The 72,089-nt window shown below is 45.1% G+C and overlaps 1 protein-coding gene and 2 non-coding genes across 3 annotated transcripts; 2 read left to right on the top strand and 1 right to left on the bottom strand.

The window, feature by feature from the left end:
- The first annotated feature begins 2,002 nt into the window (after positions 1–2,002).
- On the top strand, positions 2,003–5,461 carry LOC137356439 (probable G-protein coupled receptor 139). The gene is made up of 2 exons (XM_068022331.1): positions 2,003–2,030; positions 4,551–5,461. The coding sequence occupies exons 1-2, from the start codon at positions 2,003–2,005 to the stop codon at positions 5,459–5,461; spliced, it is 939 nt and encodes a 312-aa protein (XP_067878432.1).
- Positions 5,462–11,357: 5,896 nt separating this feature from the next.
- Positions 11,358–11,511, bottom strand: LOC137356517 (5.8S ribosomal RNA). Its single transcript, XR_010971094.1, has one exon. It is a non-coding gene; the product is annotated as a 5.8S ribosomal RNA (ribosomal RNA).
- A 25,879-nt stretch (positions 11,512–37,390) lies between these two features.
- trnaa-cgc (transfer RNA alanine (anticodon CGC)) lies at positions 37,391–37,462 on the top strand. Its single transcript has one exon. It is a non-coding gene; the product is annotated as a tRNA-Ala (tRNA).
- Positions 37,463–72,089: the final 34,627 nt, after the last annotated feature.

Below are 72,089 nucleotides of genomic sequence, written 5' to 3' on the forward strand. Positions count from 1 at the left end.
GTTAGATATGTGTTGGATGGAGAGGCTGTGTTTGATGTGTATTGGATGGAGAGAGGCTGTGTTGGATGCGTGTTGGATGGAGAGGATGTGTTCGATGTATGTTGGATGGAGAGGCTTTATTAGAATTGTGTTGGATAGAGAGGCTGTCTTCGATGTGTGATGGATGGAGAGGCTGTGTTAGATGGAGTGGCTGTGTTACGTGGAGATTCGGTGTGAGATGCAGAGTTTATGTGAGATAAAGTACAGGGTCGTAACAGTGGCACAGTGGTTAGCACCGCAGCCTCACAGCTCCAGCGACCTGGGTTTAATTCTGTGTGCTGCCTGTGTGGAGTTCACAAGTTCTCCCTGTGTCTGCGTGGGTTTCCTCCGGGTGCTCCGGATTCCTCCCACATGCCAAAAACTTGCAGGTTGATAGGTAAATTGGCCATTATAAATTGCCCCTAGTATAGGTAGGTGGTAGGGAAATATAGGGACAGGTGGGGATGTGGTAGGAATATGGAATTAGTGTAAGATTAGTATAAATGGGTGGTTGATGGTCGGCACAAACTCGGTGGGCTGAAGGGCCTGTTTCAGTGCCGTATCTCTAAATCAAAATCAAAACCCTTTTATTTAGGCACTCTGCAAATTTAAGGTATTGGATTCCTTGAGATGCTGTCTTGGATAGAGTTACAGAATTCAAAGTGCAGATGTAGACTTTCCCCATTTTCTGATACATTCATTTTTCTACTGGAGACGCTTCTGAATTAATTGGTTTCTAAATATTTCTTTCAAATCAACTGATAATTTACTGAAGGTCCACAGCCTTGTTGATTACCCTCTCATGTCGTCATTACTTCAGCTATCTTTGTTTAACCTCAATGACAGTTGCAGAATGCGTGATCTCGGTTAAAATGGAGACATGTTGAATCTTGATATGAATTTCTTATAGGGCGGTCTGTGGTTACTGTGTCACCATAAACAGTCAGGTATATTGACAGGTAACAATCTGGGGAATATGGTTACAGTATTCACATCGACTGTGTCACTGTAAACAACAAGTACATTGGCAGGTCATTAACAGATCGCCACTGGCAAAGTAATGCCATATTAAATAATGTTACTCTATCAATGGATAAAATAAATAGTTAAAGTTTTGTTATGTCTTCTCCCCTTCTCCCAGTTTGATTCCAAGCATTCATATCTCATGATAGAAAAGCTTGCTTTATTCCATGCAGCACCTAAAGCCGGCTATATTTCTTGTTATGTCCACGGAATGAACTGATCCCTGTTTTTCGAAAAAATGTTATCCAAAGATTCAGCGTATTGATATTTGGCATTCAACAATTGGATTGTTAGCTGTTGTCTTCTTCAAACTTACTTCTTTGAATAAACGTTTTTCTTCAATGAAGTGATCACTATGCTTATAATAATTAAAAACAGAAAGTGCTGGAAGTGTTCAGCTGTTCTTGCAGCATCTTTGAAGAGAGAAACAGAATGAAAATTTCCTGTCTTATGACTGTTCTTCCGAATAAGAGTCGCATCCGACTCTAAACGCCACCTCTGTTCCTCTCAAAATGCACACTGGCAGACCTGCTGAGGTTTTATGGCAATTTATTATTTTTTAAAATTTATTTCGGATTATCAGCTTCTTCAGGATTTCGCTTTATTTTTGATGACTGTACCTAACTAATAGCAATTTTGTTTAAAACATTTATCCAATTATTGATCGACTGTTTAGTTATTCTCTTCTCAGAACTCTATCACTCTCCTTGATCTGCATTTTCATTCACTCGTCCATTCTACACGAAACCTTCAGAAGTACTTAGCCTTGGCGGAAGAGGGCACTGCTTAGTTCGTGAATTCCATCTATATGTCTGCCCTAAGGAAACATACTGCTGGAGATCGAAAAAAAAAATTGAATATGGTGGAATTTCTCAGCAGGATGAGAAGTATTTAAATGAGACAGAAACCGAGTTTATGATTCGGGTTGGTGAAGTTCCATCAGACCTCGAAGCTGTGACAAATGTCCCAGGTTTTGCACCAGTATGGAGGTAAATAAATGGGGAAGGGGAGAAAAACAATAGAAGCAGAGGTCTGCGAAAGGATGGAACTTGTGAATGATTACATTGAAAAGTGGTGATGGTTCGAGGTACAAGTCGCAGCTAATCAGATTTGAAAATAAACATAAGGTAGAGGTAGTGGAATTGTAAATGACACAGCAGAATTATGACTAGCATTTGGTCTTTAAATTAATTGGGAACAGTTGTTAGAATAGGAAATTATTGACTGAGCGGTGAGTTTCGAAGGTTGGATAGTGCGTAATAGAAAGATGGGTTGCTGCTCCTCTATCATCCATTATTCTTCATCAAATGAGTTCTGGAGGCCTAGGGCAGAGAGGTCAGAGTGGAGGTGTGGTGCAGAATTATCATAGCAAGTGACTAGAAATTCTGCAATAAGTTTGCAGACTGAGCAAAGTTTGAAGCAAAGCGATGCCCCAACAGGCATTCGCTCTTCCCAGCGTAGGGGAGGTCATTTTTCTTCAGTTCTGATGAAAGGTCATTTTTCTGAAATAATTACTCGATATCCCTCTCCAAAGATTTTGAAATGCAGCCTGACTTGATTTATATTGCCAGCATTTTGTGTCCATATGTGCTATTTCTCCCCATATCAGCTGGATAAACAAGGAACAAAATCAGAAGTCACAAGGACAAATGAGAGTTAATTAAGGAAAACCAGCAGAGATTGCTAAAGGGAAAATCGTGGTTAATTAACTACCTGGAGTTTTTTGAGGAGCTAACTGAAGGTTTATCAGGGCAATGATGATCATGTAGTGTCCATGGACTTCCAAAAGACATTTGATACAGTGCCACACAACAGACCTGTGTCCAAATGTGTAGCTCATGGCATAAAAGGGACGGTAGCAACATGGGTACGAAATTGGCTGAGTGACAGGAAACAAAGTGTAGTCGTTAATGGATGTTTTTCGGACTGGAGTAAGGTTTGTAGTGGAGTTCCCAGGGATCAGTGTTGGGACACTTGCTTTTCCTGATATATTAATGATCTAGACCTTGGTGTACAGGGCACAATTTCAACGTTTGAAGAGGATACGAAACTTGGAAACATTGTGAACTGTGAGGAGGATTGTGCAGAACTTCAAAAGGGCATAGACAAGTTGGGGGAATGGGCAGACAGATGGCATATGAACGTCAATGCACAGACATTTAAAATAATTAATTTTGGTAGGAAGAACATGGAAATAGAATATAGAATAAAGGGGGTGCAGGAGCAGAGGGACAGAGGTGTATATGTCACGTGCATAAGTAATTGAAGGTGGCAGAACAGGTTGCGAGAGCAGTTAATAAAGCATACAGTATCCTGGGCTTTATTAAAAATGGCATAGAGAGCAATAACAGGGAAGTTATGTTGAACTTGTATAAGACACTACTTCGACCTCAGCTGGAGTATTGCGTTCAATTCTAGGCTCCACACTTTAGGAAAGACGTGAAGGCATTGGAGAGAGTACAGACAAGATTGACGACAATTGTTACAAGGATGAGGAATTTCAGTTATGAAGATAGATTGGAGAAGTTAGGTCTATTTTTCTTGTTGAAGAGAAAGCTGAAAGGTGATTTGATAGAGGTATTCAAAATCATTAGGGTCTGCACAGCGTAGATAGAGAGAAACTGTTTTCACTTGTGAATTTACTGAGAACGAGAGGGCACAGATTTAATGTATTAGGTAAGAGAAGCAAAAGTGACATGGGGAAGAATGGTTTCACACAGCGCATTGTTAAGGTCCAGAATGCGCTGCCTGAGAACATGGTGGAGGCAGGTTCAATTGAAGCATTCAAAAGAGAATTAGACAGTTATATGGAAAGGAAGAAGGCACAGTGTTATGGGGAGAAGGCAGGGGAATGGAACTGAGGGGGCTTCTCTTTCAGAGAGCTGGTGCAGACGCGATTGGCCGAATGTCTTTGCTCAGCGCTGTAACGATTCTGTGCTTGTGTGATTCTGTGATCATTTGTCTGCCCAATCCAAATCAGGCTCTCAACATCTCTGACTTGCCATGCTGTAACTCTTATTAGCTTGTAAACATTTCAATAATAGTGATTGGCCAAAGCAAGGGAAACATGGCGGTCTCGTTGCTCGGCTACCTTGTCTTGGCTCTGCTCACATTGGGACTGATGAAGCGCTTCAAAGATTTTACATTTTAGTTCTTAAAAGCAAGCCACCTGTTTTCGCACTCTACTAGATTTCGATCTTGTTAAGATTTGATCCTTTTCAAAACATCAGGGGTCAAACAAATTGATCAATGATGGCCTAAACCACAATTTTCCATCAGGTCACCTCTCAGTATCTTTCACCCAGGTTGCAATACAAACAGGATTAAATAAAGTGTTATGTCAATATAATATTCAAGTAGAACAATGACATTTAAAAGATGTATAATCAGAAATAATAATTAATTAAGCTTTTGTCAATTAGGAATTTCCCAGGATCATTAAAGTGTATAGAATTCTCTGTCGAAATTGCTCCGTAATTTCTGACACATTTTTCTTGTCTCTCTTGCAGTGAATTTGATTGCCATTGTGATCCTGTCCCGAGGAAAATGCGGTCTATCCAAATGTATCAGTCTCTACCTGTTGGCCATGGTGGTGACTGACCAATTAGTCATTATCACTGAGGTCATATTATTTAGGATCAGTTATGAATTTTACCCAGGTTCATTACTGTCCATCACCCCTGTGTGCAGTGTTCTTGCTGTCCTGACTCGTGCATCCAGAGACAGTTCAGTCTGGCTAACCATCACTTTCTCTTTCGATCGCTTTGTTGCTATTTGTTGCCAAAATCAGCAAGCAAAATATTGCACGAAGAACACGGCATCTGTGGTTATAGCAACAACGTGCATTCTGCTGAGTTTGAAAAGCATTGTTTGGTACTTTATATATGAACCTCAGGAAATCATCGACAATGTACCATGGTTTTGTAATGTAAAACCAAGCTATTTTACTGAGCCTGGATGGGTGGCCTTTGACTGGTTTGATACTATTTTAACCCCAATGTTCCCATTTGTATTAATCTTGCTACTCAACGCTCTGACGGTCAGACACATTTTAGTGGCGAGTCGGGTCCGAGAAGGTTTAAAAGGACAGATCAAGGGAGAGAAACACAACGACCCAGAAGTGGAGAGCAGAAGGAAGTCAGTTATTTTACTCTTTGCAATTTCTGGCAGTTTCATACTTCTGTGGTTGACGTATGTTGCAGAATTCTTATATTATAACATTGCAGAAACAACTCTCTTGAACTACAATCAATCATTAAATATTTTCCTTCGCGTTGGATCTATGCTGCAGAATTTAAGTTCCTGCACAAATACTTTCATTTACGGGGTGACTCAGAACAAATTTAGAGAGCAGTTCAAGAGCATCATGAAACATCCAATTATCCTGATAATGAAATTAGTTTACAATAAAAAGAGCTGAGCTCAGTACAGAAACAGTAATGGTCGTTGCCGATTCGAACTATAGAAGATAGTATAAAGAGAAATTATGCTTCGAGTCAGGTCGCTACTTTTTGAACAACCCGCCATTTTGTTTCCACGCAGGAAAGTGATTTTGATGAGATTCAGCTAAGCGCATTTGTTGGTTAGTTCATCCCTTTCGTGCAACCAGCTATGTAGCTCATCCATAGTCATGCCTCGCCAATAATTGAACAGACAGATCTGCGTTGCGTTTTAAGGTCGATTTTGTTTATTTAACTGTTCAAAAAACTCTGAATGAAATCTTGAGATGTTACTGCATAAACATGACGAATTATTGAACAGTCTTTTGTTATTTGTCAATGTGCCGTTTCTAATGCTGAATTTCTATGAAGTGCGGTGGCTTTCGTTTTATATTGTTACGGTTTAATGTCTTCAACTCCACCCACTATTTGTACTTTTATCTCTATACAGATTGTGATAAAGGTTGAGAAGTGATTTATCGCACATATAAGCATACAGCAAATTCTATGTACCCAAATTAGTGGCTAGGACAGGGGAAGAAGAGAAGCCAGGGATAACAGCATTTTTCTGAGAGACCAAGTGTGCACATCACCTCAGAAAGGCTTTATTTCACCAACAGAGAAGTGGCACGGGAAAGGGCACGCACATGGTATAGTTTTAACATAATTCACAGTATGTTAAGTGAGAGAGTTCGCTGCTGCCATAGTCAGCATAGTGAATTATGGCATATTATCTTGTAGATCGGAGATTCTGCAGCTGCGGTGTATCATGTTCACTATATTACTTCCATCTAAGAGTAAATCGTTTCATGACATCATAAAATGCGTCAGAACATAAGTAGACCATTCGATCCATCACACCTGTGCTGGTTCTTTGACTGAGTCATTACTTTAAACCCCAAACGCTGTTCTTACGCTATTGCCCTGTAATTATCCATTTATCTTTTCAATATTGCTGTTCAATCTGATTCAACCACTGTTTCAGACAGTGTGCTCACGCTTACAACAACTCACTCTGTTTAAAACACAGATTCTGCACGTAGCCTTTGATTCTTTTGCCAGTCGCGCTAAATCTGATGCAATGCTTACAGTCCATTAGAATCTCTCCCCTCGCAGCAACAGTTGACAAATGTTGACATATAAAGTAATAACATTCGGAAGTGCCAGTAACTTTTTTCAGACGAAAAATGGTTGAGTTGGAAGTGGACAATATCACAAAGGATGGCTGGGATCTTACTGACCAATAGCGGTGCCAGAATTGAGTGTTGGGACTGAGGCTGGGGAGAAAGTGGGAACTTGACGATAAGCCATGAACTTTTCTGAATGGCGGAGCAGGCCCGAAGGGCCGAATGGCCTAATCCGGCTGCTATTTTCTATATTTTTATGAGCTTCAAATGCTGACGTGGTCACATACGCAAAACCATGCTGGCATGTTAAGCTTCCATCTATCAGAATTGCGCTGCTCAGAAGCCTCCATTGATGGTCCAGGCAGCCGTCTCATAAAGCGATAGGGACAGCAAAATAAAACTTGGGCTAAATTTCCACAAATTACCCAGTCCTATACATGGCTTTGGTTAGAGTTGGTAAATACAGGCGTAGAATATTTTTTAGCGAGTGCTATAAAGTAGAAGCTGATTCTAGAAAGGCAACGGCAGCAGGAGGAGAGAACTTCAGAGGTGAGTTCAAATAATTTATGTATATTGGAATTTGCTTTAAAATTGTGTATAACGTTCTAACATGTCTGACCAGACTTTATTTTATTTTTTAAATTTTATTTAGAGATACAGCACTGAAACAGGCCCTTCGGCCCACCGAGTCTGTGCCGACCAACAACCACCCATTTATACTAATCCTACATTACGGATACAGCAACATGTTTTAAGGATTGAATCTATGAGATGTAAAGATGCATGTTCTAACAGTCTGTCTTTATGATTTCTGTCATGAGAGGGCACGAAACATGGATCAAAAAATAAAGGTCAGGCACATTTCTGTCGGCTGGTCTGAAATATCTAAGATCCACCCGAAAAGGTGTATAACCAGCGCTCGATATGGCCCACCTCCGACCGACAATTCCTATCCCTTGCTCAACTTCTCTGTCTCAATTTCTGGGGGACAGGCTGCCCATTAATATTCATTATAAACCCACCGACGTCCAGAGCTACCTCGAATTCACATCCTTACACCCTGCCTCTAGTAGGATTCCATTCCATTCTCCCAATTTCTCTGTCTCCAACGCATCTGTTCTGATGATGCAACCTTCCACAGCAGCGCATCTGATATGTCTTCCGTTATCCACCACCTAGGATCCCGTCATCACCCCCACCCACTGTGGTTGACAGGGTTCTCAACGGTGCCCAACCTATTTCCCGCTGTTCTGTCCTCACTCCTTCCCTTCCCTCCCAGAACCATGACAGGGTTCCCCTTGTCCTCACTTTCCACAACACCAGCATTCACATCAGAAGAATTATCCTCCTCCATTTATGCCACATCCAGCATGAGGTCACTACCAAATGTATCATCCCCTCCCCTCCCCTGTCAGCATTCCAAAGGGATCATTCCCTCTACAGCACACCAGTCCACTCCTCCATTACCCATGACAACTCATTCCCTTCTCACGGCACCTTACCATGCAATTTGCAGGAGGTGCAATACCTGCCCATTTACGTCCGCTTTCGGCTCATCATCCAAGGCCCCCCAACATTCCTTTCACTCAAAGCAATGATTTACTTTTACCTTCTCTCAATTTAGTATACTGTATTCGCTTCTCACAATTTGGTCTCCTCGACATTGGGAAGAGCAAACCCAGATTGAGTGACTGCTTTGCAGAACATCTCCACCCAGTCTGAAAACATGACCCCAGCTTTTCGGTTGCTAGCCATTTCAAAACAGACCCCTTCTCTCATGCCCATAGGTCTGTTTTGGGCCTGCTGCAGTGTTCCAGTGAACATCAACGCAAGCTCGAGGAACAGCACCTTACTTTCAGATTTGGCACTCTGCAGCCTACTGGACTGAACATTGAGCTCAATAATTTCAGAGCATGACCAGACCTTCTTTTATTTTACCTGGTACCTCCCTACTGGCATTTTTCAAGCTTGTGTTTCAGGAAAGGGCTGTTCATTATTCTGTCATTAACACCCTCTCTATATCAATGCTTTGTCTTTCACCACACCATTAGGACATTCTCTTTAAAGCCTGGCAACCCGACCCAAACCCGATTAGACCCGAAGACGTGTGTTGGATTCGGGGCGGGTCGGATCTCTCTTCCGAGTCCAGCATTTGGGCTCGGGTTGGGTCGGGCTGGACAGTGCTGCCTCTGGGAAGCAATCATCAATTCAACATTCAGGTCAAGGCGGCAAACGTGCAGTCCGGACTCCTCACTCTGCAGTGAGCGATTGAGTGTTTCTATGACGTCATCGCGGCGCATGCTGTGACTTGCATTCATCAGAAGGTGATTCTACACTAAAGTACACTATGGACGAAAAACGAATGCTGTCGAATGGAGAATGTTCAGCAGTGGAAACTCCTGTAGCCGGGAAAGTAAATCTTCAATTTGGAAACATTTCAATGCTGTTGTTTTCAGCTATAGCAAACGTTCAAGTGGATTTGTACGATTCAAATCTTGCAAAATATGACAGCAAAAAGGCAGGAAATTTATCTTTGCAGCGGCATATTGAAAAAAGTTCAACTCGACCCGCAGCAGGGCCAAGTCAGTCATGCCTAACTTCGTTTGCACAAATGAGTGAAAAAAGAAACATACCCGCTCACAAGAAATCAGAAATTACCGACAAATCCTTGAGTATCTATTGCAAGGATAATGGATCTTTCCAAAGTATCTCTGGTGAAGTGTTTGCTGAGCTAGCCGAAGAGCTTATTAATGTGCGTGTCACATACGGTCGAGTATCAGCATCAAGTGTGTTCCCAAATTCAAGTACAGTTTCAAGAAGATGTCATAATGTAGCTGAAGGAAAGAGAAAGGAACTAATTTCTCCGATTACTGACATAGCCAAGGATGTGAATGTGGGAATGACAACTGACATGTGGACGGACGACTACTGTAAAATAATTATCTGTGGATACATTTTCATTACATCACAGTCGCCAGCGGAGGAATGCGCCCAGCGACGGTCATGCCAGCGCGGGGAGCTGTCCCAGCAGAGGAGATCCACCGACACCCCAACACGACCGACCCGTGCCACTGTGTTGAATCCACTGGACAGACTGCGCAGAGCCCACCCATTTACCTCTTAACAATTGCACGCCCTCTTGAACTCTCTCTTCAAAGTTTTTTTCAACTTTCCCTTACGGTACTTGTTGACTATCGGTCTCATGCCAATATTTAGCCTCAGATGGAGTTTACCACCCACTTTGGGCTGCATTCACAAGCAACCCGACTCTGAGAAGCCTCGATCCCAATGAGCCGGGGGCTGCTACCGGCCTAACTCCGTCCTCAGGCTAAGCCTCGATCAGAAGGACCTGGCCACTGGAGCCTCGTCAGAGAAAGAGGTCTTCTGTACACCACATTTCCCACACCCTCCAGGCGAGCAGGGATTCGGTGCTGGGCTGTTCCCTCTTCACTCGCAGTTACAAGGGGAATCCTTGTTAGTTTCTTTTCCTCCGCTTAGTAATATGTTTAAATTCAGCGGGTTGTCACGTCAGATCTGAGGTCGTAGGCAGAATGGTGAGCAATCTCATATGTGCGTGCGTTTCTTATCATCGGATGCCCCCAGACAAAAGCGGACCACCAAAAAAAATGCTCGAGCTGGCCAGGATCTCGCAACTTATTGAAAATGGCACTTCGTACTCAACCCGCCAGGGGCTCACCTGGAGCACACCATTCGGGTTCCGTCAGTCATGCGGGGTTTAATAACGACGAATGTGCAAGTGTGTTGACGCTGGACTTGCGCCCGGGCTTGTCTCACGCTGTGATAGAGTGCTGATAAGTGAGGTGCAGAAGACAGAGTGATTGTGTGGGGGTGTGCTTTTCTGCTGCTGGTTTGAACTGCACGAGGCGAGGAGAGAAAGACGAGCAGCCCACGGGATGCAAGCGTGGAAAGGAATCAGACGGGAGCAGCAAGAAGGCCTGGGAAGAGTTTGGAGCAGGTGCAACGGGGAGTATACGTCGAAAGCAGGTAGCAGAGACCAGGGGACAGGTCAGGGCAGCACTGACTAGGTGCAGCCTCAGATATAGGCAAGCTGACTAGAGGCACAACGGTGGGCATGCGTGTGGAAGAAGACAGGGCTCCAGCACAACACACAGCACCGCAGGGACTCCATGGCAAAACTGCACAAACACTGAAAAATGGCACGCAAAGCCAGCGAGGCAGCACAGCAAGCCACAGGCAACTACGTCAAGCTCTCCTCCTTGTCCATAACCAAAACGACAAAACCACGACGACCACTGACAACAGCCAGTGAGACGGAACCACACGGTTCGCGTCCAGAGACATGTCACACCGAGTGTCTTTTTTTTCCCTCTCTCTCTACGCTGATTCACCAGGCAACTTTTTCAAGCTTTTCCACCTCCGCTCTGCACACTTCACAGAGGGACAACTCTGCCCCATGATCCATTCGGAGACGAACGTCCAGGCAGCAAGCAGTCCCAGCACTGACACAGTTATTCGTTTTGTTTGCAACCCAATGACAGCTGTCCTGGGAAAAGCAGAGGCTGGCCCAGACAAGTGCCGACGCGCTCGGAGGTCCACGCCACAGACGGATTGCCCCATGTGATTAAATGGAGGGACAGAGGTCGAACTCTCCTGAAGGCAGAGAAACTCCGGGTCTGCACTTAGGGGGACAAAGAGGAGAAAAGGAACCTCTGCAACAAAACCCCAGGCGCGCTCCCGCCAGCAAAGGCGAGTGCGATTGACAGTCAAGAGTCCCTCAGACAGGCATATCCCCGGGAAGAACCCAGGACCGCAAAGTGCATTCAAAGTGTCGATGATCAATGTGACCTGCAATTCACATTAATTCTCGCAGCTAGCTGCATTCTTCATCAACGCACGAGCCGAGTGATCCACCGCTAAGAGTTGTCTCAGGTTTTCGGTCCGTCCCTCGCGCGTGGGGTCAAACCTGGAACGTGCGAACGCTCCCCTCCCCGGTGGGATGAGGGGAGCCCCAGCCTGGCACGACCCTTAGGATTTCAGTCGAACAATCACAATGACAAAAAGGGTTTCACACGGCCAACGTGGTCAGGGCACTCACGAGGCGAAGCGCGTCAGCTCGTCTGACACTGGAGCCCAACCGTGCCGACACACTCCATGGACAATAGAGGCAGGGTCTCTGTTGCAACCAAGGCCGGGAGGACGAGAAGAGCAACAGCGGACGGACTGATTGGGGTACAAGGCCGACAGGATGAGCCCGCTGGGAGGACACAAATCCTGCCTCTGCGGCCAGGTACATTCTCTCGAACGTCACGGCTGGAAACTCAAGCTCGACACCGGCAATGGACACGCGAGTCTTTAAACCGGCGCTCTGCTAAAAGCACCAGCTCGCGGGGCCAGAGGCAGATCGTGTATGTATCCTGTACCGGTAAAGGGAGGGTTACTAGAGCGACCAAAGTGTCCCCACGGTGGGAAACAAAGCCGGGCCTGCATCACCGAATCAGTCCCTGCAGACCTCACAGTGGCTGGTCGAAGAGGTCCCGACGGCGGGCCGCCAGGCAACACCCAAGCCCGCAGAAGCTCTCTTCAATTCGACTGCGGTTGTAATGCTGCAAGACGGTGGCAAGTCCATAGGAGGGGGTCTATGGCATCAGCCCTGGATGAGAGCTGGGTGGCTGTCAGTGACAGCGTAAAGACGAGGAGAGCCCGGCCAATGAGAAGAGAGGAGGAGGAGGAGGTAGGCGGGCAGTACAGGGAACGAAAGCCTCACGCTCACCCTGCTGGAGGGCTGCACAACACAGATGACACCAGAAGTCGAGAGACCAGGCAGCAGGCCAAGGGGTCAGGCTCTGTTGTCGGAGGCTAACGAGCAGCGCGGCCAGTCGGTGGAGTAGCGGGCGGTGCAGGCAAGCTTATCGGACGAGGGCAGTAAGCAAGGGGCATGAAGTGTGGAAGGCTATGAAGCCAGCGCAACATGATACAGCATTCCAGAAACTCCTCCTCACCTGCAACATTACCATCTCTTGAATTTCTCAAAAGACTCTCTGCAGTCCCACTGAACGAAAGCAACCAAGCCGTGCCAGGTCCGTCCTGTGTCTCAAGCCGATGGGAGACATCTTTCTCGTGCTGTGCACAACCGGTAGCGAGGTTGACTACGAACTCTCATGTCTCTCTCTCTCTCTGCCTCGTTTCCCCATTCTCAGATCGCTCTCTCATGCAGTACGCATGTGTGAGGGAATCCATCTGTCTCGCTTTTGAACCACGGGGGGGCGGGGGTGTGGGGCGCGACGTGGACGGTGCAAAATACCTTTCCTCCGGGTTTGCCAACGTGTACGGAGTGAACCTCCTGCCGGCGCAAGAGGCGCCGGGTGCGTTTCGACCAAGGCTGTGGAGCCTGCCACTCCGTGAGCAACTCCTGCTGGCCGACCGCACCTCAGGCTCATGTTATGGAGGAGACGAGGCTGTCCACAGCGGGCCCACCGGCCGACAATGATCCTTCCGCAGGACCACCTACGGAAACCTTGTTGCGAAATTACTTCCTCTAGTCAAGTTTGGTCGTCTTCTCGGCGCTCCACCTTCGTTGCCGACTCCTGCGGGGCTGATCGGAGGACCTCACTAACCCATCCAATCCCTAGTAGCGATAGGCGGTGTGTACAAATGGCAGGGACTGAATCAACGCGAGCTTATGACCCGCATTTACTGGGAATTGCTCGTAGGAACATGAATTCTGCCTCACCGTTTCACACAAGACTTGGTTTTGTGGGTGCCACCTGACCCTGCACTAAACTTCATGGGAAACACGGAGCCGACAGCACTTGCAAAGAGGTCGCAACGAAGTCGTGAATGCACTCGGGGTAAACCCTCCTTTGCTTTTTATTCCACGCGACACCCGTTGACAGGGCGGGCTGTGTCTGAGAAGCTGGAGCACATATCCTCCCCATTACAGAGAGGTTGGCTCCAGGTTCAACTTTTCATTTGTGCAACAAAACGGTAACCGAAAAATACAAAGCATACACACACACACTGTGTGTGTGTCCTTGCTCTGGTGCTAGAGAAATCAAGTGCTCAAGCTGGCCGGAACGGGACGCCCCGCTCCAAAGCTTCACAATCGGAACACTGCGGTAGCAACCAGTCTCGTCTCGTCCTCACACTAACAGTGCAAGATTAGCACAAAGGAGACGGCGCTTCGAGTCTTACCATGTACACCGACAACAAGTGGCCAAACTCTTGAGCGGAATGGCCGTCTGACCCAGGGGACAGAAACGGGAGGTAACAACTGAGCCTGAAACATCAGCAAATGCGAGCCCGTCTGGGCCCTCCAACGTCGGATAATCCTCGCCGGAATGATCGAATGACCTGGGAACGCACATTTTCACAGTGTGGGCATGCACTTGGTTGACGCCGCCTGGTCAACTATAAACTCACACTATTTTCCGTTTCCCATCACTGTATTGGTAAGGAGCAAATACAACCAGCCGTCAAGCGTAGCCAAACAGGTCGCCAGTGCTTTCAGCTTTCACATGGAGCCAGCCGGCGTGCATCGCTTAACTTGGACAAAATTCTTGGCACACACCTTTCCTTTGAGAATAGGAAATATACATGTAGTGCAACCCAAGGATACCAAGCAACGTGGCCACATACTTATGTGCTTGACAGACAAAGATGCTTTTTCACAAGGAGTCTTGTTATTTCGCTTTATTTTTGTACCAAGTCTTTGTGGGCATATTTTGACTTTTTAAAAAATATAATACATATATGAAGGTTGCTCTCTCATCAACCTTTTTTTGTGCTCTTTGCTTTATTTAAAGCTCTCTCTCTGTGCCAACAGACATGTCATAGACTTTGGTTTCTGTGTGCCTGCTCACACTTCCAAGACCTTGTTTCACTCGCTCAACAAAGCACTTTGTCTGTTTTCACAGCCAGTCGACTGGCCTGGACCAAACTGTGCAATATTTCAGAACCGGCAACAGGGCATGGAAAGTCCGCCAGGTTTACCCTTAAATGCTCATAAATGACTTCCAGGCACTCTTCGGAAGGTATTTTTATTCAAAAGAAGGTCCTTCCTTGAGGTTGCACTTCTTTGGCCACTTTGCAACTGCCACCGCTGCCAGCAAATGTTCTGAAAATCGAGTTCGCGAAAATCTCCGGGTATCCCGCCAAGCCCCAGCCACCCGAATCGCAAGTGTCAATTCGGTAGGTTGCCTGCCGGTAGTCCTTCCGAAAATGAGGCCCCAAATCGCCGCAACGGCCATTTTTCATTTCAGCATCGGGACTTCCTACATTTTGGCACTGACAACTGATTAACTGGTCCGGGGACCACGGCGTCATCAAATGCAATGAGACCTTTTGCCGGGAGTAATTTGCCCCAGTGGGAAAACATCAATTCGGGGCCAGGGAAAGTCACGTGCTCCAACCCCATACACTTCATTGAGTTGGGGATTTTTGCCTTATTTCGGCCTGCACTTTCAGAAAAGGGTGCATTCATTTTGGTTAATGATTTCACAGGGTTTGGGACTTAGTGTCTGACCAACGACCAAGTCGTCTGGTTAATCATTTCACCGGCTCAGGTCTTAGCCTCTCCACCAACGATCAAGTCTTTTAGTTAATCATTTCACCAGCCCAGGTCTTAGCCTCTCTGCCAACGACCAAGTCTTTTGGTTGATCATTTCACCGGCCCAGGTCTTAGCCTCTCTGCCAACGACTAAGTCCTTTCGGTTAATGACTTCCTGTGGCTGCAAATGCCCTGCCTTGTAGGTAAGTTGATTGGCCGAACTCCGAGTACTCTTTGGGGCTCTGGCCGGGGCAAATCCGGCCCCTTGCGCAAGGGACAGCATGCCCCCGCCTCGGCCAGGCATCAGGCAGCCGCCTATTAAGCCCTACCCAAAACCCGGAAAAATGGGCAAAAATTGGGAAAATATTCCCACCCAATGGGGTTTAAAAGTCGGTTAGCCGGCAGCTTGGGTCGGTCTCTGCAGACCTGGAGATTCGGGACGACTCTTTGAAAATGGAGACAAAAGTCCCGAGTTGCCACCTCCGACTACTGTGCAGGTACCCCGTCAACCCCCAGCCACCCGAATAGCAAGTGGCAATTCGGCGGGGTACCCGTCGGTAGTCGTTCCGTGATCGAGGCCTCGGGGTGCCGCAAAGGCCATTTTCCATTTTGGCATTCGGACTTCTGACTTTTCAGGTTGTGGCAACTGGATAACTAGCCTGGCCAGTGCATCCACCGTAAATGCGACGCGGGACTTTGGCAGGGGTTGTCTGCCCGTCCCCGTGGACCAGCTTCCACCCATGGCCCAGTAAAGTGAGCTGCTCCGACCACATGCAATTCTGCAACTGGGGCCCTTTGCCTTCCTGGCCCAAGGCTGTCCTTAACCCAACCGGTGCTATGGCAAAACGGTGCATTTATTTTGGTTAAGGAATTCAACAACCCAGGTCTTAGCCTCTGCCAACGACTAAGTCTTTTGGTTAATGATTTCCTGTGGCTGTAAATTCTCTGCCTTATAGGCACCTGGGTTGGCCCACTATTGGGGCTTTGACAGGGGCAAATCCGACCCCATACGCAAGGGAGAGCTTGCCCCCGCCTCGGCCAGGGGTCAGGCTGCTGCCTATTATGCCCAACCAAAAACCCGAAAAATGGCAGAAAATTGGAAAAAGTTCCCACCCGAAAAAGGTTTAAAAGTCGGTTGGGTGGCAGCTAGGGTCGGTCTCTGCAGACCTGGAGGCTCGGGAGGACTTTGTGAATAAAAGTCCAAGTCCCGACTTGCCACCTCCTACTACTGTGCAGGTATCCCGCCAACCTCCAGCCACCCGAATGACAACATTCCAATTAGCGGAGCGGATTTGACTCCGGTGTCCGACCCTCAGCAGCTCCATCCCGGATGACTAGGTGAGGCTTTTCGGCTTAGTCGCCCTGCCACTGGTTACTGATTTCCCCTTTCGGACTGAGTCGCCACCGATTATTTGACGGTTTTTCTGGTTAACCATTTATCCTTTTGGACTTCGACTCTGGACATTATTTTCGAGTTTTTGATTAATGATTTCACACTTTTAACCTATATTTGATTCACTGATTATGCAGCTTACGAGAGCTGTCATGGGCGCTTTGGGCTCAATCTGGGAAGACGGCGTCCTCGCCCTTTCCGTCCCCGCGGCTAGGTTTGCCAAATTCCACGAACCAATTTCCCTGCATTTGTGCCCACGGCATGGAACGACTCAAATCCGGCTCCATTCCAGACCGTTTCGGTCGGCTGCTCGCCATGCCAGCGGCCTTGGATGAGCACCCTTCCACGCCGCTGGAACCCTGCTAGAATTCACCGGTACAGCGAGGTAATGGGCCTGGGCATTCTGAAGCTATTGGGCTTGAAGCGCTTTCCCATTTTCCGAGGACCACTCGCCCAAACAGAGCTGCAGGATGGAGCGACGGGTATCGCCTTCCGCGGCGCACTGGCCCTTTTCACCTGCCACTGACAGCCTGGAGCTGCTACATTGCCACCCCAAGATATGGCCGGGAGAAGGGGAGTGGGGGGCGGGTGCTGGGGAAGGGGGGTGCATTCAGAATGCTGAATCTTAACTTTCCCATCAGGCTACGGGCTCTGGGCACCAATATGTTACGCAGGAGGGTTCCCTCTTTCCAAAGAGGCATGGCCGGTGGAGATCGGCTGGGGGAGTCCGGACCAAACCGCGTCTGACCGCCGTGTCCCAGAAACCCATTGTTGACAATGGGAAACCGGAAAGCTGGACGAGGTATCGATTTTACACGCAGATTCGATCTCGAATTACCGTGGGATTTGGTGGTCCTCCCCGATGGATACAAAAGTCTCCCGAACGGCTCCCCAACGTCCGGCCGTCCTGGATCAGCCACCGGTAGATGCTCCTTTCCCCCAGCGACCAGCAGCCGCGGGACCCAAGGGATTGCTGCCGGCGTCGAGCAGATATCGGCCAGAAAGAGGTATGAAGATTTCCGACCTGAGCCTCCCCGGACAGAGGGGCACTTGCAGAGTTGGCCGCAGGCCGCGGAGCCCTACCGCCCGCCGTTGAGCGCTCGGGGTTCGGACCTTCCTCCCCGAAGTTATGGCCGTGGCACAGGACAGTGCCCAGGGCCGGGCCTTCAGCGGGCTGAATCTTAACTTTGCCTGCGGGCTCAGGCTGCGGACTCGGCGCGCTAATATGTTACACGTGGGAGCCCCCTCTTTCCAACGAGCCATGCCTGGTGCAGATCGGAAGTTGAAATCACGGAAGACCCAAAGGGATTTTGTCAGTATATTAAGAGTAAGAGCATTACAAAGGACAGGTTACGGCCTATCAGAGATGTGCAAGGTAACTTATGCTTGGATTCAGAAGATGTGGGCAAGGTTCTTTATGTGCACTTTTTCCTCTGCCTTCACAAAGGAGAGGGATGATGCAGACATTGTAGTTAAAGAGGAGGTTTGCGCTATATTAGATAAGATAAGCATAATGGGAGAGGAAGTGCGAGAGGGTCTGACATTCTTAAAAGTGGATAAATTATCAGGGCTGGATGAAAAGTATCCCAGGTTGTTAATGGAAGCCAGGGAGGAAATAGCGGATGCTCTGGTGATCATTTCCAAATCCTCACAAGATAGAGGCGAGGGACCAGAGGACTGGAGGTCTGCAAACATTGAACCATTTTTTAAAAAGGGTGCGAGGGATAGTTGAGATAACTATAGGCCTGTGAGTCTGACCTCACTGGTGGGAAAATGATTAGAATAAATTCTGAGAGATAGTATAATTGTCTTAAGAAGGCATAGATTAATCAGGGATAGTCAGCATGGATTTGTTAAGGGAAGGTCGTGTCTTGCTAACTTAATTGCTTTTTTGAGGAAGCAACAAGGAGACTTGATGAGGGTAGTGCAGTGGATGTTGCCCACAAAGATTTTAGTAAGGTGTTTGATAAGGTCCCACATGGCAGACTGGTCAGAAAAGAAAAAGCCCATGGGATACAGGGGAATGTGGCGAGATGGGTCCAAAATTGGCTCAGTGACAGGAAACAAAGGACAGTGCTTGACAAATCTTTTTTTTTTGCAATGGAAGGTGGCTTCCAGTGGCATTACACAGGTCTTCGTGTTGGGGCCCTTGCTATTTGTGGTATTATTAATGAGTTAGACTTAAGTGTGGGAAGCATAAATGGAAAATTTGCAAATGACACAAAAGTTGGCCATACAGTTGATAGTGAAGAGGATAGCCGTAGACTCCAGAATGATATCAATGGTTTGGTTCATTGGGCGGAAAAGTGGCAAATGGAATTCAATCCAGAAAGGTGTGAGGTAATCCAATTGGGGAGGACAAGCAATACAAGGGAATACACAATAAACGGGAGGATATTGGGAAGGGTAAAAGAAGTGAGAGACTTTGGAGTGCATGTCCACAGGTCCCTGAAGGCGTCGGGACAGTTAGATAGAATGGTGAAGAAGACACATGGAATTCTTTGCTTTATTGACCAAGGTATATTGTACAAAAGCAGGGATGTAATTCTGGAACTGCATCAAATGCTCGTTAGTCCACAGCTGGAGCATTGTGTACAGTTCTGGTCACAACATTACAGGAAGGGCATAATTGCTCTGGAGAGAGCACAGAAGACATTTACAAGAACGTTGCCAGGGTCTGAAAGTTGCAGCTTTGAGGAAAGATTGGATAGGCTAGTGTTGATTTCCTTAGATCAAAGGAGGCTGAGGTGTGACTTAATTAAGGTGTACTAAATTATGAGGTGCCCAGATAGAGTAGACAGGAAGGACCTTTTCCCCTAGCAGAAATGTCAATTATCGGGGGCACAGATTTAAGGTGATTGTCAGAAGGATTAGAGGAAAAACGTTTCCACCCAGAGGGTGGTGGGTGTCTGTAATTCACTGCCAGGAAAGGTAGTGGAGGCATAAACCCTCAGCTCATTTAAAAGGTACCCAGACCTGCACCCGATGTGCTGCAATCAGCTATGCTACAGACCAGATGTTGGGGTGGGATTAGAATTGCCAGCGAGTTGGGTTATTTTCAGCCGGCACAGACATCATAAGCTGAATGGCTTCTTTCTGTGTCGCACCTTTTCCATGGTATCTACGGTCTGTCAGCCTAGTAACATAATCTTAATGCCAACAAGCACGTATCCAGGGAATTGGAGCAGTGCAGTGAACATTTAGAGAGTCACTGTGTGTACTGTGTGAGACACGGGCCAGATTCACACACTTACAAACCTGTTGCACCCTTTCTTGGTGAGAGACTTGTCCCAGTGACAATTCGGGAGACAGCCAATTGTAAATAGCGAGGAGAGATTCCTTCTCTCAAAAGGTGGTGCGACTTTAGAATTCTCTGCCTCAGAAGGTGTTGGAGGCTCGACCTCGCCCTCTCTCTGTTTCTCCCCCTCTCTCCCTTTCTCTTTGTCTGTCTCTCCGTCTATCTCTATCTCTCCCCATATCTCTCTCTGACTCTCCCTCTGTCTCTCACTCTGAATCTCCCTCTGTCTTTCTCTCTGTGTCTCCCTCTGCCTCTCCTTCTGCCTTTCCCTCTGTCTCTCCCTCTGACTCTCCGTCTGAATTCTCCCTCTGTCTCTCCCTATATCTCACTCTGTCTCTCCCTAGATCTCACTCTGTCTCTCCCTCTGACTCTCCCTTTGCTTCTTCCTCTGTCTCTCCCTCTGACACTTCCTCTGACTCTCCCTCTGTCTCTCCCGAGATCTCACTCTGTCTCTCCCTAGGTCTTACTCTGTCTCTCCCTCTGATTCTCCCTCTGCTTCTCCCTCTGTCTCTCCCTCTGACTCTTCCTCTGACTCTCCCTCTGTCTCTCCCTAGATCTCACTCTGTCTCTCCCTAGGTCTTACTCTGTCTCTCCCTCTGATTCTCCCTCTGCTTCTCCCTCTGTCTCTCCCTCTGACTCTTCCTCTGACTCTCCCTCTGTCTCTCCCTAGATCTCACTCAGCATCTCCATCTGTCTCACCCTCTGACTCTCTCTCTGACTCACCCTCTGTCTCATCCTCTGTCACTCTCTTTACATCGCTCTCCCTCCCTTTGCCCCCAAACAGCATTGTTTTTAGCCATCTATTGGTTAATTTTGAACCTGTAACTCGTGCCCTTGTTTGGGATGTCACTGCAGTTCGAACATATCAAACACTAATCCAACAGTCACCCCTAAAACAATCACACTAAACCGCATCTCCTGACTGGGAGATAATCGTGATGAAGGGATTATTCCCCTGCTCCATTTAACAAGTTGCTCAGTTTATTACCCAATGTATTCCTGATATGCAGTTCATCAATTAATTATAACCTTATTCCAGCTAGGGAGAGACAGAGCGGGGGGAGAAGGAATAGGCCGAGTGGCCTCCTCATGCTGCTGTTTCGTATGTTTGTATGTTTGTTTGCATGTTGAAAGCTGTTCCATGGTTGTTAGGAAACTGAAATGTCCTGCCGGAGAGAATGACAGACGCAGGGTCTTTGATAAGTTAAAAAAGGGAAGTCCTTTTAAGGTTTAAAAGGAGGAAGCGCAAATGGCTATTTACCATTTTTGATATTTGGGAAGCTGGGATTATTCTCCTTCCAGCAGCGAAGGTTAAGAAGGAGATTCAATCGAATGGTCCCAGGGATGAAGGACTTCAGGTCATGTGGAGAAACTGGAGAAGCTGGTATTTTTCTCCTTAGAGCAGAGAAGGTTAAGAGGGAGATTGACCAGAATGGTCCCAGCGATGAGGACTTTCAGTTAATGTGTACAGACTGGAGAAGCTGGGATTGTTCTCCTTGGAGCAGGGAAGGTTGCATTTGAACATGCTACACTGTATGTTCTAACGTATTCAGTACTAAGATTCACTGATGGAAGTTAAGTGGATTATTTCGAGGCAAATAAAGTGAAATGGTTTGACAGGGTGAAGTCAAATCATTACATTACATCTTGCAGGACGGGAATTAAGGGGCTGTGACGTGGGCAAGAGGGTAACTATTTTAACGTGTGAACAAAAAACTTAAATCTGGTGCTAGAAAAAAAAAGCCAAGGAATTGAAAGTTTCCAGATTCGAGAAGTTACCTGCTGCAACATTGAAATAGTACAGGGGACTCCCATGATAAAAAGCACTCACATGGGGAATATTAACCTAACGAGACTGGTGGTAAGCAGGAGGGAATGGGACAAGCCCAATGTTCCTTCTTAAAGCTCATTTCTCGTTAATCTGACGGGCAAGGCCTGGGGTTTGCGCACATCACCTTCAGTTGTATCAGGTCTGCACACTGCAGTGCTGGTTACTTGCGTACAGCGGGGAAGGAAATGCCCTTAAGTCTAGCGAAGTATTGAATTGTTAAGGCAATTCGTCCATTGTAGCTTAGAGGCTGGCCGCAATACCTGAGAGTAAACTGTATAAGGAGGAAGGAACCTCCTTAGGCAGTTCTGTTCGTGCACCACTATTCTTGTCTATTTGCTACCACCCGATGGCTGTGTCTCTGTTCTGCTGCCTCTGTTGCTTAGATCATAAGAACATAAGAAATAGGACCATTAACCCAGTCTAAACTCACCTCCAGCATTCGGGCAGTAACCCTGCCGGTTACTGCTCTTGCGGTGCATATCCAGACTGCTTTTAAATGAGTTGAGGGGTTCTGCCTCTACTGTTGTCGACACTTCCGCCAATAGAAAGCGTTTCTCGACATCTCCTCTCTCCAGAGCCTTCATGGTTTCGCATACCTCCATCAAATCACCTCTCAACCTTCACTTCTCCAAGGATAACAACCCCAGCTTCTCTATGCATCAGTGGAAATCGTTGCTGCTGCACTGAGTCTTTGGAAATATGCACTTGCTAATTGCACAAAGGATGTTTATGAATGGTGGCAAGAGTTGAATCCAATTGGGTAATTGAAGACAAGGAACAGTGACATCAATTCTCAGTTACCCAATCAGAATGAATATAGAAATTGGTGGGAATTGTTCTTCAACTCTGGCAGCAAATGTTGAAAGAGAGAAACCCAGTGACCAGATCAGGGCCATGGCCGTTCCCCAGCATTTTCTGGGAGCTCCCAGTTATCGGTGTTGCTATGGATACCCGCAAGGGTCATCACTATGCCTTCCTTGCTATGGGATGGATGGAACATTCCTTGCTGAGTCCGGCTCAGACCCCTTCTCTCACCCCTTCTTCTGGTATATTGAGGACTGTCCCGGTGCGTCTTCCTGCTCTCGTGCTGAGCTGGAAAATTTCAGTCAATTTGTCTCCTATTTCCACCTTTCTCTCAGACTCACCTTGTCCATGTCTGATTTCACTGTGTGAAGATTTCCTCGAAATCTCTCTCTCCGTTTCTGGGGAAATTCTATCAACCAGTATTCGTTATAAGCCAATGGCCATTCACAGCTGCAGGGACTAAGCTTCCTCAACTCCACTTCCTGCAAGGACTCCATTCCATTCTCCCAGTTTCTCCATCTCCATCGCATTTGTTCTGATGATCGAGCCTTCCATACTAGCCGTTCTGAAATGTCTTCCTCTCTCATCACCGAGGACTACCCCACACTGTGCCAGGCAGCACCCTCCACTGTGTCTGAATTATTTCACGCACTTCTGCACTCACCCCTTCCCCTCCCTCCCAGAATCGCAATAGGACTCCCATTTTCATCACCTTACACCCCACCAGCCGCCATATTCAACAGATCATCCTCTGCCTTCCCGCCACCTTCGGCGTGATGCCACCACCAATCACATCATCCCCTCCACTCATGTTGCAGCATTCTGTCGCGTGCTTGCCCAGGAGTCTCATTGCAGTTACTACCACCTCTCACCACCTCCATCGGCTAGTGCCCCTTTCTCACTGCAGTTACTGTCCCTCTCACCATTTCCATCTGCTTGTGTCCCTGGCTCACTGCAGTTATTGTCCCCACTCTCACCATTTCCATCTGCTTCTCTCCCTGTCTGACTGCAGTTATTGTCCCCACTCTCACCATCTCCATCTGCTTCTCTCCCTGTCTGACTGCAGTTACTGTCCCTCTCACCATCTCCATCTGCTGGTGTCTCTGTCTGACTCCAGTTACTGCCCCTCTCACCAACTCATAATCACTGTGATTTACAGCTTTATCCATTTTGCTGTGGGTCCAGGGTGGGTTAAGTTGAAGTCCATCTGAGCTTTGCTATTTCGCCCTTGTTGAGAAACAATTCATGAATATTCTGCAGAGCAAGTCCCGCCTCATGATGTCAGACTATCAACAAAATATAATTTCAGAATCAGATTTACAATCATTTCAGTTCTCAATGCCGTGAATATAAATTGCACTTTCTGTCCTGAGGGAGTGTAGGGAATGGAATATGAAATTGCATTTAGTTCAATTCTTTGGAATCCTTCAGCTTTTTCTATGATATCACTAATTTAACAATAAGATTGAAAGGGTACTTCACCGCCTTCTTCAGCTCCTGTCTGAATTTAGTCTGGGTTACAGTGTAAATACATGTGTTGGTGCAGGAACTGAGAAGCTGCAGCATCTTTGCTGTTTGTTCTGTGATAAAGTGAGGGTCAGTGTAGGAGGAATGATGCTGAATATCTGCAATTTGCCGGTATATGATAAACACAAACACTGTCATCCATAACAGTATAAAACTGCCGGATATACCGAAGAGTAAAATAATTGATTTTCTGCGATTCTCCATCTCTGGGTCCTCGTGATTCTCTCCATTTTGGTGGCCCCGGAATTCCTTGCGGACTTTACTAGAGACTAAAATCCGTCTGACAGTCAGAACATTGAGCAGCAAAATAAGAAACACCGGGAAAGAAGGGGTTGTAATGTAATGAAACAATTCGAATGCCTCCCACGTGGGAGAGGTAAAGAAGCTCGGTTTCGTGGAACAACCCATGGGAACGTTATCAGTAATGTAATGTTGATCGTGTGTAAAGTACCAGGGGACAGACTCCAAACAGCCCAGCACACTCACTGTTCCGACAACCACAGCCGCCGTTTTTTCGGTGCAATATTTTGTTTTCAGCTTCGCACAACAAATGGCCACAAATCGATCAAAGGTGAAAGCGACTGTGAGCCAGACAGAAACAACTGTGGCTGCATTAAGCAGAACGAAAATGAGAGAACACACAGGAGTAATTGTCAGGAATGAATCTGCGAAATAAATTGCAACTATCCAAATAAATATGGGACCAGCGATTACCACCAGGAGATCAGCCACTGCCATTCCCACCAGGTAGACCGTGATACATTTGGAGAGACTGCACTTTCCTCGGGACAGGATCACAATCGCCACCAAATTAACTGGAAGAGAGCGAAAAGGAAGCAGATAAATTACTGATCAGACCTGGAGACAAAGCAGCAGATGATAGGATCTGGGTTGAAATTCCCAGTTTTGTTGTTGCATCGAACAGTGAAAACGGATTCATTGACCTGGGCAGTGCTTTGCCACAGTGAAATGTTTGAAAACATAATTATGAATAATGAATTGGGAAATTGATACATAGAGTGAAGAAAGTCAGTCCCGGACATACTGGAAGTACTGAGTGAGGATGCAGTGCCAATGGAGAAATGAGAAGGGGTTTTACAGAGATGGAATCCAATGGGTTAATTGGGAATTTGTCTCCAGAATGTTGATTGTGAAGGGTTGGGGAGAGCTGGATATGTAGCTGTTCTTTTGCTCTGGGTTTAGGGAACCGACAGGGACAATTGCCAAATGGGAAAAGGCTGAAAACTGCAGCGCTGAGTTTGAGTTCTCGTATCTACCATGATCCAGAATGGCGGAGCAGGCGTCAAGGGGTGAATGGTTTCCTCCTACTCCTATGTTCCTGTATTTCTAACAGGTTGGACGAGGCAGCAGGAGGTGCAGCCAGTGAGTGAGATGGAAGGGAGAGAAGCAGAGGGACATGTTGTAAATGGAGGGGAGACAGGAGCAAATGGTTTGGGAAAGTGGACAAACTGAAGCAATCGATGAGAAGGCTGAGGATTCAATATAGTGAGAGGAGAGGCTCAGATTCACAAGGAGAGACTGCAGCATAGTGTTCGAGGAAATCTAATCTATCGATCCCAGTAACACAACTCAATTAATATATTCAAACAATAATACCTGCGGTTATTGGTGTTGGAGAACAGTTCATTGTTTATTCAATATAGCCAATATATTTAGTTGTTTTTTCTGCCTGCTCCTTTTTTCCTTCCATATCTCTCTGGAGTGCTCACAGCCTGTAAACTGTTACTTAATGCTACTTTTCACATACGGTTTATTCCCAACATTCTGCGCCTGTGAACTTTTCATCTGCCCCATGTTTAATAATTCTGTTCTCAGAGTCAGTTTGTTCAATGATGAAACGTCTGTGAATAATTTCATGTATCTACAGAACACCCAAGTCTCCACCTGGTCACCTCCACTCTTCACTTCATCTACAATGCATGGAATAAACAGGATCGAAAGCTTCTTACAGACAAACCTCACAATCACTGGATTTCCTTCTCCTGGAATTATAAAGTAAACAGTTAGAATGTGGGATTTATTAATTTAAAAGCACCAACATCAGCGCTGCAGCTGATAATCTACAGATAAATGGGATACTCTTGATTCCAACTGATAGAGTGTAAACCAATAAAACATCACATCAATACTTTCTATTTTACAATGTCGTCCAGTGACAGTGAAGGCTCGACAGTGAAACAGAGAAGGAGATGTCAGCAGCAAACTGAGTGCAGTAGTCAGACCTCTGAAGCAGCATCAGACACAGACAGAATAAATAATATTTGATAACAGTAATAACCAATAAATACATTGAAATCCCAGTTGAACTGAGCCATGTTATTGCGGTAGGAAGACATTGTACTGTCCCCTTGTAACACCGAGGCCCAGAGCTGTCTTATTATCCATCACTGAAAAAACAATTCCTAAAAATATTCCAGGACCGGTTAGATCCACATCATGAAACCGTTGAAAGCTACTGATGGTCTGATTCTTAATCCTAATCGAGATGCCGGTTTGAATATATTCAATACACAGCACAATGCAGTAACATTTCATCGGTTACTTACATCAATACCATTCAAGAAATAATACAGCTCCTGCAAGATTGAAAGAGTAGACAATGAGGAGATTGCAACAGCAAATTGGTGGAAAAGAACAGGCGGCTGTGCAACACGCACAGTGCGAAATAAGACCAAGTACAGCAGCACCGTTAACACCGATTTGCATCATGAATAGCTGGATACTGGCTTACCATTAACTCCAATTGCTGCAAGTACAGGATAGTAAATGCATAAGATTTGAATGATGACTGGATATCCCATTTCTGTGAGAAGCAGAGACTTCTGTTAGCCTGGAATCCACAGCTGCAGCACGTGCTCAGGGCTGATCCATTCCAAGTCCTGATTTATGTAGGGGATAAGTCTCCACTGACACGGTTATACCCCTGATCATTTCCATTAGTTACACTCACCTGAACAAATGCATTACTTCAGCAGCTTTGACTCTAATGTAAATAATGTGGTGGATAAAACACAATCATTTCAATGTCAATGACATTTTCAAAGTAAGACTTCTCTGGGCAATGAACTTGGAATCTGTACTCATACTGGACGGATGCTCCAATTATGAGTGGCATCATTTACATTTTCCACATCATTTCATTGACATTGTTCACTCCTGGCGTTTCTATTGTAAATATAACATCTGTCTGCAGTGGATATTGAATCCAGGGACAAAAGCAATCCCGTTTCTCTCTGTTCCTGCCTTTTCTAGTTAAAATGCGAACTTTGAGGATCTGATATGGTATCATGTTCAGGGTACAGCATAGAATCTGCTGTTGGTGATATTAGGGGACCGGCACTCTCCACCTCCATTGATGAGGCAGTGGCAGAGTGATTATATCACTGGTCAAGAAATCCAGAGGCCCAACCAAATGGCCTGGGGCTGGGGTTCTAATCACACCATGTCAGTGGTATAAAATAGAGCGAGCTCCCCGTCTATTTATAAAGTGGAGGGGAGTCCCTCTGTATTTACAAAGTGGAGGGAACACCCTCTCTATATATAAACTGGAGGGAGCTGAAGGACAGAGGAGAGAGAGAAATGATCACAAATGGAGAAACGGAGAGAGGATGAAGTGAAAGACAGTTATCTGGGAGCAGAGCGGAATGGCGAGTGGTGGACCGGTGAGGAAGCTGTTCCGGAGCGGCGGCAGGCTCTCTGTCACTCCCTGTGTCTCCGCAAGGTGATTGGTTGGGTAAGTAACAGCTGTTAGTGCATCTAAATTGCTTAAAAATTGGGAACTTAAAAAAAAATACCTCAAGTGATAAGGTGATTAGTACTACTTAAATTAGAGCAATTTATTAAAGGCTTTAGATTGTAATGGTTAGTGCCTTGAGTAGAACAAGACCCCAAGATTAATTAGTATTTTTTAAAGGGAGTAAACTAAATTAATTTAAAGGTACGTCATGCTGGGAGAGCTCAGCCCCATGGTATGCTCCTCCTGCACTACGTGGGAAATCAGGGATGCTTCCAATGTCCCTGACAACCATGTGTGCAGGAAGTCTATGCATGTGCAGCTACTTACTACCCGCATTACGGAGCTAGAGCTGCGGGTGGATTCACTGTGGAGCATCCGTGATGCTGAAGAAGTCGTGGATTGCACGTTTAGAGAGGTGGTCACACAGGTAATAGCAGCACAGGCAGAAAAGGTATGGGTGACCACCAGGAGCAGTCGCAGGCACAGGCAGGGAGTACAGGAGTCCCCTGTGGCCATCCCCCTCTCAAACAGATATATTGCTTTGGATACTGTTGGGGAGGGGGGGGGCAATGATTTCCCAGCGCAAAGCGGCAACAGCCAGGTCCGTGGCACCAAGGATGGCTCTGCTGCACAGCAGGGGCGAAAAATGACTGGAAGAGCTATTGTGGTAGGGGTTTCTATTGTAAAGGGTACAGATAGGCGTTTCTGTGGCCATAAACGTGACTCCAGGATAGTATGTTGCCTCCCTGGTGCTAGGGTCAAGGATGTCATGGAGCGGCTGCAGGACATTCTGAAGCGAGAGGGAGAGCAGCCAGAGGTCTTGGTATGCACTGTTACCAACGACATAGGTAGAAAAAGGGATGAGGTCCTGCAACAAGAATTTACGAAGCTAGGTAGCAGGTTAAAAATCAGGGCTCTCAGGTTGTAATCTCAGGATTACTCCTGGTGCCACGTGCTGGTGAGTTTTTAAATAGGGGGATAGAGCAGATAATGCATAGCTGAGGAGATGGTGCAGGAGGGAGGGCTTTAGTTTCCTGGATCACTGGGTCTGTTTCTGGCAAAGGTGGGACCTGCACAACTTGGACGGGTTGCACGTGAACCGGAATAGGACAAGCATCCTTGCTGGGAGATTTGCTCGTTCTGTTGGGGAGGGTGGGGGCTAAACTAATTTAGCAGGGGAATAGGATACAGAGTGGAGGTGCAGTAGGGGGTAATATAGTACAGAAAGTGAGTCTGCCTGGAAGGCAGAGCAAATATAGACCTGGTGAGGCACGAGGGAAAAATGAAAGGTTGGATTGCATCTATTTCAATGCAAGGCGTCTTATTAGTCAGGCAGATGAACTGAGGACGTTGATTAGAACATGGGATTATGATATTATTGCTGTCACAGAGACATGGTTGAGGGAGGGACAGGACTGGCAGCTCAATATGCCAGGGCATAGAATCTTCAGGTGCGACAGGGGAGGCGAGAAAAATGAGGTGGCATTGCACTGTTGATCAAGGAGTCAATTACTGCAGTAAGGAGGGATGACTTCTTAGAATGTTCATCAAATTAGGCCATTTGGGTACAACTTGAAAAGAAAGGTGGCAATCACTTGGCTGGGTGTCTACCACAGGCCTCCAAACAATCAGGAAGAGATAGAGGAACAGATATGTAGGCAAATCTCTGAGAGGTGTGAAAATAATAGGGTAATAATAGTCGGGGATTTCAACTTCCCCAATATTAACTGGGATAGTTTTCGTGCAAAAGACTTAAAAGGGCAGAATTCTTAAAATGCACAGAGGAGAGCTTTTTGAGCCAGCATATAGAAAGTCCGACAAGGGAAGGGCCAGTACTGGGCCTAATCCTAGGGAATGAAGCCGGTTAAGTGGGAGAAGTATCAGTGGGGGATAATTTCGGGGATAGTGAGCACAACTCTGTGCGATTTAAGGTAGTTATGGAAAAGGACAAAGATGGACCAGAAATAAAGGTATTGAATTGGGGGAAGGCGAATACAATATGATAAAACAGGATTTGGCCAAAGTGGCCTGGGAGCAACTACTTCTAGGAAAGTCTATATCACATCAGTGGGAGTCAAAGAACAAATAACAAAGATAATTACAGCACAGGAACAGGCCCTTCGGCCCTCCAAGCCTGCGCCGATCCAGATCCTCTCTCTAAACATGTCGCCTATTTTCTAAGGTTCTGTATCTCTTTTCTTCCTGCCCATTCATGTATCTGTCTAGATACATCTTAAAAGACTCCATCGTGCCCGCGTCTACCACCTCCGCTGGCAACGCGTTCCAGGTGCCCACCACCCTCTGCGTAAAGAACTTTCCACGCATATCCCCCCTAAACATTTCCCCTTTCACTTTGAACTCGTGTCCTCTAGTAATTGAAACCCCCACTCTGGGAAAAAGCCTCTTGCTGTCCACCCTGTCTATACCTCTCATGATTTTGTACACCTCAATCAGGTCCCCCCTCAGCCTCCGTCTTTCTAATGAAAATAATCCTAATCTACTCAACCTCTCTTCATAGCTAGCGCCCTCCATACCAGGCAACATCCTGGTGAACCTCCTCTGCACCCTCTCCAAAGCATCCACATCCTTTTGATAATGTGGCGACCAGAACTGTACGCAGTATTCCAAATGTGGCCGAACCAAAGTCCTATACAATTGTAACATGACCTGCCAACTCTTGTACTCAATGCCCCGTCCGATGAAGGAAAGCATGCCGTATGCCTTCTTGACCACTCTATTTACCTGCGTTGCCACCTTCAGGGAACAGTGGACCTGAACACCCAAATCTCTCTGGACATCAATTTTCCCCAGGACTTTTCCATTTACTGTATAGTTCACTCTTGAATTGGATCTTCCAAAATGCATCACCTCGCATTTGCCCTGTCATTCAAAGAGGACATTTTGAGAGTCCAGAGTCAACATGTACCCGTTAAGGTGAAGGGTGCCAGGGGACGCTGAATGTCAAGGGATATCGATCATTGGATCAGGAAAAAAAGGAGGCTGACGGTAGATCCCAAGCGCTAAAAACAGCGGAGGCACTCGAGGAGTGTCGGAAGTGTAAGGAGGCAGTTAAAAAAGTAATTAGGAGAGAGAAGAGAGGGCATGATAAAACACTGGTGGGCAAGATAGAGGAAAATCCCAAGGCGTTTTATAAGTATATCAAGCGTAAGAGGATAACCAGGGGAAGAGTAGGACCCATTAGCGACCAACGTGGCAATCTTTATGTGGAGCTGGATTACTTTTCATCGCTGTTCACTATGGAGAAGGGTGATGTAGGTGTAGAGATCAGGGAGGAGGATTGTGATATACTTGAACATTTTAGCATTGAAAGGGAGGAAATATTTTCTGTTTAGTTGGCTTAAAAGTGGATAAATCCTCAGCCCCAGATGAGATCTATCCCAGGTTGTCACGTGAGGTAAGGGAGGAGATAGCAGGGGCTTTGACACACATGTTCAAATCCTCTCTGCCAACAGGAGAGGTACCAGATGACTGGAAGACAGCGAATGTGGTACCATTATTCAAGAAGGGCAGCAGGGATAAACCAGGTAATTACTGGCCGGTGAGGCTAACATCAATTGTTAGGAATATATTGGAAAAAATCTGAGGGACACAATGGATGGTCGGACCCTAGGAAGTACAGAAAGTCAGAGTGATCTTGGTGTGCATGTCCATAGATCACTGAAGGTAGCAGCACAGTTATATAAGCTGGTTCGGAAGTGTGGCATTTGTGGTCATCCCTAACTGCGCTGCAACTGAGTAATGCGCTTCAGAGTCAAACATATTGCTGCGGTTCTGGAGTCTCATGCAGGTGAGACCAGCTAACGACAGAGAGCACAGGGAAACATTAGTGAAATTGCCTTTCAATGTTAGATTTTGTGTGTCAATTAATTGAATTTATTGATTAACTGAACATTAATTCTACAAGCTGCTGTCTGGGATTTGAACTCGTGTAGCAATGACATGAGCTTGGATGGTTGGACTAGTAGTTTAGTGATATGCGGACAATGCCATGGCTCTTCCACCATCACCTCACCAGCCACCCACCACCCCTCCCCCCCGCCCAACCAACCCCCAACCCCACAACAACTTCTGAACTTCTGCTGTGTTTGACCGTTGGATTGAAAATATATCTGTGGTACTTGGGATCTTGGGAACATAAGAACTAGGAGCTGGAGTAGGGCACGCGGCCTCTCGGGCCTACTCCGCCATTCTACAGGATCGTGGTTAATCTCATTGTAACCACGACTTCACATTCCCGCCTACACACGATAAACTTTCAACCCCTTGTTTAACAAGAATCTATCTACCACTGCCTCAAAAATACGCAAAGACTCTGCTCCCCCCACCTTGCGAGAGAGAGAGAGAGTTACAAAGACTCACGATCCCCTGAGAGAAATGAAAACTCCTAATCTCTGCCTTCAATGGGCGACCCTTATTTTTAGATAGTGACCCATAGTTCCAGATTCTCCCACAAAAGGAAACATTCTTTGCACATCTCCCCTGTCAAGACCCCCCAGAATCTTCTGCACTTCAATCAAGTCAGCTCTTACTTTTCGAAAGGCCACTGGATACAAGTCTAACTTGTGCAACCATTCATCCTAAGACAACCCGCCCATTCCTTGTATTAGTCTTGTAAACTTTCCCTGAACAGCTTCCTTAAATAAAGGGACCAAAACTGTACACAGTCCTCCGGATGTGATTTCACTGATTCCCTGTATAACTGAAGCATAACCTCCCTAGTTCTGTATTCAATTCTCCTCACAATAGTCAGAGCAGTAAGAGCCTGCCTACCCCTGCTCTCTGTGACGGAGGACCTGATGGTCTGTCAGTGTCTCTGCACTCTGGGAGTGATAACGTACCGACTGTGTGTGGGAAGGATGTTGTTGATAGCTTGGGTGGAGGAATCATCACATTCATGTTGCTTGCCGAAATTTTTTGGTAGGGCAACAGAGGAGATTAATACGGATAATGTAGTTGTTGTTGTGCACATGGGCATCCAAAAGGATGTGATAAAGTGCCACATAACAGGATTGTCAGCAAGGGGAGAGCCCATGGAGTAAAGGGGACAGTATACGCGTGGATACAAAGTTGGCTGAATGTCAGGACACAGACTAGTGGTGAATAGCTGTTTTGTGGACTGGAGAAAGGTATTAGAATTAGAATTAGAACATTACAGCGCAGTACAGGCCCTTCGGCCCTCGATGTTGCGCCAACCTGTGGAACCATCTGACCTACACTATTCCATTTTCATCCATATGTCTATCCAATGACCACTTAAATGCCCTTAAAGTTGGCGAATCTACTACTGCTGCAGGCAGGGCGTTCCACGCCCCTACTACTCTCGGAGTAAAGAAACTACCTCTAACATCTGTCCGATATCTATCACCATTCAACTTAAAGCTATGTCCCCTCGTGTTTGCCATCACCATCCGAGGAAAAAGACGTTCACTATCCACCCTATCTAACCCTCTGATTATCTTATATGTCTCTATTAAGTCACCTCTCCTCCTCCTTCTCTCCAACGATAACAACCTCAAGTCCCTCAGCCTTTCCTCGTAAGACCTTCCCTCCATACCAGGCAACATCCAAGTAAATCTCCTCTGCACCCTTTCCATAGCTTCCACATCCTTCCCATAATGCGGTGACCAGAACTGCATGCAATACTCCAGATGCGGTCTCACCAGAGTTTTGTACAGCTGCAGCATGACCTCGTGGCTCCGAAACTCGATCCCCCTACTAATAAAAGCTAACACACCATATGACTTCTTAACAGCCCTATTAACCTGGGTAGCAACCTTCAGGGATTTATGCACCTGGACACCAAGATCTCTCTGCTCATCTACACTACCAAGAATCTTCCCATTAGCCCAGTACTCTGCATTCCTGTCACTCCTTCCAAAGTGAATCACCTCACACTTTTCCGCATTAAACTCCATTTGCCATCTCTCAGCCCAGCTCTGCAGCCTATCTATGTCCCTCTGTACCCTACAACATCCTTCGGCCCTATCCACAACTCCACCGACCTCAGTGTCATCTGCAAATTTACTAACCCACCCTTCTGCACCCTCTTCCAGGTCATTTATAAAAATGACAACCAGCAGTGGCCCCAAAACAGATCCTTGCGGTACACCACTAGTAACTAAACTCCAGGATGAACATTTGCAATCAACCACCTCCCTCTGTCTTCTTTCAGCTAGCCAATTTCTGATCCAAAGCTCTAAATCACCTTCAACCCCATACTTCCATATTTTCTGCAATAGCCTACCGTTGGGAACCTTATCAAACGCATTACTTAAATCCATATACACCACATCCACTGCTTTACCGTCATCCACCTGTTTGGTCACCTTCTCGAAATACTCAATAAGGTTTGTGAGGCACGACCTACCCGTCACAAAACCGTGCTGACTATCTCTAATGAACTTATTATTTTCAAGTTGATTATAAATCCTGTCTCTTATAACCTTTTCCAACATTTTACCCACAACTGAAGTAAGGCTCACAGGTCTATAATTACCAGGGCTGTCTCTACTCCCCTTCTTGAAGAAGGGGACAACATTAGCTATCCTCCAGTCTTCCGACACTATTCCTGTCGACAATGACGACATAAAGATCAAGGACAAAGGCTCTGCAATCTCCTCCCTCGCTTCCCAGAGAATCCTAGGATAAATCCCATCTGGCCCAGGAGACTTATCTATTTTCACACTTTCCAATAATGATAACACGTCCTCCTTGTCAACCACAATCCCATCTAGCCTAGTAGCCTGAATCTCAGTATTCTCCTCAACAATATTTCCTTTCTCTGCTGTAAATACTGACGCAAAATATTCATTTAACACTTCCCCTATCTCCTCTGATTCCACTCACAACTTCCCACTACTATCCTTGTTTGGCCCTCAGCTAACTCTCGTCATTCTTTTATTCCTGATATACCTATAGAAAGCCTTAGGGTTTTCCCTGATCCTATCCGCCAATGACTTCTCGTGTCCTCTCCTTGCTCTTCTTAGCTCTCCCTTTACATCCTTCCTGGCTAGCTTGTAGCTCTCAAGCGCCCAAACAGAGCCTTCACGTCTCATCCTATATCATGGGGTTCCCCAGGGTGTCAGGACCTCTGCCTTTCTTTATCCATATTAATGACGTTGACTTTGGTGGACAAGTACACTTGCACAATTTGCACATTGCACAACATTTGGTAGTATTGAGAGATGTGAGAGGGATAGTGACAATCTTCAAGAGGACACGGACAGGCTGGTGAAATAGGCAGGCAAGTGGCAGATGAAATTTATTACCGAGAAGTGTGAAGTGATTTATTTCGTTCTGAAAATCGAGTAGACGAAAGATAAAATATAGCACACAATTCGAAAGGGGGTTCAGGATCAGAGGGACATGGGGTACATGTGCAAATCTTGGTGAATGTGGCAGGGCTGGTTGAGAAAGTGGTTAACAAGGGAAACTGAATTCTGGGCTTGGGCGCTTTATAAATAGAGGCATAGAGTACAAAAGCAAGGAAGTTATGATAAACCTTTATAAAACACTGGTTCTGCCTCAACTGGAGTATTGTGTCCATTTCTGTGCACCACACTTTCGGAAGGATGTTAAGGTACTAGACTCACGCTCCCCAGGCAGCAAACCTCAGCCGACAGCAGTCCAGTGCCAACACTGCTCACAAACCGGAATGTGATCTGGTGCAAATGTCATGCTCGGAGTCAGTTCTTGCTTCATGTTGGATGCCCCGTCACACTTCCTCTAACTTTCCTAATCTAACTGCAGATACCAGGCTGCAGATTGATGGGGCGCATGTCATATTGATTTGAATATAAATGAACATTCCTACATCGTTGCCAGGTTCAAATCCTGGAATTCCCTCCATAAAACCACCAGGGACTGAGTGAATGATGCAGCACAGATTGGGATCTATTCCTCCCATAAACAGAGGGACCTGGGTGTCCTTGTCAATAAGTCACTGAAAGCGAACATACAGGTGTAGCAAGCAATTAGGAAGGCTAATGGTATGTTAGCTTGATCACAAGAGGATTTGAGTGGTAGTAGTGAAGATTTGCTTCAATTGTACAGAACTTTCGTCAGACCGCACCTGGAATACTGTGTGCAGTCTTGCTCTGTTTACCTCAGACATGCTTTTATTGCCATTGAGGGAGTGCAATGAAGGTTCATCAGGTTTTTCCCCGGGATGGCGGGACTGCCCTATGAAGAGAGACTGGCGGAACTGGGCCTGCAGTCTCTAGAGCTTCGAGGAATGAGAGGTGATCTCACTGAAACCTGAAAAAGACTTAAAGGGATACACAGGTAGCTGCAGGTAAGAAGTTTCCCCTGGTTGGGGAGTCTGGAACCAGGGAACACAATTTCAAAATAAGAAGGGAGCCACTTAGGACAGAGATAAGGAGACATTTATTTACTCAGAGGGTTGTGAATCTTTGGAATTCTCTACCCAAGTTGGCTGTCGAAGCTTAGTCAGTGAGTATTTTTTAAACAGAGATTGACAAATTTCGTAATGCAGGGATATGGGGATAGTGTGGGAAAATTGGATTGTGGAGCAGGCTCGATAGGCTGAATGGATATTCCGAATCCTATGTTCCTATGTGTCCCCAGAAATTATATCATCGAGAAAGACAAATATATTAACATGTTGGAAATATTATTATCAGCAAGTCACATGTCATATTGATTTGGCTATGTAACACCTTCATTATGGCCGGTTTCAAACCCTGAAATTCCCTCCCTAAAACCACCAGAGAATGATGCAGCACAGATTGGTGTCTTTCCGGCCCATTGTTCCTGTTTTGGCACTTAGATAGCGTCATTCAATTAATCCCAACTCCCTCCCTGCTCATTCCCTGTAGCCCTGTAGGTTTTCTGCGTCAGGTATTTATCCAGTTACCCTTTGAAAGTTATTACTGAATCTGCATCCATCGCCCTTTCACTGAGTGTATTCCAGATCTCAATAATTCGCAATTGTTCTCTGCTGTCACTCCTGGTTCTTTTTGCCAATTACCTGAAATCTGTGTCCTCTGGTTCTGACACTTCTGCCACTGGAGCAGTTTCTCCTCACTGATTACATTTAAAGATTGCATGATCTTAGGCGCTTCCATTAAATTGCCCCTTAACCTCCGCGTCCCAGCAGTGAAAACCCAGTTTTTCTCCAGTCTCTCCACATAACTGATGCCTTTCGTCCCTGATACCATTCTGGCAAAGCTCCTCTGAATCCTCTCTTAGGCCTTGACTCCATTTTAAAGTTCCTAGAATTGGACACAACATGTGAACTGGGGCTTAAACTGACTTTCATAAAGATTGCGCACAACTTCACTGCTTTCGAATTCAAACTTGAGTTATAATCACAAGGATCATTCGGAACTCCACAGAAATGCTCTCTTGCGTTACCATAGTGAGCGCTGGGATCGGAGTGGGGGAAACTTTGCTCCTTTTTATGAAATTACCCCACGTTCTGAAGCCAAGTACATCTGTGGGAAGCTGCAGAAAAGTAAAAGACACATTTATTTGCCCTTGTTTACTGCAAGAGGCATCGACAATTTGGATAGGACCCAGGACTGGGGAAAGACTGTTGAAACTGATGAGGACTGAGAACATGATGAAGCGAAAGAATCAATGGTGGACGGATCACTTTGTAGTTGGGGATGTAGCTCAGTGGTAGAGCGCATGCTTCGCATGTATGAAGTCCTGGGTTCAATCCCCAGCATCTCCAACCAGTTTTGAGGGGGATGTTACCCAGCAAATGTGCACTGTTGTTAACCTTTATGCTGAAGTCCACAATTTGCAGCAATAAAGCTGTTTAATCAGTCAGGCAGTGCACCTCAGCTGACAGCAGCCCAGTGTCAATACTGCTCACAGATGGGAATGTGTCCCAGTGCAGTGTTATGCTCGCAGTTCGCATTTTCTTTATGCTGGATACCCTTTCACTGCTCCACTCACTTTCCTAATCTAATGTCAGACTGGGCACTGCTGGGGCAAGACTGAGAGTTGGGCGTTTGCGTGAGAAGCAGAAAGGGTGATGGAGTCTTGGGGCATGGAATCATGGAAAGGTGACAGCACAGAAGGAGGTCATTCAACCCGTACAGCCCATGCTAGCTCTCTGCAAGAGCAAGTTAGCTACTCCCACTTCCCTATCTTTTCCCCTTAGCCCTGTAATTATCTTTTTTTATCTTCAGGCGTTTATCCAATTCCCTTTTTGAAGTCACTCTTGAATTTGACTCCACCACAGTCTCAGGCAGTTCATTCCAGATCCTAACCATTCACTGGAGAAAGAAGATTTCCTGACTGTCACTTGTGATTCTTTTCTCAATCACCTTAAATCTGAATGATCTTGTTCTGGACCCATCCGCCAATGGGAACAGTTTCTCTCGATCAGCTCTGTTTTTACCCCTCATGATATAAAACCAAACAGTGTGCTGGATTCCGTGTCCATCAGTTTTTAAATTAATCTCAGCATATTCCCAACTCTCAAGCTGGTTTTACACTGCACTCCTTTGAGGGCCTCTCTGAGCGATCACTCTCGGTATCAGCAGATACTATTTACTTTTATAAACCTTTCTGAGCCACACAACTAACAAGTGACGATTCAGCTCCCGGTTCACAGTCATTCACACCTCTTCATGCAATCTTACAGCTGATTGACAGTTACCTGCAAATAACAGTTTCTGTTAACTAGATTTCAGTTTCTCTTACGGTTTTTAAAGTACGAGGTAAAATTCAAAATAATAAGCAAACTGTAGCTTTGTGATTCACTCAACAAACCCACCACAGAATTCTCATTCTTACCAAATTGCCAATTTTTACACTATCTTTCGCTGCTCTCCTTTTGTGACCACTCTGTGTAAACTCTCCCTTTAATATTCAAATGCTGCCTTGCTGGAACATAGGAATACAGGAAATAGGAACAGGAATACGCCATTCGGCCTGTTGAGCCTGATCGGCCATTCAACATGAACATGACTGATCATCTTCCTCTATGCTATTTCCCCCCACTAACCCCATATTCCTTGATGTCATTCATACCCAGAAATCTATAGATTCTGTCTTGTAAATGTCCAATGATTGAGCTTCCACAGACCTCTGTGGTAGGTAATTCCACAGATTCACCACCCTCTGAGCAAAGAAATTCCTCATCATCTCAGTCTTAAATGGCCTACCCTTTATTCTGAGTCTATGTACCCTGATTCTGGACTCAGCAACCAGAGGAAACATCCTACCTACATACACCTTTTACTCACTGTAAGAATTTTGTGAGCTTCAATGACATCACCTCTTATTCTTCGAAACTCTGGGGAATTGAGGCCTAGTTTCCTCAGTCTCTTCTCATCAGACTTGCAATGCTTCAATCCATATTTCATATTTCAATCTCACTCCCACGCGTGGGACAACTGATTTAACACAAAAGTGCATACAGCATAGTGAGAAAACAATGTAATATCAGTTTGTCTCTCCTCCTAGAGACATCTTAATACCAGCCGTCCAATGGAAGCTGAACAACGTGTCTGTTGTGTCCCTCTCTGATCGATCAACTTCGCTGTAATGCAGATTGCTGACATCTACTGGCCGAGTTTGAGAACTGCAACAGAGCAGAGTGAATTCACACAGTCTGTCAGGGTTAAAGCAGCAGGCAATGTGAGGAAATAGTTTCTGCCTGTATGTTCTCCTCTCATATTTTTTCACATTGTTATACTGAAGAATGCATCAATCGATTCCTAACAAATAAATAAAAAGTCTTCTTTATTTGGCTAAATGTAAATATGCCCTGTTATATTTTACTCTTCATTGAACAGTATTTCTGACTGATTTCACACTTCTCATCAAGAAAACATAAACACATAAAGGACTGAGCACAACGCTGGGATTTTCAAAATGTTGCTTTTATTGAATGATAAAACAATCCCTCTGGGAGGGAATCGATATTTAAATAAGGAACGGGAAGCAGCGGATGAACAATGATTCTGAGAGTCAATGAATTTTAGTGATACCATGTAATTCTTTCGTTGTTTCACAAAAGAGTTCAGGTCAGATAGCAATAAAAAGGAGGAAATCCGTGTTAAATTTATGGTGACGTGGGAATTAAAGCCACGTGAAGGATTTGCTTCCTTTGCACACGTTATCAATTCCAAAATGATCAGGCTCCATTCCAAACCTTTGAGCCTCAGAAGGACAGAGATCAATACTTGTGAAGCTGCGATGGCCGGGAAATGAACCCGATTCAACTGCTTGAAACGACAGCTACGTTCACCACTATACACCATCGCCTGTCCCAATCAGACAATCTGGTGCTTCTCTTGAGTTTAGGACTGAACAGATAAATTTGTGTTTCTGTAACTTGATTTAAACTCTATAGCGAATGCCCTAAACATCAACCCCTCAGAAGACTGCTGAATTCCCATCTTATTTGAGCCAAGAAACCATTTCACAGCCCTGCCAGGTGGATTGTAGCGGTGTGCTGCGGGGCTTAGTACTATGTTTCAGAAGAGGTGAAAAGGAAGGGAAAACATTGATCATTCCTGGGAGAAAAACCAACATTTAATTAAGGAGCAGAAATCAACGGAGCAAAAAATGACTTCAGAAAAGCACTGTGCTTCACTGTAGCTGTGTTTTTCTTTTCGGTCTCTGATGAAATTTGATGGCGGTAAATAAAATTTATCAACAGGAAGGGATATAAGTCACAAGGTAATCACTGTGTGAGGGAATCCCCTCAGTCGGGCGCTGTCTCACTGACAGATTGGTGACTTTCCCCTGTGTACCTTCACATAGTCAATGAGTTTTTCAGTGGAAACCGTGGCGACAGAGAGTCTTTGGGAAATGAACTTCCTGATTGCACAGAAGATGCGAGGGAATGGTGACAAGCATCGAATCGGATTGGGTAACTAAAGACAAGACATTGTGACATCACTCCAATTACACCCAATCATCATGAAAGCAGAATTTGGTGGGAATGCTCAGCAGCTGTGTCAGCATCTGTGGAAAGAGAAACGCATTGACGTTTCAGGTCGATGAGACTTCCCCAGCATTGTTTCTGTCCACCATCACTGCAGCCTGAGTGTTAAAGAATGAATTCCACAGTCACTATGGTATCAGAGTCTGCCAGGTGCAGACTGAACCAGGCATTCACATAGAAAAATCACAGAAAGTTTATGGCACAGAAAGAGGCTATTTGGTGCTTTGTTTCTGCGCCAGCCAGAAAACGAGCCACCCAGCCTAAGCCCACCTTCCAGCATTTGAACCACAGCCCTGCAGGTTTCTGCACTTGAGTTGCATATCCAGAGACCTTGCTTAATGATTTGAGGCTTTCTACCTCTGCCACCTTTACAGGTAGTAAATTCCAGACCCTACTACACTCTGGGTGAAAATAAGCATTTCTTGGATAGACATATGGATGAAAATGGAATAGTTTAGGTCAGATGGTTTCACAGGTCAGCGCAACATCGAGGGCCGAAGGGCCTGTACTGCGCTGTAATGTTCTATGTTCTATGTTCTTTTCCCCTCTAATATTTCCACCAATTACTTTAACTCTATGTGCCCCAGTCACTGAGGTCTCTGCTAAGGTAAATAGGCCATTATCAGGCACTCTAGCCAGGCCCCTCAAAACTTGGTACATCTCAATCCCATCTCCCCTCATTCTGTTCTGTTCCAAGGAGAACAACACCACCCTCATTCCTGCATTTTTCCAAACCTGGCAACATCCTCGTGAACCTCATCTATACTCTCTCTAGCGCAATTACATCATTTCTGTAATGAGGTAACCACAACTGCACACAGTACTCAAGTTGAGGCCTAACTAATAATTTGTCCAGTACCAGCGTAACATCCCTTCTCTTATACCCTGTACCTCGACGAATAAAGAAAATGATTCCATCTGCCCTCTGAACCACCTCATTGACCTGTCCTGCTACCTTCAGGGATCTGTGGACATTAACTCCAATGTGCCTCACGTCCTCTGCACCTCTCACTATTTTCCCATTAATCGGACGTTCCTTTGCCTTGTTTCACCTCCCCAAATGCATCACCTCACACTTCTTTGGGTTGAATTTCATTTTTCAGCCCACCTGACCAGTCTATTGATATCTTCCTGCAGCCTACAGCTATCCTCACTATAAAGCACACGACAAATTTCTGTGCCGTCATCAAACCTCTTGATCATGCCCCCGACATTTATATCCAAAATGAGAGGCACCTATTACTGAGCCATGCGGGACACAATTGGGAACTGCCTTCTAGTCGCAAACACAGTGGATTACATTTTCCCTTTGCGTTCTGCCACTGCGTTAATTTTATACCCAGCTTGTGATATTCCCCTAGATCCCATGGTATATACTTTTAAAAATAGCCCACACTTTGGGACCATGCCAAAAACATATGGACGACTAGAATGAGATTCGAACCCACGCGTGCAGAGCTCAATAGATTAACAGTCCAGAGCCTTAACCACTCGGCCACTTCATCATGCTTGTGCGTTGTCAATTGGATGAAAAAAAAGTATCACTGCATACAGAATGACAAACACTGATTGAATTCATCACTCACATGCAGAACCAGAGAGGGCTAGACACAGAATGTTTCCCATATTCACATACTGTGCAAATATTGTCAGAGCCAGAATGAATCACACATTCAGACACCACTACTGGAGACTGACAGATGAGGAATGAATCTCACATTCACATCCAATCCCAGAAGCTGACAGATACACACTGTATTTCAGCCACATACTGAAACAGAGAATGGCAGAAACAGAACAAATCTCACCTCGAAAAATACAACCAGAGACTGTTAGATACAGCAATAATCCGCCAAACACACACTATGCCAGAGACAGACAGTTATAAAATTACTCCAACACACACACACATAGTGCCATCGGGTGACAGGGACAGAATTCATCCAACACACATACACAGTCCCAGAGACTGACTGTTACAAAATTAGTCCACCAGGAAGTGACATACACTGAATTAATCCAACACATGCACACTATTCCAGAGAGTGACAGGCACAGAACTAATCTGACACAAAATAGAACATAGAACATATAAAATACAGCACAGAACAGGCCCTTCGGCCCACGATGTTGTGCCGATCCTTTGTCCTCTGTCAAGGACAATTTAATCTATACCCCATCATTCTCCTTTATCCATATACCTATCTAAAAGCCGTTTGAAAGTCCCTAAAGTTTCTGACTCAACAACTTCCCCAGGCAAGGCATTCCATGCCCCGACCACTCTCTGGGTAAAGAACCTTCCCCTGACATCCCCCCTATATCTCCCACCCTTCACCTTAAATTTATGACCCCTTGTAACGCTTTGCTCCACCCGGGGAAAAAGTTTCTGACTGTCTACCCTATCTATTCCCCTGATCATCTTATAAACCTCTATCATGTCACCCCTCATCCTTCTCCGTTCGAACGAGAAGAGGCCTAGAATGTTCAGCCTTTCCTCGTAAGACTTATTCTCCATTCCAGGCAACATCCTGGTAAATCTCCTCTGCACCCTCTCCAAGGCTTCCACATCCTTCCTAAAATGAGGCGACCAGAACTGCACACAGTACTCCAAATGAGGCCTTACCAAGGTCCTGTACAGCTGCATCATCACCTCACGGCTCTTAAATTCAATCCCTCTGCCAATGAACGCTAACACCCCATATGCCTTCTTCACAGCCCTATCCACTTGAGTTGCAACTTTCAACGATCTATGCACATAGACCCCAAGGTCTCTCTGCTCCTCCACATGCCCAAGAACCCTACCGTTAACCCAGTATTTTGCATTCGTGTTTGTCCTTCCAAAATGGACGACCTCACACTTTTCAGGGTTAAACTCCATCTGCCACTTTTCAGCCCAGCACTGCAACCTATCCAAGTCCCTTTGCAGACGACAATAGCCCTCCTCGGTATCCACAACTCCACCAACCTTTGTATCATCTGCAAATTTACTGACCCACCCTTCGACTTCCTCATCCAAGTCGTTAATAAAAATCACAAACAGGAGAGGACCCAGAACTGATCCCTGTGGCACGCCACTGGTAACTGGGCTCCAGGCTGAGTATTTACCATCTAAGACCACTCTCTGCCTTCTATCAGTTAGCCAATTCTTAATCCAACTGGCCACATTCCCCACTATCCCATGCCTCCTGACTTTCTCCATAAGTCTACCATGGGGGACCTTATCAAATGCCTTACTAAAATCCATGTACACCACATCCACTGGTTTACCCTCATCCACTTGCTTGGTCACCTGCTCAAAGAATTCAATCAGGCTTGTGAGGCAAGACCTACCCCTCACAAAACCGTGCTGACTGTCCCGAATCAAGCAGTGTCTTTCCAGATGCTCAGAAATCCTATCCCTCAGCACCTTTTCCATCAACTTGCCTACCACCGAAGTAAGACTAACTGGCCTGTAATTCCCAGGGTTGTTCCTATTCCCTTTCTTGAACAGGGGCACAACATTTGCCACCCTCCAATCACCTGGTACCACCCCCGTCAACAGAGAAGATGAAAAGATCATTGCCAGCGGCTCTGCAATTTCATCCCTTGCTTCCCATAACATCCTTGGATATACCCCGTCAGGCCCGGGAGACTTGTCTATCTTCAAGTTATTCAAAAACCCCAACACATCTTCCCTCCTAACGAGCACTTCCTCGAGCTTACCAGTCTGTTTCACACCGTCCTCTTCAGTAATACACCCCTTCTCATTCGTAAATACCGAAGAGAAGTACTCATTCAAAACCTCACTTATCTCTTCCGGCTCAACACACAGTCTCCCGCTATTGTCCTTTGTTTGATAAGGACCGAATCTCACTCCAATTAGTTGTCCAATCACGACCAATTTTTGGGGGGGGGTTAGCAAACTTCTTGATCATGCCCCTATTTTTGCATCCAAATCGAGAATATATACCACAAAAATCAGGGCACCTACTACTGAGCCGTGCGGGATACCATTGGAGACCTCCTTCCAGTCACTAATACACGGGATTACAATTACCCTTTGCTTTCTGCCACTGATTCAATTTTACATCCAAAGTGTTAAATTTTCCTGTCTCTCAAGGGATTTACTCTTTTAACCAATCTTCCATTTGGGACTTTGTCAAAAATAGACGAACGAGAGAATGGAATTTGAACCCATGCGTGCAGATTACAAGAGATTAGCATCTCATCACTTTAGGCTCTCTGTTATCTCCGCATTATTACCTAAGTATTCAGACAGAATGAAACTTATTGCTGCATACAATACCTTAGAATGACAGATACTGGTTAAATCCATCGCTCACACACAGAATCAGAGACTGATAGACACAGAATGTTTCCCACATTCATATCCTGTGCAAATATTGCCAGAGCCAAAACGAATCACACACTCAGACACCACTACTCGAGACTGACAGATGAGAAATGAATCTCACACTCACATCCAATTCCAGAAACTGACAGGTACACACTGTATTTCGGACAGAGAGTGGCAGAAGCAGAATGTATCCCACGCCCACACACAGAACCAGAGACTGTTAGAAACAGCATTAATCCACCACACACACAATATGCCAGAGACATACATTTGCAGAATTAAACCAACACACGTACAGAGTGCCATAGGGTGACAGGGACAGAGCGACAGCATTCATCCAACACACATACAGTGCCGGAGACTAACAGTTACAGAATTATTCCACCAGAGAGTGACAGACACGGAATTAATACAAAACATACACACTATGCCAGAGAGTGACAGACAGAAAATTAATTTGACACAAAATAATGAAGACTGTTTGATAAGAACTGAATCTCACTCCCATGTGCAGGACAACTAATTTCACACAAAAGTGTAACCAGTGTAACAATATGTAATTAGAGCTCGCCTTCACTCCGGGTATTTCTAAGTCGGAGACGTCCAATGGAAGCTGAACAATGTAATGTCAGTTGTGCCCCTCCATGATCTGTAAACCTTGCTGTACAGCAGAATGCTGATCTCTATTTGCAGGAAGTCTGAACTGCAAGATAGCGGAGTGAATTCACACAGTCAGTCAGGACTAAATAATCAGGCAATGTGAGGAAATAGTTTCTGCCTCGAACTTCTCCTTTCATATTGCTTCACATCTTTTATACTGGAGAATAAATCAATCGATTCTTTATAAAATGTTGTCCCTGTATTATTTCGCTACTTGTAAATATGCTCTGTTATACTTTACTCCACATTGAAAAGTATTTCTGTCTGATTTCTCAGGATACTCTTTACATCACTTCAAATAAACAGAACACAAATACATAAAGAACTGAGCACAACGGTGTTGCTCTTATTGAATTATGAAACATTCCCTCTGGGAGGGAGTGGATATTTAAATAAGGAACGAGAAGCAGCGGATGGAAAAAGATGCTGAGGGACAATGGATTTTGCTGAATCCATGTATTTCTATCTTTGTTTCACTTCACAGTTCCAGTCAGCTAAGAAATATTAATAAAAAGCTGGAAGATCCGAGTTAAACTTATCGTGACGCGGGAAAGAAAGCAACGTAAAAGATGTTCTTCGTTTGGACACGGTATCGATTCAAACAAGATTAGGTTCCATTCAAATCTTGGAGTTTCGGATGGAAAGACATCAAACACTTCGAATTTGTGATGCCGGGAATGAAACCCGGGTCACCGGCTGAAAATGGCAGTTATGCTCATCGCTGTACCACCATTACCTGCATCAGTTTGTCAATAGAGTGGCTCTGTGCTGTTCGAGACTGAATCTCTGCTCTTGAATTTTGACAACTAGATTCCTACTGAATCGAGAAAGTCCTAAACGTCCGTCGTTGAAGACACTGCTGGAATGGCATCTTATTTCAGCCCAGGAAGCATTTCACAGCCCTGACAGGTGGATTGAAGTGGAACTTTATGGGATTGAGAAGGAGGTTTCAGAAGATTTTCAGAAAGCTTTTGATAAAGTCCACCACAGGAGCTTGTTTAGCAAAATTAAACCACATCAGGTAGGAGGTAATATACTGGTATGGTTTAAGGATTGGTTAACAGGCAGAAAGCAGAGAGTAGTAATAAACGGGTCATGCTCACGTTGGCAGGCTGTGAATAGTGTGGTACCGCAGAGATCAGTGCTTGGGCCCAAGCTGCTCACAGTTTTTATCAATGATTTGGATGTGAGGACTCAATGTAATATTTCCAAGTTCATGGATCACAGAAAACCGGGTGGAAATGTGTGTTGTGAGGGAGATGCAAAGCGGTTCAAAGGGTTTTTCTACAGACTTAATGAGTGGGCAAGAACATGGCAGATGGAATATAATGTGACACAATGTGAGGTTATCCACTTTGGTAGGAGGAATAGATGTGAAGAGCATTCCTTATATGGTAAGAGATTAGGCAGTGTAGGTGCACAAAGGAAACTGGATGTCCCTGTCAGTAAGTCACTCAAAATTATCTTGTAGGTGCAGCAAGCAATTAGGAAGGCTAATGGCACGTTAGCCTTTAATGCAAGAGGATTTGAGTACAGGAGTAGTGAAGTCTTGTTTCAATTGTATAGAATCTTGTTTCGACTGCATTAGAGTACTGGATGCCATTTTGGTCCCTTTGCCTTAGGAAGTATATTATTGCCCTGGAGGGAGTGCAAAAAATGTTCACCAGACTTACTCCTGGGATGATGGGACTGTCCTATGAAGAGAGATTGGGGAAATTCGGCCTGTAGTGTCTTGGGATTTGAAGAATCAGAACTCACCTCATTGAAACTACAAAATACTGAAAGGGATAAACTGGGTAGATGCAGCTATGTTGTTTCCCCTGGTTGGGAAGACTAGAGCCAGGGGACGCAATTTCAAAATAAGGAGGAAGCTACTTAGGAGAGAGATGAGGAGACATTTCTTTACTCAGAGGGTTGTGAATCTTTTAATTCTCTACCCCAGAGTACTGTAGAAGGTCCGACATTGAGTGTGTTTAAAGGAGAGATCGACAGATTTCTAAATACAAATGACATAAGGGGATATGAGGATAGTGCGAGTAAAAGGCACTGAACTGGATGATTACCCATGATCATATTGAATGGTGGGGCATCCTCGATGAGCTAAATGACCAACTCCTGCTCCAATATTCCTCTCTGGTTAATTCTGTCTCTGATCCAATTTGATGGTGGTAAATAATACTCATCAACAGGAAGGAACACAAATCACAGGTCAGGGCAATCACACGTGAGAGGGAATCCCCAGAGAAGAAGGGCGCTCTTCAGCGACAGACTGGTTACTTTTCCCGGTGTATCTTCACACAGTGAGTGTCTTTTTCAGTGGAAACCGCGGCTGGAGGGAGTCTTTGGGAAATGAACTTTCTGGTTGTAGAGGATGTTTGCAAATTATGACAAGGGTTGAATATTTTTGGGTAACTGAAGATAAGGCATGGTGACAGCACTTCCAATTACCCAACCATAATGAAAACAGGAAATGCTGGAATTGATGATCTGCTCTGCCAACACATGTAGAGAGAGAAACCCATTGAAACGTTCATGTCGATGGCCCTTCTCCAGCATTTCGGTGAGCTCCAAGTAATAGGTATTGTTCTGATTACACGCAGGGCCTTGGCTGTGCTTGCTTTTTTTACGGGATATGTGGGACATTCTTTGTTGAGTCTGGCTCAGTTTCCTCCCTCACCTCTTCTTCCAGTACATCGATGACTGTATCAGTGACACTTCCTGCGCTCGCCCTGAACTGGAGAATTTCAAACACATTGCCTCCAATTTTTACCCTTCATTCACCATCAGATGGTCCATCCCGACCTTTCTCTTGCCTTCCCTTACTCGACGCCGTTTCTGGGGAAATTGGAAAATCTGGGAAAATCAATATTCACTGTAAGTCCACAGACTCTCAATACTGCCTGGACTACTCTTCCTCACACCCCAATTATTGCAAGGATTCCTTTCCATTCTCCCATGTTCTCCATCTCCATCACATCTATTCTGATGATGTAATCTTCCATTCTAGCCATTTCAATATGTCTTCCTCTCTCATCAGCTGACAATTCCACCACACTGTTGTTGGCAGGGCCCTCCACCATGTATGACCTATTTCACACACTTCTGCTCTCACCCCTTTCCCTCCGTCCTAGACGCATAATAGGGTTCCCCTTGTCCTCACCTTCCACCACAGCCAATTTTATATACAACGGATAATCCTCTGCCATTTCCACCACCTCCAATGTGATGTCACCACCAAACATATTTTCCCCTCCACTCCTCTCTGCGATACCCCCAGGCACCCCACATACATCCCCCTTTCCTATAGCGCCTTTCCATGCAAGCACGGGATATGCAACACCTTCCTATTTCCCTCCTCCCTTCCTACAGTCCAAAGCCCAAACACCCCTTTCAAGTGAAATAACGAATGCTTGCCCTACCTTCAATTTAGTATACTGCATTCGCTGTTCATATGTGGTCTCCTCTATACTGGGAAGAATAAATGCAAACTTGCTGATCACCTTGGGGAACACATCTGTTCATTCTGCAACGCAATCCCGAGCTTCCTGAAGTTGTTGTTATAATTGTCCGCCTTGCACCCATTCTGATCTTTCTGTCCTTGACCTGTTGCAGTGTTCCAATGAAGCTGAACACAAGTTCGAGGAACAGCACTTCCTCTTTCGTCTGCACAGTTTACAGCCTTCTGGACTCAATATTGTGTTCAATAATTTTAGATCAGAACATCTGCCCTCATTTTAATATTTGTTCGTGTCTTCCTGGTTTGATTTTATTCTGTTCTCCCCAGCGCAACTCACTTGACTTTTTTAATCCCTTCACTTTGTGCTCGGACAGCTGATATCCTGTCACTTATACCTCATCCAGACGCATCTGTTTCTTTACTTGCATTTGTATCAGGAAAACTTTACTCATTTAATCTCTCGTGTCCTCCATCATATTACAGGCCTTCGCTTCTGTTCGTCTTCGCCCCTCCACGCTTTCACTTGATCAAATCATTTCTCACCTTTGCCGGTTCAGATCAGTTCATCAGCCACCTCTCCACAGATGCTGGCTGTTCTGCTGGGGGAATATATGCCTGGTTTTATTGGTAATGTATCTCAATGCAAGAATACATGCTTGGCATTGCTAAATCCGGGACTGCATTTCCTGCAGTGATATGAATTTTGAATACCACAATGACGAAGTTTTTCTGCAAGCCAGGAAAATAATCCAACCCTTTTTTAGTCTTAGAAACAAACATGACCCTCGCCTGGGATGGGAAACCTCACGCCCCAGTGCAATGGCTTCCAAACACAGCTCTTCAAGGTATTCTGGTCGGAGACGATCTTTCAACACAGCGTCTCCATCTGTGGCATGTCCTGCCTGTATCTTCGGTGAAATGAGTTTCAACACTTTCTGGGCGGCCAGTATTGGAGCAGAAATGAAGTTGAGTAGCTCATTGAATTGTATGGAAAAAAACATTTATTTTGTTCCTTTTGCGTTTCTCTCTTCCATTCATTCTGTTTTATCTGGTCATTCACCAATTTCTGCGCTCAAATTGGCTGTTTCGTTTCCTACATTACAACAGCGACGACACTACAAAACCACTCCATTGACTCTTTCTCACTTGTTCAATGACTGTCTTTCTCTCTTTCTGCTGTCTTCCTGCCCCTCTCCCTGAATCTGCATTTCTCTCTCTCAGCAACAGTAGTTCATCTGCTGATCTCTGCAACAATACAGTTCACAGCAACCTCCGATTGAGTGTGTCTGATGGATGCTGGTGCAATGTGGAACTAAACAGCAGGCCCATCTCTGGTATCAGTTTGATGTCTCTGTCATTCATCTTCACTGTGAGATTGGATTGCAGTCTGCAATTAACTTCTACTGCAGACTTGCTTGGGGTAAGTTTCAAAGTAAAGGGGAATAAAAACTCAGTAAATTGAAGCCAAAGTGGACAATTGTGTGCACATGGGAATACTTGGCTGCTGGTTACATGGAATTACAGAAAATATACAGAACATAAATAGGCAATTCGGCCCAATCAGTCCTTGCAAGCCTTTACGCTCCACTCGAGCAACCTCCCATCCTTCCTCATCTAATTCTGTCATCATATCCTCTATTGCCTTCTTCCTTATGTGCTTATCTAGCTTCTCATTAAATGCATCTATACTACTCACCTCAAACCACTCCCTGTTGTAGCGAGTTCCACATACTGCCTACTCTCTGAGTAATGCAGTTTCTCCTGAATTCCCTCATTGGATTTCGTGGTGACTACCTTACATTGATGTCCCCTCGATTTGCTCCACCTCACAAGTTGAAACGTTCTCTTTTGTTTCCTACTCTACCAAAACTTACCTGAATTTTAAAATCTCCTACTCTTTCACCGTTTAGTTTTTCTTCTCAAGAGGAACTGCAGGCTCTTCATTCTCTCGTGGTACATATAGCCTCACAGTACTGGTAGCCATGTAACTTATTTGCGCCAGTTTTTGATATAATTTTCTATAATATGGGGATGAGAGTTCATCACAGTGCTCCAAGTGAGGTCTAACCAAGGGACATGGAGACTGGAACTCACCACGGTGCTCCACGTGAGGTCTAACAAAATGTTATGGAGACTGGAACTAGGAACAATGCTCCATATTTGGTATTAGCAAGGGATACAGAGAGCCGAACTGCCCACAGAGCACCAAATGTGGCATAACAAAGGTGAGTAGAGACCAGAAATGTATACAATACTCCAAGTGTGGTGTAAGCAATGTTTGATACAGAGTTAGATTAACCTCTCCAATTTTCAATGTCATCCCTCTCGAAATAAACTCCAGTGCGTGGTTTGCCTTTGTTATGGCCTTGTTAATCTACATCACAACTTTGAGTTATTTGTGGATTTGTTCTCCCACATCCCTTTGCTCTTCTAACCCATTTACATTCTTATTGTGCAAGTAATATGCAATCTCTTTATTGTTCTTACGAAAATATAATTCACACTTAGCCATTTTGAAATATATTTGCAAATTGCGTGCCATTTCCAAATTTGTTAATGTCTTCCTTTAATTTGTTGCAGCCCTTATCAATGTTGAATATGTGTACATTCATGATGTTGGGAATTGTGTTTTTGATTCCATCGTCTAAATTGCTGATATCAATTACGGTCTCTGAACTGATGCTTGCAGAACATCACTTCTCTCTTGTTGGCATGAGAGAAACACTAGTACCGTGTCAATTGTGAAATAGTAACGCTTTTATTGAGAAAATGAAAGAGCAGTATTGTTGTAGAATGAAACGTACAATGTTTTATAAAATTATTAAACATCTTAAATTCAGATAACAGTAACAACGCACCCCCATCAACAAACACAAGAAACATTCACCTATCATATTGCCATTCGAGTTGCGCCTTTAGTTTCTGGGTGTTAAGCATCACCTGGCCTCAGGACAGAGCGGAAAATATGGCAGATTAATCCGGGTGGGTGAGTGACAATCCCACAGTTATTATGGCATGGGCCAGTATTAGTATCAATGGAAGGGACTCACTTGTGTTCCATTAGGGCTGCATGGTCCTCCTCGCCAGGTTTTCCTTCTGTCTCTCGGCCCTGGTTGAACTTAACATTCAGGAGGTAAATAATAAATCTGCTTCCTTTAATACCAATTTATAAGAGGAAAATTCACGTTCTAGTGTGGAAATGTCACAGTAAAGGAGGGGGAATGATGATCAAGCATTTTCCTCATTTATTTTAAATATCTCACGTCTGCTGTCTTTAAAGTGCTGGCTTATTAAGCAGGTTCCATTAACCAGAAAGACCGTTTCTACTCTCTTACCACAAGGTGAACGCTGTTATCCTTTGCGAAATTGCGGAACTCCACCCCATTCACCAGATTAACCAACTGCTCAAATATTCGGATTGGAGGCTGAGCTTGCGTTTATCTCCCGAGTTATGCAGAAGCAGTGATGCAGCTATAATGTGCAGGGAAGCCGAAAGCGTCATAGTAATGTCACTGAACTAGTGAGGAAGAGGCCCAGGCTAATGCCCAGGGGCACAGGTTCAAATCCCACCATAACAGCTGCTGGAATTCAAATTCAATTTATTAATAAATCCATGAGACTGTCGCATTTTGTAGTCAAATCCATCTGGTTCAGTCCTGTCATCCAGGGAAGGCCGTTCTTACTTTTTCTGGCCTACATGTGACCCCAGACCCACAGCAACGTGGTTGACTATCCTCTGAAATGGCATACCCTACCACACAGATGCTAAGGACAATTAGGGATGAGCAAGAAATGCTGGCCTTACCATTGATGCCCATATCCCGACAAAGAATTTACATTAATCTCGAGGAGGTTGCGAATAAAAAGGGGTGGAAGTTATACTTCAGTCGTATGCTGGCATAGCAATACCCTCGCTGGAGTATCGGTGTTCAGTTCTGGTCAGCATATCTCAGGAAGGATTCATCAGCCTTCGAATGTGTGCAGATTGACCGGAATAATACCGGTCTCAGAGGGTTACATTCTGAGGACAAGTTAGGCTTGTGTGTAGAACATTGATGGGAATCAGATGGACGCAGTTCTAATGTTAAAGCAATTCGAGAATATTAGGTTTGACAGGCTGAATGGCATACTCGCGTTTTTTGAAAGGTGGTTCACCTGACATGTGACAGTAACTCCGTAACATGTGGGGCAGGACGTCTCTTGTAGATTCTATTTCTCAAGATGGCTGTTTGCAAACACACAGTCTCTCTGGATAATATTGAAATGGGTGAAATGCTAATAATATTCGTGTTGCTTAGCAATAGATTTATTGTCGATGGAGTGCACCATGTGCCCAGCAGGCCTGCAAACGCTTTTCAGCTTCAACTGTTGCATAGATTGTGGAGCCCTCACTGAGGATTTGGCCGGTCTCTGGCTGACCCTGAAATGAATGGTGAAATTGGTCAGAAAAATCAACGCACTGTCTTCAAATATGGCACAGTGAAATTCTCTCAGCAGATGAACGACGGTAGAGGGAGGCAAAAATTCAACAGTGCCGTTGTTGCAGTGCGCAGTTGTTAATGCAAATCATTGCTGATGCTAGAAAGCTTTTACAATCTGCCAGTGGTTACATTTCTTGCTGAAGTTATCAGCTCAGAGCAATTCTATTTGGATACAAAACCAAAGAGGCATTCAGCAAAAGTAGCAAGGAAACAGGACGTGCTGAAAAATGGGAGTAATTTTCCACCTGAATCGAGGTGAGAAGTGATCGTGCGCCCACCTCATTAATTTCAATAGGAATCAGGGTGAATATATTTGGACGGCCAGTTTTATGCCCTCTGGCCAAGTCCAAACTTCCAGGTCATATTGCTAACAGCATTTGAAAACGAAAGGAGTAACTTAATATTCTAGTTGGCATGCAAAGGTCTCTGGAGTAGGAAATGGAAACCTCAAGCTGTTCATTAAGTAAAATAGAAAATTGCCTTCTTTGAGTAATAATGTTCTTCACATTTTACATATAAACCAACAGTGAAACAGAAACCACTGTACTCTGCATAGATCCGGTCATACAGAAAATCAATGGGAACTTGCCCCATTTCACCATCATCAGTGTGCGAACAATGAAACTGAACATGAGGTTATGGAAGAGGAAGGGTGGGGAGGGGTGGAGGGAATCTATAACCTATAAATCCGGGAGCTGATCCCATTTAGATGTTCAAATTGCCGTCTCTCCATGCAGGCTCTTTGTTGTTATTGAGACTCTCCTCTCAAAACAATCCGACAGAAACATGGGAGGAAGGAGGGAGACGGTGTGTTTGCTGGGACCTTGCAGAATTAATTTCAGCCAGCAAAGGTTTGTCTAACCGGAGTGAAACCCGCTGGTCAATGAGAACAATACCGAATGGTGATCTTCATCGTTTCATTCTAAACAAGAGAGACACGGACCTGCCGTTATTATACCGGACACACAAACACAGTGATAATAGAGGAGATCGTAGAGTTTCAGCTCCCGGTTGTTCGATCTTCTCATGTACACAGTCTTTGCTGTGAATCTCTGGGGTTAGTTGCTGATGTCTAGGCCTGTATCCCTTAAACACATGGAACTAGGAGAGCCTTGCACTCCCTGTTGAAAGATTGATGGACAGGAATTTTTCCAGCCTTTGGCCCAGTCGATCATAACCCGCTGTTCAAACATAATATTATTCAAACAATTAATGAGACATTCTGTTCACTACTCAGGCCTTGAACTCGGTTTGAGCAGACCAACTACTGAAAGATTCAGCATCTTTCAAGATATCGCAGCCAGAGCTGGATAGAGGGACTCAGGGTCTAATTCTGCACACACACAACAGAAGGAGTGACAGTCACACAGGGATGGGAACTGGTATCGTTTCTGTCGCCTACTTACCCAACAGGCAGAGTTAGAAACTGATTAAACATCCAACCCACTGCGATTCAGTACTGGAGAAGTACAGAGGCTCTTCCACTCCATCCTTCCCTCCCATAGACTCGACAGATTATTTTACTCTGAGGTTTTATCGGTGACTGTTGGATCAGTGTTCGAAATCTTCAAACTGCAGTGACATTCCCTACTAATAACTATATAGGTTTGACTGTCTGAAATAACTATAGGCCTGACTGTCTGACTTCAGTGGTGGGGAAATTATTAGAATCAATTCTGAAGGATAGTGTAACCTTCTTCAAAAGGCATAGATTAATCAGCAATAGTCCGCATGGATTTGTTAAGTGAAGGTCGTGTCTTACGAACTTTATTGAGTTTTTTGAGGAAGCAAAAAGGAAGCTTGATGAGGGTCGAGCAGTGGATGTCGCCGACATCGATTTTGGTAAGGCATTTGATAAGGTTCCACATAGCAGACTGGTCAGAAAAGTAAAAGCCCAAGGGATACAGTGAATGTGATGAGTTGGATCCAAAATTGGCTCAGTGACAGGAAATAAACGATAGTGGTCGACAAATGTTTTTTTTGTGACTGGAAGCTGGTTTCCAGTGGCATTACACAGGCCCCAGTGTTGGGACCCTTTCTATTTGTGGTATTCATTAATGTTTAGACTTAAGTGTGGGAAGCATGAATGGAAAATTTGCAAATGACACAAAAATTGGCCATACAGTTGATAGTGAAGAGGAATACCATAGACTCTGGAATGATATCAATGGTTTGGTTAAGTGGGAGAGAAAGTGACAGATGAAATTCAATCCAAAAAGGTGTGAGGTAATCCATTTGGGGAGGACTAGCAATGCAAGGGAATACGCAATAAACAGGAGGATATTGGGAGGAGTAGAAAAAATGAGAGTCTTTGGAGTGCATGTCCACAGGTCCCTGAAGGTGTCGGGACAGGTAGAGTGGTGAAGAAGGCATATGAAATGAACCTTTATTGACCAAGGTGTATCGTACAAAAGCAGGGATGTAATTCTGGAACTGTATCCAATGCTCGTTAGACCACAGCTGGAGCATTGTGTACAGTTCTGGTCACAACATTACAGGAAGGACATAATTGCTCTGGAGAGAGCATAGTGGACGTTTACAAGAACGTTGCCAGGGTCTGAAAGTTGCACCTATGAGGAAAGATTGGATAGGCTTGTGTTGATTTCCTTAGATCAGAAGAGGCTGAGGTGTGACTTAATTGAGGTGCACAAAATTATGAGGTGCCTCGATAGAGTAAACTGGAAGGACCTGTTTCCCCTAGCAGAGATGTCAATTACAGGGGCACAGATTTAAGGTGATTGGTAGAAGGATTAGAGCGGGCATGAGGAAAAGCTTTTTCACCCAGAGGGTGGTGGGTGTCTGGAATTCACTGCCAGGAATTGTAGTGGAGGCAGAAACCCTCAGCTCCTTTAACAGGTACCCGGACCTATACCTGAAGTGCTGTAACCAGCCAGCCTACAGACCAGATGCTGGAAGGTGGGATTAGAATGGGCGGCTATTTTCTTTTCCAGCTGGCACAGACATGATAGGCTGAATGGCTTCTTGCTGTTCCGTACCTTTTCCATGCGTTTTACGGTCTGTCAGCCCAGTAATATAACCCTATTGCCAACAAGCACGTATCCAGGGAATTGGAGCAGAATAGTGACCCATTAGAGAGTCACAGTGTGTACTGTGTCAGACATGGGCCAGATTCACACACTTACAAACCTGTCGCACCCTTTCTTGGTTAGGGACTTGCCCCAGTGACAATCCGGGAGATGGCCAATTATAGATAGTGAGGAGAGATTCCTTCTCTCAGAGGGTTATGCGACTTTAGAATTTTCTGCCTCAGGTGGCGGAGGCTCTATCTCGCCCTCTCTCTGTTTCTCCCTCTCTCTCCCTTTCTCTTTGTCTGTCTCTCCGTCTATCTCTATCACTCCCCATATCTCTCTTAGACTCTCCCTCTGTCTCTCCATCTGACTCTCTCTCTATCACTCCCTAGATCTCGCTCCGTCTCTCCCACTCACTCTCCCTCTGACTCACCCTCTGTCTCACACTCTGTCTCTGTCACTCTCTTTTCATCTCTCTCCCTTCCTCTGTCCCTGGACAGCAATGCTTTGAGCCATTTCTTGGTTAATTTTGAACCTGTACTTCTTGCCCTTGTTTGGAATGTCACTGCAGTTCGAAAATATCAAACACTGATCCAACAGTCACCCCTAAAACATTCACAGTGAACCCTATCACCGGACTGAGAGATAATGTGGATGAGGGGATTATTCTCCTGCTCCATTTAACAAGTTGTTCAGTTTATTACCCAATGTATTCCTGATATTGAGGTCATCAATTAACTATAACTTTATTCCAGCCAGGGAGAGACAGAGCGGGGGGAGAAGGAATGCGACCGAGTGGCTTCCTGATGCTTCTATTTCATATGTTCGTATGTTTGTTTGCATGTTGAAAGCTATTAAATGGTTGCTGAGAAACCAAAATGTCCTGCCAGAGAGAATGACAGAAGCAGAGTCTATAATAACTTTAAAAAGAGGAAGACCTTTAAAGGTTTAACAGAAGGAAGTGCAAACGGCTATTTACCATGTTTGCTATTTGAGAAGCTGAGATTGTTCTCCTCATAGCAGAGAAGTTTAAGAGGGAGATTGACCAGAATGGTCCCAGGGATGAGGACCTTCAGTTAATGTGGAGAGTCTGGAGAAGCTGGGATTGTTCTCCTTAGAGCAGTGAAGGTTGCATTTGAACATGCTACACTGTATGTTCCAATGCATTCTGTACTAAGATCCACAGACGGAAGTTACGTGGATTATATCGAGGCAAATAAAGCGAAATGGTTTTACAGGGTGAAGTCAAATCATTACATTACATCTTGCAGGACGGGAATTAGGGCTGTGACGTGGGCAAGAGGGTAATCATTTTAACGTGTGAACAAAAAACTTAAATCTGGTGTTCGGAAAAAAAAGCCAAGGAATTGAAAGTTTGCAGATTCGAGTGCTACCTGCTGCAACATTGAATTAGTACAGCAAACTCCGATGATAAAAAGCACTCACATGGGGAATATTAACCTAACGAGACTGGCAGCAAACAGGGGTGAATGGGACTAGCCCAATGTTCCTTCTTAAATCTTATTTCTCGTTAATCAGACTGGCAAGTCCAGGGGTTTGCTCACTTCATCTTCAGTTGTATCAGGTCTGCACACGACAGTGCTGGTTACTTGCTTACAGCGGGGCAGGAAATGCCCTTAAGTCTAGCGAAGCACTGAAATGTTAAGGCAATTCGTCCTTTGTAGGTTAGAGACTGTCTGTAATGCCTGAGATTAAACTGTTTAGGGAGGAAGGAACCTCCTTAGGCAGTTCTGTTCGTGCACCACAATTCTTTTCTATTTGCTACTACCCTCTTGCTATATCTCTGCTCTGCTGCCTCTGTTGCTTAGATCATTAGAACATACAAATTAGGAGCATTAACCCAGCCTAATCCCACCTTCCAGCATTCGGGCCGTAACCCTGCAGGTTACTGCACTTGAACTGCATATCCAGACTCCTTTTAAATGAGTTGAGGGGTTCTGCCTCTACTGTTCTCGACACTTCCGCTACTGGAAAGCGTTTCTCTCCATCTCCTCACTCCAGAGCCTTCATGGTTTTGCATATCTCTAGCAAATCAACTCTCAACCTTCTCTTCTGTAACGAGAACAACGCCAGATTCTCTATGTATCTGCACCCTCCCGAAAGCCTTCACATCCTTCCTATTGTGCAGTGCCCAGAATTGGAGATAATACTCCAGTTGAGGCTGAACCAGTATTTTATACATGTTCATTGTAAATTCCTAATTGCTTCAATCATTCATCAATTGTTTCATTGGATATTGAATTAGTACCTGGGAGCAGGGAAATGTTTCATTAATTACAGATAGTGGCTATGATTACTGGGTCAAAACGGCATATGAGTGGAGAGAGCATCCTACTCTCTCCAGAGACATTGACTGACTCGCCGCATGCATTTAGCATAAGACTGTTCTCAGCTGGCCCATGAAGTGCCTCTGTTCAGTTCAGGACTGAAACTCTGCCATTGAATTTCTCCTGCTCAATGGAGAATGTCCGAAAACATAGGCCCCTCAACAGACGACTGAATAGGCCTTTTATTTCACCCCAAGAGTCATTTCATAGCACTGGCCAGGGGGATTGAAGCAGCATCCGATAGGGCTTGGAAGGAGGTTTGAGAGGAGCTGAATAAGGAGGGAAAAATCCAGCAAGACCTGGGACGGAATCGACATTTAAATCAGGAATATTGATTCAACAGAGAGGAAAAATTATTTCAGCAAATCAGTGTCTTTCACTGTATCTGTTTAATTCTCTCGCTGATCCAATCTGATGGTGGTAATTGATAATTATCAACAGGAATGGAAATGGATCACAGATCAGGGTAATCACTGTGTGAGGGAATGCCCTGAGGACAAGGGCACAGTCTGATCGACAGACCACTGACTTTTCTCGGTGAGACTTCACACAGTGTGTCACTATTTCAGTGAATCGCTGCTGCACTGAGTTTTTGGGAATTGCAGTTGCTGATTACACAGAGGATGTTAGTGAATGGTGGCAAAAGTTGAATGCCATTGGGTAATTAAAGACAAGGCACGGTGACATCAATTCCCAGTTACCCAATCAGAATGAATATAGAAATTGGTGGGAATTGCTCATCAACTCTGGCAGCAACTGTAGAAATAGAGAAACCCAGTGACCAGATCAGGACCATAGCCCTTCGCCAGCATTTTCTGTGAGCTCCAAGTTATCGGTGTTGCTATTGGTACCCAAAAGGGTCCTCACTATGCCTTCCTTGCTATGGGATGTGTGGAACATTCCTTGCTTAGTCCGGCTCAGTCCCCTTCTCTCACCCCTTCTTTCGGTACATTGATGACTGTCCCGGTGCCTCTTCCTGCTCTCGTCCTGAGCTGGAAAATTTCAGTCAATTGGTCTCCTATTTCTGCCCTTCTCTCACACTCACATGGTCCATCTCGGGCGCTTCCCTTCCTCGAATTCTGTCTCTCCGTTTCTGGGGAAATCCTATCAACCAGTGTTCGTTATAAACCAATAGCCATTCACAGCTACAGGGACTATTCGTTCTCAACTCCACTTCCTGCAAGGACTCCATTCCATTCTCCTAAATTTCTCCATCTCCATCGCATTTGTTCTGATGATCCAGCCTTCCATACTGGCCCTTCTGAAATGTCTTCCTTTCTCATCACCGAAGATTACCTCACACTGTGCTTGGCAGGACCCTCAACTGTGTCTGAATTATTTCACACACTTGTGCACTTACCCCTTCCCCTCCCTCCAAGAATCGCAATAGGACTCCCATTTTCATCACCTTACATCCCACCAGCCGCCATATTCAACAGATCATCCTCTGCCTTCCCTCCACCTTCGGCGTGATGCCACCACGAATCACATCAACCCCTCCACTCATGTTGCTGCATTCTGTCACGTGCTTGCTCAGGAGTCTCGCTGCAGTTTCTGCCCCCTCTAACTTTCTCCATCTGCTGGTGTCCCTGTTTGACTGCAATTCTGTCCCCCTCTCATCATCTCCATCTGCTGGCGTCCCAGTCTCACGGCATTTACTGGCCACCTCTCACCAACTCCATCTGATGGTAATCCTGTCTCACTGCTGTTATACCCCTCTCACCATCTCCATCTGATGGTATCCCTGCCTCACTGACGTTATGCCACGCTTGCCATCTCCACCTGCTGGTGTCCCTGTCTCACTGCAGTTACTGTCCCTCTCATCATCTCCATCTGCTGCTGCCCCCATCTCACTGCAGTTACTTCCCCCTCTCACCATCTCCATCTGCTTGTGTACCTGTCTCACTGCAGTTGTTTTTCCCTATCACCATCTCCATCTGCTTGTGTCCCTGTCTCACTGCTGTTGTTTTTCCCTATCGCCATCTCCATCTGCTTGTGTCCCTGTCTCACTGCAGTTGTTTTTCCCGATCACCATCTCCATTTGCTTGTGTCCCTGTCTCACTGCAGTTGTTTTTCCCTATTACCATCTCCATCTGCTGGTGTCCTTGTCTCACTGCAGTTGTCTTTCCCTATCACCATCTCCAGCTGCTCGTGCCCTGGCTCACTGCAGTTACTACCCACCTCTCAACATCTCATTCTGCCGGTATACCTGTCTCCCTGCATTTATTGCTGCTCTCACCATCTCCATTTGCTGGTGTCCCTGCCTCACTGCAGTTACTGCCCCTCTCATCATTTCCATCTGCTAGTGACTCTTTCTCACTGTAGTTACAGTCCCGTTCACCATCTCAAACTGATGTCCCTTTCTCACTGCAGTTACCATCCCTTCTCACCATCTCCAGCTACTTGTGCCCCTCTCTTAATGCAGTTCCTTTCCCCTTTCAACATCTCCATCATCTGGTGTCCCTGTCTCACTGAAGTTACTGTCCCCTCTCACCATCTCCATCTGCTGGCCTCCATGTCTCACTGCAGTTGTTGTCCCCATCTCACCATCTCCATCTGCTAGTGTTCCTGTCTCACTGCTTTTGCTGTCCCCTATCACCATCTAAAGCTTCCTGCCTCCCCATCTCACGACATTTAGTATCCTTGGTTCAGCATCTACATTTGCTTGTGTCCCTGTTTCACTGCAGTTACTGTGCCATTTCACCTGCTCTATCTGCTGGTGTCCCTTTCCCACTGCAGTTACATACCCTCTCAACATCTCCATCTGGCGGTGTCTCTGCTTCATTGCAATTACTGATCCTCTCACCATCTCCATCTGCTTCTGTCCCTGTCTGACTGCAGTTTCTGTCCCCCTCTCACCATCACCATCTGCTGGTATCCCTCTTTGACTGCAGTTACTGTACCCCCTCTCATCATCACCATCTGCTGGTGTCCCTGTCTGAGTGCAGTTACTGCCCCTCTCACCAACTCATAATCACTGTGATTTGCAGCTTTATCCATTTTGCTGTGGGTCCAGGGTGGGTATTGTTGAAGTCCATCTAAGCTTTGCTATTTCACCCTTTTTGAGAAACAAATTATGAATATTCTGCAGAACAAGTCCCGCCTCAATAGGTCAGATTATCAATAAAATATAATTTCAGAATCAGATTTACAAACATTTCAGTGCTCAATGCTGTGAATAAAAAATGCACTTTCTGTCCTGAGGGAGTGTAGGGAATGGAATATGAAATTGCATTTAGTTCAATTGTTTGGAATCCTTCAGGTTCTTCTATGGTTTCACTAATTTCACAATTAAATTGAGAGGGTATTTCAGCGCCTTCTTCAGCTCCTGTCTGAATTTAGTCTGGGTCACAGTGTAAATACATGTGTTGTTGCAGGAACTGAGAATCTGCAACATCTTTGCCGTTTGTTCTGTGATAAACAGAGGGTCAGTGTGTGCGTAATGGTGCTGAATATCTGCAATTTGCCGATATATGACAAACACAAACACTGTCATCCATAAAAGTAGAAAACTGCCGGATATACTGAACAGTAAAATAATTGATTTTCTGCGATTCTCCATCTCTGGGTCCTTGCGACTCTTTCCATTGCTGTGGCCCTGGAATCCCCTGCGGACTTTACTGGAGACTGAAATCCGTCTGACAGTCAGAAAATTAAGCAGCAAAATCAGGAACACCGGGACAGAGGGGGTTAAAATGAGGTGAAACAATTCAAATGCCCCCCATGAGGGGTAAGTAAAGAAGCTTGGTTTAGGAACACAATCCATGGGAACATTCTCAGTAATGTAACTTTGTTCTTGTGTAAAGTACCAGGGGACAGACTCGAAACATCCCAGCACACTCACTGTTCCGATAACCACAGCCGCCGTTTTATCACTGCAATATTTTGTTTTCAGCTTCTCACAACAAATGGCCACAAATCGATCAAAGGTGAAAGCGACTGTGAGCCAGACAGAAACCACTGTGGCTGCATTAAACAGAGCGAAAATGAGAGAACACATAGGAGTAATTCTCAGGAAAGAACTTCTGAAATAAATTGCAACTATCCAAGTCAATATAGGACCAGTGATAACCACCAGGAGATCAGCCACTGCCATTCCCACCAGGTAGACAGTGATACATTTGGAGAGACCGCACTTTCCTCGGGAATGAATAAAAATCGCGACCAAGTTAACTGGAAGAGAGAGAAAAGGAAGCAGAGAAATTACTGATCAGGCCTGGAGACAAAGCAGCAGTTTGACAGGGTCTGGGCTGAAATCTCCAGCTTTATTGCTGCGTCGAACAGTGAAAACTGATTCATTGATCTTGGCAGTGCTTTGCCACAGTGAAATGTTTGAAAACACAATTATTAATAATGGATTATTAATAATGGGAAACCATAAAGGCGGAGCTAAAGCATGCCGAGTCGAAGAGACTTAGCAGTTGGCAGGAAAAAAGACAGAAGCGCAAGGAGAGAGCCAACTGTGTAACAGCCCTGACAGCGAATTTTATCTGCAGCACCTGTGGAAGAGTTTGTCAGTCTAGAATTGGCCTTTATAGCCACTCCAGGCGCTGCTCCACAAATCACTGACGACCTCCAGGCGCTTACCCATTGTCTCCCGAGACAAGGAAGCCAAAGAAGAATAATGGATTGGAAAATTGATACAGCAGGTCAATAAAGTCAGTACCAGATCTACTGGAAGTACTGAGTGAGGATGCAGTGCCAGTGGGGAAATGTGAAGGGGTTTTCCGAGATGGTATCCAATGGGTTAATTGAGAATTTTTCTCCAGACTGTTGTTTGTGAAGGTCTGGGGAGAGTGGGATGTGCAGCTCTTTTGCTCTGGGTTCAGAGAACCGACAGGGCCTATTACCCATAAGGAAACGGCTGAAACCTGCAGCGCTGAGTTTGAGTTCTTGTATCAGCCGTGATCTAGAATGGTGGAGCAGGCTCGAAGGGTTGAATGGCCTCCTCCTACTCCTATGTTCCAGTATTCCTATCAGGTTCGACGAGGCAGCTGGAGGTGGAGCTAGTGACTGAGATTGGGAGGGAGAGAAGGAAAAGGACATGTTGCAGCTGGAGGGGAGACAGGAACAGCTGGTTTGGGAACGTAGATAAAGTAAAGGAATGGAAGAGGAGACTGAGGATTCAATACAGTGAGAGGAGAGTCTGAGATACACAGGGAGAGACCGCAGCAGATTGTTAGAGGAAATGTAATCTATAGATCCCAGTAACACAGCTCAATTCATACATTCAAACAATCATCCCTGTGGTTATTTGTGTTGGTGAACGGTTCATTGTTTATACAATATACGCAATATATTTAGTTGTTTTTTTCTCCCTGCTCCTTTTCTCCTTCCCTATCTCTCTGGAGTGCTCACATACTGTCAACTATTACTTAATGCTACTTTTCACATATGATTGTTTCCTATCATTCTGCACCTGTGTTCTTTTCACCAGCCCCATGTTTAATGATTCTATTCACAGAGTCAGTTTATTCAATAGTGAAACCTCTGTGAATAAGTTAATGTATCGACAGAACACTCAGGTCTCCACCTATTCACCTACACGCTTCACTTCACCGACAATGCATGGAATAAACAGGTTAGAAAGCTTCTTCCAGACAAACCTCACAATCATTGAAATTCCTTCTCCTGGAATTATAACGTAAACTGTTAGAATGTGGGATTTATTAATTTATAAAACACCAACATCAGCACTGCAGCTGATAATCTACAGATAAATGGGAGACCCTTGATTGTAACTGATCGAGAGTAAAACAATAAAACATTACATCAATAATTTCTATTTTACAATGCAGACCACTGACAGAGAAGGCTCCACAGTGAAGCAGAGAAGGAGATGTCAGCAGCAAACTCAGTTCAGTAGCCAGACCTCTGAAGCAGTGTCAGACACAGACAGTATGAAATAATATTTGATGGCAGTGATAACCAATAAATACATTTAAATCCCAGTTAAACTGAGTCAAGTTATTGCGGTGGGAGGACATACTACTGTCACCTTGTAACACTGAGGCCGTGAGATGTCTTATTATCCACCACTGAACAAACAATTCGTAAAAAATTCCAGCACCGGTTAGATCCACATCATGAAACCATTGAAAGCTACTGATGGTCTGATTCTTAATGCTAATCGAAATACCCGGTTTGAATGCATTCAATACACAGGAAAATATAGTGACATTTCCACGGTTACTTGCATCAATACCATTAAAGATATAATACAGCTCCTGCAAACTGAAAGAGTAGACAATGAGGAGATTGCAACAGCAAATTGCTGGAAAAGAACAGGCAGCTGTGTAACACACACAGTGCGAAATAATAGCAAGTACAGTAGCACAGTTAACATCGATTTACACCATTAATAGCTGAAATACTGGCTTACCATTAACTCCAATTGCTGCAAGTACAGGATAGTAAATGCATAAGATCTGAATGATTACTGGATATCCCATTTCTGTGAGAAGCAGAGACTTCTTTTAACCTGGAATCCACAGCAGCAGCACGTACTCAGTGCTGATCCATTCCAACGGGTCCTGATTTATACAGGCGATAAGTCTCCACTGACACGGTTATAACCCCGATCATTGCCATTAGTTACACTCACCTGAACAAACACATTACATCAGCAGCTTTGGCTCCACTGTGAATAATGTGGTGGATAAAGCACAACCATTTCAATGTCAATGACTTTTTCATCGTGAGACCTCTCTCAGCAATAAACTTGAAATCTGTACTCATATTGGACGGATGCATTGATTATGAGTGGCATCATTTCCATTTTCCATATCATTGCATTGACCATGTTCACTCCTGGCGTTTCTATTGTAAAAATAACTGATCTGTCTGCAGTGGACACTGAATCCAGGGATTAAAGCAATCCCGTTTCACTCTGTTGCTGCCTTTTCTAGTTAAAATGCGAACTTTGAGGATCTGATATGGGATCATGTTCAGGGTACAGCCGAGAAACTGCTGTGGGTGATATTAGGAGACCGACACTCTCCACCTCCATTGGGGAGGCTGTCACAGAGTGATAATGTCACTGGTTAAGAAGTCCATAGGCCCAACCAAATGGCCAGGGGACAGGGGTTCAAATCACACCATGGCAGCTGTATAAAACAGAGGGAGCTCCCCGTCTACATATAAAGTGGAGGGGGTTCCCTCTGTATTTATAATGTGGAGGGAGCTGAAGGACAGAGGAGAGAGAGAAATGAACAGAAATAGAGAAATGGAGTAAGGATGAAGTGAAAGACAGTTACCTAGGAGAAGAGCGGAGTGGCGACTGGCAGATCTACAAGGAAGCTGATACAAAGCGTCTGCATGCTCTCTCTCACTCCCTGTCTCTCTCAGCGCCCGCTGAAACTTGAAAAAGAAGAGAAAAAAACTTGCACTGACATCATGGCAATTCTGCAAGGTGATTGGTTGCGTTAAAAACAGCTGTTAGTGCATTTAAATTGCTTAAAAATGGGGAAAGTTATTTTTTTAACAACCTCAAGTGATAAGGCGAGTAGTACTACTTAAATTAGAGTAATTCATTAAGGACTTTAGATTGTAGTGGTTAGTGTCTTGAATAGAATATGACCCCAAGGGTAAATAGCATTTTTTAAAGGGACTAACTAAATTAATTTAAAGGTAAGTCATGGCAGGAGAGCTCAGCCCAGTGGTATGCTCCTCCTGCACTATGTGGGAAATCAGAAATGCTTCCAGTGTCCCTGACAACCATGTGTGCAGGAAGTGTATCCATCTTCAGCTACTGACTACACAAATTATGGAGCGAGAGCTGCTGGTGGATTCACTGTGGAGCATCCGTGATGCTGAGGACGTCGTGGATAGCACGTTTAGAGAGGTAGTCACACCGCAGGTAATGGAAGCACAGGCAGAAAAGGGATGGGTGTCCACCAGGCAGAGTAGTAGGTGTAGGCAGGTAGTATAGGAATCCACCGTGGACATCCACCTCACAAACATATATACCGCTTTGGATACGGTTGGGGAGGATGACCTCCCGGCGGAAAGCAGCAACAGCCAGCTCCGTGGCACCAGGGATGGCTCTGCTGCACAGCAAGGAAGACAAAGCAGTGGACGAGCTATCGTGATAGGGGTTTCTATCGAAAGGTGTACAGGTAGGCGTTTCTGTGGCCGCAAACGTGATTCCAGGATGGTGCTGGGGTCAAGGATGTCATGGAGCGGCTGCAGGACATTCTGAAGGGGGAGGGTGAGCAGCCAGTGATCGTGGTACACATTGGTACCAACGACATAGGTAGAAAAAGGGGTGAGGTCCTGCAACAAGAAAGTGGGGAGCTAAGTAGCAGTTTAAAAAGCAGGACCTCTAAGGTTGTAATATCTGCATTACTCCCGGTGCCACGTGTTAGTGAGGTTTTAAATAGGACGATTGGTCCGACGAATGCGTAGCTGAGGAGATGGTGCAGGAGGGAGTGTTTTAGTTTCCTGGATCACTGGGTCTGTTTCTGTCACAGAGACATGGTTGAGGGACGGACAGGACTGGCAGCTCAATATGCCAGGGCATATTCAGGCGCGACAGGGGAGGGGATAAAAGAGGAGGTGACATTGCATCAAGGAGTTAATTACTGCATTAAGGAGGGATGACATCTTAGAAGATTCCTCAAATGAGGCCATTTGGGTAGAACTTTAAAAAGGGGCAATCACTTGGCTGGGTGTCTACTTCAGACCTCGAAACAGTCAGGAAGAGATAGCGGAGCAGATATGTAGGCAAATCTCTGAGAGGTGTGAAAATAATAGGGTAATAATAGTAGCGGATTTCGACTTCCCCAATATTAACTGGGATAGGCTTACTGCAAAAGGCTTAAAAAGGGTGGAATTCTTAAAATGCATACAGGAGAGCTTTTTGAGCCAGTATGTAGAAAGTCCTACAAGGGAAGGGGCAGTACTGGACCTAATCCTAGGGAATTAAGCCAGTCAAGTGGTAGAAATGACAGTGGGGGAGTATTTCGGGGATAGTGACCATAACTCTGTAAGATTTAAAGTAGTTATGGAAAAGGACAAAGATGGACCGGAAATAAAGGTACTGAATTGGGGGAAGGTCGATTTCAATATGATAAAACAGGATTTGGCCAAAGTGGCCTGGGAGCAACTACCTGAAGGAAAGTCGACATCACATCAGTGAGAGTCATTCAAAGAGGAAATATTGAGAGTCCAGTGCCAACATGTACCCGTTAAGGTGAAGGCTACTAGGGAACCCTGGCTGTCAAGGGAGATAGAGCATTGAATCAGGGGAAAACAAGGAGGCTTACGGTAGATCCCAAGTGCTGAAAACAGCGGAGACACTACAGGAGTGTAGAAAGGGTAGGGTGACACTTTAAAAAGTAATTAGGTGAGCGAGGAGGTGGCATGAACAACCTTTCTTCTGTGATATATCATTTTATGATCCTATGAAAAGTAATGCTCATTTAATAACTTCAGCTTTTCCATCTTTAGTTTTTTTTTGGGTGGCGGGTCAATTTGGTGAAGTGCTTCGTAAGGTTAGTGTCAATGTGTCTCTCTAAAATACTGACAAGGAGTAACCACGGTCCTGTATTATTAAATTATTCAGTTTCTTTTATAACATTTAATTTCTGTGTCTGTGTCTAATCGTGTAATGACGTTGATAGCGGTGATGTAGGTTTGCATCTATACGAAATGTGATTACTTGCTGACATTTCATCCATTTCCTTTCTCTCTTGAGGGTTACAATACACCACACAGCATTCCAGGTGGTCCCAGACCAATATTCTATTGAATATTTTTATTACTTTTAGATTTCTCTCAGTTCGCAACCCAATTCATAAAATGTGGCATCGGAATTTAAGAGGAGGTCATCCAACACCTCACGCTGGTTCATCCATTCTGATCCAACATGACTGATGTTTATCTTCTTTCCATTTACTCGCCTTGATTCCATATGCTTTAATCCTGGAGCCTAACAACAAAATACCTTTCCCAAGACTAAAAATTTCAATTGATTTAGTCTGGAAAGTGTTTTGCAGGACGGAGTGCCAGACTTAAACTACTCCCCTTGTGACGTTTAGCTTCCTGACATCACTCCTGAATGGCCAAGCTGGAATATTGAGATTATCGCCCCGTTGGTCTGGACTCTGACACCAGACAGGACAGTTTCTGTCCACCGACCGAGTAGGGGAGAGTTAGGTGTAGTGTTAATGCCCGGAGCTAGTAATCCACAGGTCACTGCTAATGTCCAGGGGTTACACGTTCACATTCTACCAAGACAGTTGGTAGAATTTTAAATGAATTAATTAAAATAAATCGAGAATTAGAATCTAGTATCTGTAATAATGCCAGGAAACTGTCATCGATTGCTGTAAAAGACTATTTGGTTTCTCTGGTCCTCTCGCGAAGGATATCTGCCGTCCTGACCCGGTCTGGCCTCCAGATGACTCCAATGTGGTTGACCTTTATCTGCAATCTGAAATGGCTTAGCAAGCCACTCAGTTCAAGGGCATTTAGGGATGGGCAGCAAATGCTGGCCTTGCAGCCGCGCCACATCCTGAAAGAATGCAAATAAAATATTTCCTTTCTCTCAAACATTTCAATTAGATCATGCATGGCTCTTCTATATGTTCTCCTAATTTAGCCAGTGTATCATTCTGGTGAATCTGTGTTGCACCTGCTAAATGGACAATAGATCATTCCTGAGCTGTTTTGCCCAGCGTTGACTGTGGTCTAAACATAGCCACATTAAATGCGAGCATGTCTTCAACACCTTTATATGTCAGCCTCCTTGAATTTCAACGTAATATTACATTCTCCCTCTTCATTTATTGTGGCTATTTACACTGCATTTCTAAATTATTTCTGCTCGCAGGTCGATAAATGTCTTTGCCTAGCATCTTTATTTCCTAAATTGCAGCAGTGACTGCCGTTCAGATCTACGTCATTGGCTGTCATACGTTCTGGCACATCCTGATTTACTGAAAGGCGCTATGGAAATGTAAATTTTAGCTTCATTTTTTAAGCAAATTCCGAAATCTCTTTTTTTCTTGTGGGATCTGTGTCCTGGAGGGTAACACGTCCCTTCAAAACAGAGCAATCAGTATTGAGTTATCAATCTGCCACTGCACATGAAATTCCGCTAGTCAATTTCTAATTGTGCTCTCCATTTATTTTTCCACAGATCCGCTAACTACACCAGTGATATTTCTTGATCAACCGCCTGGGGTGTATGCTGTTGGAGATTCAGACACCATTATCTGCACAGTGAATGGGGATAGTCGCGATAAAACCTTCGACTTTTACAGAGATTATCAACAGCTGTCCACCAATCAAATCATCACAAGTGACAACGTTGGAACATTTCAGGTTACTGGGACAAACCAAGGAGAGGGGTACCAATATCGATACGTAAAATCCTTTAACCTTGCGAGTGGGTCTGTTATTATAGTATATCCACAGCGGGAATCACTGAGTGTGTCTGTTATAATAGAATCTCCACAGGTAGGGCCACCGATCGGGTCTGTTAGTATAGTATCTCCGAAGAGAGGGTCACTGAGTGGGTCTGGTATTGTAATATCTCCAGCGGGAGTGCCAGTGAGTGGGTCTTTTATTACAGTATGTCCGCAGGGAGACGGACTGAGTTGGTCCATGCATTATAGTATCTTGCATTGCGAGTCACTGAGTGGACCTGTTATTATAGTATCTCCACAGAGAGAGTCACTTAATGGGTCTGTTATTGTAGTACCGTCACATTGAGAGTGACTGAGTGGGTCTGTTGTTATAGTACCACCACATGGCGAGGCACTGAGCGTGACGGTTGTTATGGAATCACCACAGCGAAACTGACTTAGTGAGTCTGTTATTTCATTATCTTCACATGAAGAGTCACTGAGTGAGCCATTTATTATAGTATCTCCGCGGGGAGACTGACGGAATGGGCATTTTATTATAGTATCTCCAGAGGGAGAGTCACTGAGTGACTCTGTTATTGTAGTATCTCCACAGAGAGAGTGACTAATTGGGTCTGTTACTACATTATCTCCACACGGAGAGTGACAGCGAGTGCCTGTTATTATAGTAGCTCCACATCAATAATGACAAATTGGGCTGGTTATTATAGTACCTCCACAGGGAGAGGAAGTAAGTGGTTCTGTTATTATAGTATCTCCACAGGGTGACTGACTGAGTGAGTCTATGTTTTTTCGTATCTTCAGAGGGACAGTCTCCGTGTTGCTCTGTTATTTTAGTATCTCGCAGAGAGAGTGACTGAGTGGATCTGTTGTTATAGTATCTCCACAGGGAGAGTCGCTGAGTGGGTCTCCCCATCGGGAGCGACTGACTGTGTGGGTCTATTATAGTATCTCCACAGGGATGTGGACAGAGTGGCTCTGTTATTACATTATCTCCGCAGGTAGAATGCCTGTGTGGGTCTGTTATTATATTATCTAGACTGAGAGAAACGCTGACTGGGTCTTTTATTATAGTATCTCCACAGAGATATTGACAGAGTGGGTCTGTTATTATTTTGTCTCGACTGGGAGACACACTGACTGGTTCTATTATTATAATATGTCCGCCGGGAGAATCATAGAGTGGGTCTGTTACTACAATATCTCGAAAGGAGGAGTGACTGAGTGAGTCTGCTATTATCGTACCACCACAGGAAAAGTGATTGCGTGGGTCTGTTTTCATAGTCTCCCCAAAGGGAGAGTCACTGATTAGGTTTGTTGTTACAGTATCTTCACTGGTAGGGTCACTAAGTGGGTCAGTTATGCCAGTATCCCTACAGGGAGACTGACTGAGTGGCTTTGTCATTGAAGCATTTGCATGGGGAGACTGACTGAGTGGTTCTTTTATGACCGCAATTGTTGACAACGCGATCGGTAGGTGGCACTGTTTTGGCACATGCGCAGATACAGCATGTGCCACGAAAACGTCACAGCCTGCGACTGTTGCAGCTGCCAGGCCTAAAGATGGCGCTGCTCAAAAAATCACAGAGATGAAACCTAACAAACACGTGGCAGAATACAATGGCCGGAGTGAGAGTGGAGCAGGCCGGGGAGAGCAGCGCGGGGGCCGGGGAGAGCAGCGCGGGGGCCGTGGAGATCAGCGCGGGGGCC

Source organism: Heterodontus francisci, chromosome 45 (assembly GCF_036365525.1).
Source record: "Heterodontus francisci isolate sHetFra1 chromosome 45, sHetFra1.hap1, whole genome shotgun sequence".
NCBI classification, from domain to species: domain Eukaryota; kingdom Metazoa; phylum Chordata; class Chondrichthyes; order Heterodontiformes; family Heterodontidae; genus Heterodontus; species Heterodontus francisci.

Coding starts and splice junctions, on each gene's coding strand:
- LOC137356439 (XM_068022331.1), top strand. CDS start 2,003: ATGTCCCAGGTTTTGCACCAGTATGGAG. Junction 2,031..4,550: donor GGTTTTGCACCAGTATGGAG/GTAAATAAATGG, acceptor TCTCTCTTGCAG/TGAATTTGATTGCCATTGTG.